At 33.7% G+C, this 72,089-nt stretch overlaps 4 protein-coding genes and 1 long non-coding RNA gene across 6 annotated transcripts; 2 read left to right on the top strand and 3 right to left on the bottom strand.

Moving 5' to 3' along the window:
• Positions 1 to 10,214: 10,214 nt before the first annotated feature.
• Positions 10,215 to 12,022, bottom strand: LOC120206942. The gene is made up of 2 exons (XM_039206499.1): positions 11,769 to 12,022; positions 10,215 to 10,843 (listed from the first exon to the last, which is right to left on the bottom strand). The coding sequence occupies exons 1-2, from the start codon at positions 11,820 to 11,822 to the stop codon at positions 10,388 to 10,390; spliced, it is 510 nt and encodes a 169-aa protein (XP_039062430.1). The 5' UTR covers positions 11,823 to 12,022; the 3' UTR covers positions 10,215 to 10,387.
• Positions 12,023 to 27,705: 15,683 nt separating this feature from the next.
• On the bottom strand, positions 27,706 to 29,025 carry LOC120206965. 2 transcript variants are annotated; one of them, XR_005524160.1, is made up of 3 exons: positions 28,890 to 29,025; positions 28,568 to 28,758; positions 27,706 to 28,081 (listed from the first exon to the last, which is right to left on the bottom strand). It is a non-coding gene; the product is annotated as an uncharacterized LOC120206965 (long non-coding RNA). The 2 variants fall into 2 exon arrangements; XR_005524159.1 differs by lacking the exon at positions 27,706 to 28,081 and having other exon boundaries at positions 28,360 to 28,758.
• Positions 29,026 to 35,154: 6,129 nt separating this feature from the next.
• On the top strand, positions 35,155 to 37,916 carry LOC120206959 (putative disease resistance RPP13-like protein 3). The gene is given in 4 exon segments (XM_039206508.1): positions 35,155 to 35,476; positions 35,752 to 35,854; positions 35,856 to 36,085; positions 36,194 to 37,916. Coding segments are annotated over 4 exon segments (1,143 nt in total). The 5' UTR covers positions 35,155 to 35,187; the 3' UTR covers positions 36,715 to 37,916.
• Positions 37,917 to 38,940: 1,024 nt separating this feature from the next.
• LOC120206967 lies at positions 38,941 to 39,655 on the bottom strand. Its single transcript, XM_039206510.1, has 2 exons — positions 39,495 to 39,655; positions 38,941 to 39,325 (listed from the first exon to the last, which is right to left on the bottom strand). Exons 1-2 carry the CDS (start codon positions 39,543 to 39,545, stop codon positions 39,038 to 39,040), a joined length of 339 nt encoding a protein of 112 aa, XP_039062441.1. The 5' UTR covers positions 39,546 to 39,655; the 3' UTR covers positions 38,941 to 39,037.
• Positions 39,656 to 64,603: 24,948 nt separating this feature from the next.
• Positions 64,604 to 69,211, top strand: LOC120206958 (TMV resistance protein N-like). The gene is made up of 6 exons (XM_039206507.1): positions 64,604 to 65,165; positions 65,263 to 66,361; positions 66,708 to 66,790; positions 67,143 to 67,413; positions 67,537 to 68,478; positions 68,568 to 69,211. The coding sequence occupies exons 1-6, from the start codon at positions 64,678 to 64,680 to the stop codon at positions 68,883 to 68,885; spliced, it is 3,201 nt and encodes a 1,066-aa protein (XP_039062438.1). The 5' UTR covers positions 64,604 to 64,677; the 3' UTR covers positions 68,886 to 69,211.
• Positions 69,212 to 72,089: the final 2,878 nt, after the last annotated feature.

The raw sequence follows: 72,089 nt of genomic DNA, 5'->3' as shown, positions 1-72,089 counted from the left end.
AATATGCCCATTTATCTTTTAAATATTATAAAAAAATTTATATAAATTTTATGAATTTAAATTTATATATAAAAATAATAAATATATTTTCTATGAATTTTTATATAAATATTTCATTTAAATATTTGAAATTCAACTTGTTAAAAATATCATAAGGACGATTTAGTAAAATATTCATTCCAGAATTTTTATTCATTAACCAAACACTGTATCATACATTCATGTCAAACAAACCAAACACAATAATGTAACATTCCCGGTAATGGTAGGTAATGTAATATTCCGATAATCTTATTTCCGAATGCTATTTTGGCTAATACTATGTAAACTGGTCCTTTTAGTGTGTCCTATGACAATCTAAAATAAGAAAGAACATGACTACACGTTATGCCATGAGGGCGGTCCGTTAAATATATGTATTTATTTTTTAAGTTTAATCTCTCTCCCTCAATGTTTGAAGGTTAAAAATATTTAACTTGGTGTTTGTTTCATCACTCTGATGTTCTCTCGGTCCTTCCGAATTTTTTTTTCCAAAGAAAAAAAATCTGAACTTTGAGAAATATTTACTATTTTATTCAAAAATATAAGATTTTTATTTCACGAGTATTTTGGATCGTTTTCTTCTTTTTTTTTTCATTTTTTAGAGATTTTTGAGTAATCTTTTAAACATATATGTTTTTATTCAAAACATTGTTATTTATTTATTATTGAGGTTGTTGTTGTTTAGATTTCAATTCTTCTTTGGATTTGTTGTTCCTTGTTCAATAGAATTTTTATTTTAGTTTTTTTATAGAGAAAATCGCCTCAGTGACCAAAAATACCTTATAATATACGATTTTAACCAACCTTTTTTGGATTTGCCAAAATGACCAATAAAATCGCAACGCGATATCAAAATCGCAACGCGATTTAGAAAATCGCAACGTTAAAAAGAAAATCGCAACGGTAAAAAAAAAATCGCAACGCGAGCTTCCAAGTTCGCAACGCGATTTAGAAGAAAATCGCAATGCGATTGATAGAATCGCAATGCGATTGATAGAATCGCAATGCGATTTATAGAATCGCAATGCGATTGAGAGAGTCGCAACGCGATTTAGAAGAAAATCGCAATGCGACTGAGAGAATCGCAATGCGACTGAGAGAATCGCAACGCGACTGAGAGAATCGCAATGCGACTGAGAGAATCGCAACGCGATTTAGAAAATCGCAACGCTAAAAAGAAAATCGCAACGGTCAAAAGAATAGTTAAAAAAATTTTGTTTCTTAAGAATTTTCTCTAAAAAGATAGTATCCGCGCGGACGTGTCGAAGACATGTATGACCACGACCACGACCACGACCACGACCACGACCACGACCCGACCCGACCCGAGACGAGACGGCGGCGGCGGCGGCGCGCGAGAGTCCCCCTTGTCCTCTTTCACTCAACAAGGAAGTGCAAAATACAAGCCTTAAATACCATTCCCAATAGTATTTCCAATACTATGTGGGATTGAGCATTACCAACACTTGTTCCAATATCATTATTCTTCATAAGTTCATCCATTACAATATGAATTAGTCGTGTTAATGAACCAATATACCTCATTAATATATGGTATTGTTGAACAAAAGAATGATGATGATGATCTTATTAAAGACCATCTAATACGAAAGAATCCAATGCATAACCGATACCTTATTGTGAAACTAATTCACATAGAGGTTGTACGTGAAAAAAAATCTTTTACTTTTATAGTAAATATCTATCTCAATAATTTTAATATAAAAAATATTTTTTATTTAATAATAGAATTATTTCATGTATTTATCAAGTTATAATTTTAAATACTTATTAAAATGAATTAATTTATTATCGATAATTCATATTGTAATGGATGATAACTTATGAAGAATAATGATATTGGGAACAAGTGTTGGTAATGCTCAATCCCACATAGTATTGGAAACACTATTGGGAATTATATTTAAGGCTTGTATTTTGCACTTCCTTGTTGAGTGAAAGAGGACAAGGGGGACTCTCGCGCGCCGCCGCCGCCGCCGTCTCGTCTCGGGTCGGGTCGTGGTCGTGGTCGTGGTCGTGGTCGTGGTCGTGGTCGTGGTCGTGGTCGTGGTCGTGGTCGTGGTAATACGTGTCTTCGACGTCCGCGCGGATACTATCTTTTTAGAGAAAATTCTTAAGAAACAAAATTTTTTTAACTATTCTTTTGACCGTTGCGATTTTATTTTCAACGTTGCGATTCTATAAATCGCATTGCGATTCTCTCAGTCGCATTGCGATTCTCTCAGTCGCATTGCGATTTTCTTCTAAATCGCGTTGCGAACTTGGAAGCTCGCGTTGCGATTTTCTTTTGACCGTTGCGATTTTCTTTTTAACGTTGCGATTTTCTAAATCGCGTTGCGATTTTGATATCGCGTTGCGATTTTATTGGTCATTTTGGCAAATCCAAAAAAAATTGGTTAAAATCGTATATTATAAGGTATTTTTGGTCACTGATGCGATTTTCTCTTTTTTATTTACAATAATACATGTCGGTTGGGGTTGGGTGGAGTTTGGGTATTCTCTTTATTTTTGGGTTGCAGTTGGAGTGGATTAAACAATACTAAATTCGGAGTCGAGTCAGAGTCGGGTTATGGTTCCATTATATCGGGTCGAAGTCAGAGCAAGCAAAAATCCGACCTGACCTATTGTCATCCATATATATATATATATATATATATATATATATATATATCATATCATATCATATAATGAGCATAATATTACATATAAGGGATGAAAAATAAAATGCATTGATTAATAGTGATATATGATATGAATGTTATTTCAAGTATAAACTGCCCAATGTATTATATTGATATACATTGTCATGAATGAAATAAATATTAAATATATGCTCAATTAGGTCATTGTGGGACAAAGGTACAGTTGGCATGTCATAGAGTCCAGCAGCATGCTGCATATTCGATTTAACACTAAAGTGTATATTAGGATACTTAGTGCAGGATGGTAGGCACTACCTTACAGTGCATATTAGGACACTTCATTTCATCAGCATCCATCACCCCAACCCTTCCATTTTGTTGAAATGATCCTCGAAGTCAGAGCAAGCAAAAATCCGACCTGACCTATTGTCATCCATATAATATATATATATATATATATATATAATATATATATATATATATCATATCATATAATGAGCATAATATTACATATAAGGGAAAAATAAAATGCATTGATTAATAGTGTATATGATATGAATGTTATTCAAGTATAAACTGCCCAATGTTGTATTATATGATACATTGTCATGAATGAATAAATATTAAATATATGCTCAATTAGGTCATTGTGGGACAAAGGTACAGTTGGCATGTCATAGAGTCCAGCAGCATGCTGCATATTCGATTTAACACTAAAGTGTATATTGAGATACTTAGTGCAGGATGGTAGGCACTACCTTACAGTGCATATTAGGACATTCATTTCATCAGCATCCATCACCCCAACCCTTCCATTTTGTTGAAATGATCCTTAAGTTTTGGAATCCGGTTCTTGATTTATTTTCGATTTTTATAGAAAAGTTGATTTTATGAAATTTAGAGTCGTCGACAACATTTTGGGCTAATTATTGGCAAAAACCTATAAGATCGCCTTTTTTAAAGAAAATTTTTTAAAACTATTTTTAAAGATAATATTGCAATTTATGTTAAACCTAAGATTTGCTAAAATCATGTAACACCCCCAAACCGATGCGGCTGACTCGATCCGATCCGGGTATCACATTAGGACCACCGGAGTAACCCACCGTAAAAATCTCGAAAAATTTACAATTTTATTAAAACATGTAAAATCATAAAATCATTTATAAATACAAAAGTAAAAAATTTACCAGTATTCAAAAATAAACAGATTTTCAGACTCGTATATAAAACAAAATACAACCTAATGCCACTTAATTTCATGTACCATATTATGCCACAACGCCGAAGGAACTTCCTTACTGATGTCGATAGCTGCACTGATACAATTCTTTAACCTGGAATGGAGAGTAACAGAGTGAACTTTGGAAAACTCAGTAATACAGAACTACCAGATGATGCTATAGAATATGCAGATAAGCATGGGTTTCCTATTGGTTAAGGCATCTCTAGATTTTTAGGCTCAGCTGAGGTCCCACTGATATCTCAGGTAGTAATAGACAGTAAGCTTTCCGTTCAGAGGGAAATATTTCGGATGACTGGTTTTAGGAGATCTGAATAGGTTGTCTAGTGTGTTCCCAAAAAACCAGTGAAAATTACAGATCATTTTAAACATGTTTTCAAAACCATAGTAGTCCTCAACCGAACGCCATATGCAGCTTTACAGAACTGCATAACCTAAGGGGGCACCTTGGGGCCTAAGAGCCTACCCAAGAAAGATTCTCGAGGCCTTAGATCCTACCCAAGGGTTACCTTAGGTCCATAAAGAATTACCAGTTGATACATAACCTATAAAAGGAATTAACCGCAATGACTGAACCTGCCAGAGTCTTCATGTCATATCCCAAAGTATCCCAAACAAAACATTTTCATTCAGTAAACAGAGATATCATAGCAAAGATCAGAACAGAAACAGAGAAAACATTTATGTGATCAGGGAACACACTAGAGGTTTCCAGATAGGGTTTAGAGATATTAGATAATCTTATCGGGCAGAAAACACGTATCTTAATACACCAATAGAATGCTGGAAGTTAAATCACTACCGGAAGAGTTCATTGGCTGATGAAATCATCACTTATTCAGAATGTGATTTATCAGGATCATATAATATTGTGACATTTTCGGAGGCACAAGTAATCAGAAGAGTATTCAGAAATCCTTTGCATCTGAGTTACTTGTGTTTTCAGATATGACCAGAGTGATTTGTGTAATACCCCGAAAATTTAGAATGACCAAATGTAAATTTTGAAAGTTTGATGGTCAAAGTAAAAGATTGAGAAAAACATTTAGGGAATTAAGTGATAATTTCCTAAAAAAATTATTCCATATATATATGGTTTACTCTTGAGATTGGAGTTTTATGAAATCATATTGTTGGATTTGGAATTAGTAAAGAAAGAGTTAAAGCCGGTAAGGAATCGGTAAATTTGATCGAATTGGAATTTTACAAAAATTTGAAGGATGTTATAAAATGGTTGGAAATATTGTAATATTTAGATCAGAGAAATTTGGTTTGGAAATGTGCAATTTTTCAGATTTAACCGAAACAGTGGAATTTAGTGACTAAACCGCAAGATTTGAAAATTCAGGGGAAATTCGGATATAAAAGTCAAATAATTTATATTTGACTTTGTAATAGGTTAATAATCAGATGGCTTGGTTTGATGGTGAAAAGAGATTCATTAAGGGTGTTTTGGTCTTATGATCACAATTAAATGAATAAATATTCATTTAAAGTGGAATGAAATGTAAATTAAGATGACATTTCAAACAAATGTGTTCATCTTCTCCTCCAAAAGCTGCGTGGGTTTCTTCAAAGGTAATAGATCTTCAACTCATTTTCAAGCAATTTCTTTAGGATTATGAGTATGATGAAAATAGAAAATGGTTATTTGCGTAAAACGCTATCATTTGGTACCAATATTGCATGATAATATAGCTTGATTTCAAATATCCCCAAATCTGGAAATTTGGGTTTATACTATGGTTGTTGAAATTGATGATGATTATGATGATTTTGAGGTTGTAAGAATTGATGAAGAACCTAAGGATGAAGTTAAAGAAAACAGTTTGGATTTTGATAGGTTTGAAAATTCACCAAAATATATAAAAATAATTTGGAGGTTAATTTTATATATTGTGTTCATATATGATATAGTTTTGTTTAAAACAAACGAGGTTCAATTTCAAGTTGTACAAATATATATGAATTTTTAACTGAGAAAAGGTCAGAAAAGTCGGACAGCAGAATTCTGTACAAAACAGATTCTGTTGGTGAACTTTGAAATTCACCATAAATTGTACAGAATGAATTAGAAGGATTTTTGTATAGATAGATTCGTATTCGAGTCTAGTTTTTAAGGAAGAAACTAAATTGAATTACAGTGTTTATATCAATACAGAATAATGATTCTTTAAGGGTAGTACGAGTTGTCTGAATTCTGGAATATTAATGGGTTGTTGTGTAAGAGTTGTATAATTGATGTACTATGCTGGAAATTGTTGTTTGAGAATTGAAATGAGTGTAGATGCGAAATTGATTTTTGGGAAGATTGAAATGATTGGTGATTTAAGTACAACAATTCATAGTTGGGGTACTTAAATGTATTTATGCTTTTGTAAAAGCATTTGAATGGAAATAATTTCAATGTTGGAATTATTGGTATTAAGAATTTAAGTGGTAAAATGGTTAAGACCATTTTGAGTAAATTGGAAAAGTGGTTCCAATGTTATAAGGAATTATTAAGAGTTGAATATTTTGTTAGATGATGAATTTCAAATATAGTATGGAGATATGGTGGAATGTATTTATGTTAGTAAAATAATAACATATGGATTATTATGAATTTGTGATTTATACAGATCGTGTTTGATTTGTGATCGAAGCAATCAAATAGAAAATGGTATACTATGGGACAATAGTGAGGCACAAATAATTTGAAAGATATAAAGTGTCAAGGTGAGTGCAACATGCATGCAATTATACATGGATGTTTTATACATCATAAGGAAGACTTGCGATAAGTCGACCTTGTTTATATCGGCATGATTTTTATCATTTATAAATTGACATTGATATGTCAGAGTATGAAATTAAAATGCATTGATCATGAAAAAAATATGATTTTTACCATTAATGTTTTCGGGTATTAACTGCCCAATGTTAAATTTGATAATATACTTTGACATGGATGGATCGAATAAAATAGACTATATGCCCAAGTAAGTCATTGAGGGACAGGGTATAGTTGGCATGCCATAGTATAGCAGCTGCAGGTTTATAATACACTTTGGTGTATATGGTGGGCACGACCTTATGTGTAATACACTTCAGTGTATATGGTGGGCACGACCTTATGTGTAATACACTTCGGTGTATATGGTGGGCACGACCTTATGTGTAGCACTACGGTGCAAATTACTCGAATACCTAGGTCCTCAAGGATTAATATGGGCTATTAGCTATGGATTATGTTTTATTGTTAATAAATGGTAACCATGCAAATAAGCTTATGAGCTTACGGAATAATGGCAAGTATATAGGAAAAATAAGCTACGAGCTTATGGAATTTAAATGGTAAGTATTTGGTAAAATAAGCTTACGAGCTTATGGGATAAATGGTAAGAGATTTTATTATTTTTGATCATGGTAAAATATTGGATATGTTAGTAAAATTTTATGGAAATTGATTTTTGATATTGAAAATCATGCATGAATTGTATTGCACGTTAAATTTTTAATTGCCTCACTAAGTTTATACTTAGCCTGTGATGATTTTCATGCGTAGGTAAAAAGCCTGTAATGGAATAAAGAGTTCAAAGTGACATCGAGCATCGGTGAGTATATTTCAATATTAGTAAGACATCCTATTGTGAAATTTTGAAATAGATAGTGGCATGTAATTAATAATATTCAATTTATTTTGTTGAATATAGTTGGAAACAAAAATAGAATTTTTATAGTGAGGAAATATTAAGATTTTATAAGTTAATATGTAATTTTCGGAAATTACTGTAGCGGTTATTGTAGCATGAACAGTAACCACGTTTTTAAACAAAATTTATAGATTGTTAAAGGGGTACCGATTCCCCTACTACAGGGAATCGTTTCCCCCACTGTTCACTATTCGGGTACTATTTACTATTCATAAATAAAAATATTTTGAATTAAATTGTTATAACGAAACGAAATTTTATATGATATGATATTTTAATAATATCATTTACTATTTTAAGAAAATAAATTTTAAATCGTTTTTGAATCGTAAAATGGTTTTAGAAATTCGGATAACATCTATAATCTGTATAGGTATAATTATACATGTTATGGGTGTTACAATTTGAGCTGATAAATGAGAACGAAGATTCAGGATAATTACCATCTATGTCGATCGATCGAATTATCGAACAACTCGAGCTAAACAACTCCTAGAATTGATACTTGTTGATTGGTCAATTCATTGCCCTTCCAGGGTATTCAATAATTCATCGGCTTAGTGATATTCTTGGGTCATTTGCATTCCAAGGGTATCTTGGTCATTTTACAGATCCATGATATTTCAATATTTCATTCCGTCCGATAGTATTATTTAATTCAAACTTATCATATATTTCAGTCTTTTCGAACAATTCTAACAAAAGATCACCCTCGATAAATTATTCTTCAGGTATTTACTCATAACTCAGAGATTTTTGGGTCAATTGTCTTCACAAATGTTACGAACGGGAGTTGATTGCGATCTATGTTTAACCAAGATTTGTTAAAATCAAGTTCGGGAGTTGATTGCATGGGGAATGATGAACACCTCCACAACGTCTTATATCGATGTCTAATGTTGTCTAAGCTTTTGAATTTGCAAATTTAAATGTAAATTTAAAAGATGATCCTTTAATTAAGTGAACATTAAAAAAATAATTTGACTCTGAAAAAAGATTTGGTTCACTCTAATCAATTTTAAAGAAGGATATCCCTTTATCCCGAAAATTTAAGGAAGACCGTCATCCAATTATTTAGGATATTGTCTCATTAATTTATGAATTAAAACAAATTTATCATCTGTATTTTGGCAAAAATCTAATATTTGGTAAAATAAATAAATGTAATCGATATATATATATATATATAAATGGGAATTATTAAAAAATATACTCATTCGTTCTAATAATCTTTGAGATCATACTCCCGTGATTTAGGAGGCAATTTTATAAATTCCCTTTACAAAATGACATTATCTTGATTTTTTTTGTTGCCTTTCAAGGTTTATCCTAATTAATCCGGATTGACCCGAGTCACACATTTGGCTTTGGTGGGTCAGTCTCCCAGTGAAGATTTCCAGCATGCACAAATACTCGAATTAAATATTTGAAGAAGATATTTATTCATTCGAACAATTACTGAGATTATACTAACACAATTTAAGAGGCGATTTCAAAGATTTTCCTCAAAAATACGTTGACTTGATTTTAATAAATTAACTAATAATTATTAAAAAATCAAAATATTGATATTTAAATAGGAAAATATGTTAATAAATTTATAGCAAAAATAATACTATAGTATATATATATATATAAAGAAAGAACTAAATTAAAGAAACCAATTAATTAGATCTTACAGTAGGGACTATAATACAAACAATCTTGAAGTAAAGGCAAAATTATAAAGATATAAACTAACTAACGTCAAGTCATGACTAAATTAAACTAATATAAAATTAGAGGGTAAAATTTCAAGATATAAAAGGTTATCACTAAATTGAATTTCTCTAGAAACTAAGGAGGATGGTGACAATAATTTACCCAAGAAAGGCTAAAATACACGAATCCTCTATTCGGTTTGAACCGACCCACTAAGCTCCCTATTTAAGCCCAAAAACACAACGTGCTTCATTTTACACTCACTCTCTCAAATCCTAGACAGTAGAGAGAGACAACGTCCCCTCTCTCTAATCCTACTGAGAAATCGAAGACACTTTTTCAGATCAAACTCTGACGACTGTTCTTCGGTGGTCGGAGACCTCTGAAGTTTTCCTTTCACTTCCTCTAAACTCATCGACCCTATATCCAATGACCACTCGCCTAAAAAATGGAACCCACCACCCAGATCTATAAAAAGACTTTCGGTTTTTACCTCTCCTTGGTGTCTGTCCTTTTTTACACCATTTGCGTAATACCTCAAAAATAAAAGTTACTGACCAAAATGAAAAAAAGGATTAAAATGAAAGAAAGAAAAATTAAGATTCTTCATCGTTCTTTGCTGCCATGAGCTACCAAGAACACCTAGGTAAGTTTTGAATTTGATTTTCAAGCTTTTTTTGGTGAATTTAAGATTTAGACATAAATCCAATTTTATTCATCTTTGATTTTTTTTTTTCAATTTGATACCATTAATTCATGGTTTTGGTTGGTATATGCTATGGAATTGGAATTCGGAAGAGAGAGAGATTAAGATAAGATTATATGTATTCTCAAATAGCATTTATGCTTTTAATCATAACACACAAGGTAAGAAAAACAAAGCATATTACAAATTTGAAGAACTAAACACACAATATAAAAAGGGTAATGCATATTACAATATTTAATAACCAAGTGCTTTGATGAGGTACTTAATCTTACATCCATCATTATAAAACTTAAGTTATATAACACAACACACTTAATTTTACGGACATAATATTTTAAGCCACATGACAAGCATGGAAGTGTGAGTAGCGAGTGGGGCGGATGGATTCTGTTCTCTCGAGTGTCTGGATCGTGGCATTATTTTTGGGACATTTAACGATCATTAGACCATCTTCTTCAGCAGCATCATCTTCTAGTGTAAACCCAGCGTTTACACAACTCACGGCGGTCAGGGCGGCGCCGCCGTCCTGTAAAAGGTCAAGCTCACTACCCAATAAAGTGTTCCTCATATTGTGATTCTGAGGATCGATCATTTCAAAAGCGTCCCTCATCGAAGGGTCATTTTCAATCTCAACAAGATGATCGTCAATCCATTTCTCAGCGAGTTTGTTGGCTTCACTAAGCATCCAATTCAGCGCCTTGATCTCTGCAACTAGCGAAGCTTTGGGTGACTGCATCACACGCGTTTTAACCCTTGGCTTCCTTGTCAATCCAGCTCTCAGGCCCCGACCCTGTTTCCACAACCCACAAGCATGTTTTCAAGAATAAAACTCACTGGTTTTTTACCTGCAAATTTGTATATTAAAACAAAAACCTTCGATGTCTTTCTTGAACCAAAGCCGATTCCTGTATGGTGCTTATCGAGCGAGTCAATCTTAAGTTGGATAATATTCGATTCATGCTAGTTAAAATATTTTATTATTCAACTTGACTCGTTGCACGTTAAAACCGTTAAAATTTTACTCGACCCATGTTCATTAAAAAAAATTGTTTCTAAACTTAACTCGTTGCTCGACTCATTACTCGTTAAACTCGTCAAACTCGCTAAAAATTTAACTTATTTTTTTCACTACAACTAAAATCTACTAATATAGACTATAATATAAACATAAATTATCAGATTTAACTACAAAAATTATCACAAAGTGTATAAAATAATTTCAAAATTTAAACTCTAAAATAATAATTCACAAATACACCAATTAACATAATAAAATTAATATAACAATCCACAAATACATCAAATTAACGTATTAAAAACACTCTTCAGAAAAAAAAGAAGATCAACAATACATAACCAATATTAAAAATAAAGAAATCAACCTCTCTTCACTCCATTCATTTTTGTTTACAATCACCAAACTATTAAAAAAATTATATAAAAAAAGTTAACGAACTGTTCGTGAACTTATCGAATCGAGTTAAATTTTGTTCGACTTAATTCGTTAAAATTTCGAGTCAAGCCAAACCAATCGAATTTTGACCGAGTTTTATCCGAATCGAATTCAAACAGCTCATGAGCATAACAACTCATTAATCACCCCTGGTATACATATCAAAATAATGGAAAAGGAAAAAACTTTGCTCAAATTTACAACTTTGTCAAACAGAAAATGGAAACGATTGAAACTAAAGTGAAAGAGAAAGAAAACTGACCTCGATGTTAAAGCGACTCACTGAAAATCGACGACGAATCCGAAACCCTGCCATCTCAGATAGATGCACTTACAAAACAGGGAAGAAATAGGAATCGTCGCTTTTAGGCCTTTCTTTTGGAGCGACCTTTCTATTTTGATGCGTTTGGAACAACAGACTGAAAGCAGAAATTAAAAGCTTAAATGGAAGATTAGGAGATGGTGTTCTGCGTAGGAAATAACCTCCCATTTTATCTAATTGGACTTTCAATCGCGCGAGCCGGTCGAACGATAACTTTAGATGTTCAAGAGAAAGAGAATCTTGAGTCAATTATTATAAGACAAAATCTTATATGTTTAAAAATAAAAAAATCCTCTTAAAAAGTGTTAATTTTTTTTTATTATAAAGGGTGTAAAAAAAATTACTTTTTCAGAGTATTTGTTACAATACCAGGTGAAAATTCCCCGAATCACACGATGACTTTTAAAAGACGTTTAGACTCTTGATGATTTTTTGAGTGCCATCAGCTATCTCTATATCGTGTATGCATGGAGCATGAAGAAGACACCTGACAATCCAGACGACTTTCAAAAGTCTCCGTGTGTACCAAACGACTTCCAATAGATACTATGACAAACATCCTACTTGAAAAAAAAACTCTATATAACCAATTTTTTCTCAACAAATTATCTAAAATTTTATCAAATAAAAAAGTAATTAAGCTTGTAATGTATCTTAAAAGATATTATTTTAATTTCAGTTCACGTTAAATTTTAAATTCAATTTTAAATAATTTCCTTTTTTTTTCTTTTTAAAAAAGAAAAATATAATTTTTTGTTACCCTTCAGATTTTCTGAGCTTTGCCTTCACTAATTAGGATTGACTCGTATCGCACACTTAACTTTGGTTGGTAAATCTCTTAATGGGAATTTTCTACTGTCGTAACCGTCCTTCGGGTGGACATGGAATTGGGCTTCGACTTAAATTAAATATGCAAAAGTCGCCACCGATCATTTATATATTTTTTCAAAATAATTAGGTTGATTGAACACCTCAATTGACCATCTTACCTTATCTGTGTTTTATCAGAAATATGTCAGGTTCGGGAGTCGGTTACATTCAAGGAAGGATTAGCACCCTTGTATTGCCCTTTCGGTACTAATTTAGTTTCTAGGTAGTCTTAATTACAAAAATTAAAAGTTAAATTGAAATTTAAAAATTCAATTCGAACTACTTACCTTTGATCTATTAGAATTACCCCTAAAAAATAAAAAATTATTAGACTGTGAAATAAAATGTATAAATAATTCACAAAATTAAAAAGGTCAAAAAAGTTTAAAAATGTTTTAAAAAAATAAAGAGAGATAAAAAATTTAAAGGATTAAATTGAAATAAATTAAAGTTGAGGGACCAAATTAATACTAAAGATGTGTTGTAAAGAAATAAAATAAGAGTTAGAGAGGTTAAATTGAAAAAAAAAATTATAAATAGTGATTAAATCGAATTAATTGAAAATTCAGAGGCAAAATTGAGATAGATGACCAAAATGAATTACACATCAAAAGTATAAGCACCACGAAAATAATTTAAATATTTCATAATTAGACAATAACCCCTATAAATAATCCCGAAAACACAAAAAAATATCATTCTCTCATTTCTCACTTCCTCACTTCCAACTAGGCTCTCCCATTCTCTACATTCTCTCCCCCTTTCCCCAATCAATCAAACAGTCGACCCCTCACCGACGTAGCTTTACCGCCACTTCGACCACCACCATCGGAGGCCGAAAAACCCAAATTACCCTAAAATGTTCTCCACACCACCCAACGTTGAAATCGAACCCCAAATCCCCTAAATATCATGGATCTAAGGTGAAAGTTCGATTTTTACCTATTGGCCTTCAGTATTCCGGCGTTCTCGTTTCTCGCGGTGGTGCTATCCTTTGCGCCGCTGAATCTCCTCTCCTTGTATCTTGATTTTGCGATGGATGCTTTGTTTTTTTTTTTTTTGTTTAACTTTGGATGATTTCAGTTTTTTTGTTTGCTATATTTTGCTTCGTATTTTGCTTGTGATTTTGGTTGTTTAACTTCCTTTCGATTGCTCACTGTGTGTGTTGAGTCCTGAACGGGACGGGATTCGTGGGTTACTCGTTCTAATTTTCTCATGCATGTCGTTTGGCCGGGATTTTAGGGATGATTCAGTCCCGATCTTGGCCGGTTGTTGGCCTCTGATCTCCACGCATCGCGCGTGGCTTCCACGTGCCACATATACGACGCCATTGCTAGATTGAAAACCCCTAATCGGGTTGGGGCTAGGTCAAGGCCTTTACCCAATTGGGCTCTGCTGGACTCGGTTTTGGACCTTTTTTCGGGCATGAAATAAAAATAAAAGTAAACAAAATAAATAAATAAATAAATAAATAATAAATATAATGTAAATAAAAAATATAATATAAAATGTGTTCTCAAAAATATTTTTTTAAAAAAACTAATATTATATACGCTTTTCAAAAGTATATATTATATATATTTTTGAAAAGTGTTTTCAAAACTATATATTATATATATTTTCAAAAAAAGTTTTCAAAACTATATATTATATATATTTCAAAAATGTTTTTAAATCTATATATTTTATATATTCTCGAAAAATGTTTTCAAAACTATATATTATATATATTTTCGAAAAATGTTTTCAAAACTATATACTATATATATTTTCAAAAAATGTTTTCAAAACTATACATTATATATATATTCAAAAAATGTTTTCAAAATTATATATTATATGCGTTATATGTATATAAAACCCCAGACGAAAATAAGTGACTATAGATGTCCCTCTTTGCCCATTATCAAGCAACGAAAATAGGGCAGAGACAAAAAGATACAAATTTTCGTTCGGTGCATATGGGCTTGGAAACAAGCATGCTCCTATGAGAGTTGTTGACTTCTTAGTTTGAAATCCAACTTAATGTTGCTGTTGAATATTTATCAACTACCTTTCGCCATGGAGTTGAGATTCAAAAAAAAAAGACGACTCCATGTTGTTGAGTTGTACTGCAGATAAAGTTGAGTTAATCTTGAGATGTCTTTGAACATGGTATCCTTCATTTTGAATTTGAAAGCATAATTCGAAATTTGAATCGGAAGGTGGCTTATTGTTGCCAAATTGTAGTTAGCATTGGCCTTATTCTTGGTTTAAAAGCCTTGTTTGAAAATTCGACCAGAAAGTAGTTCCTTGCTGCTACTATGTGGTTGATACGCCTTCGAGCTGAATGAAATCAAACTCAAAAGTTTCTGTTGATAGATAACCCTTTTCGCCTTGAGTTATACTGTAAATTAGGTTGGGAGATAGTTTCATGTTGTTGCAGATGACTTCGTTGTCGTGTAGTTAAACTGATTTATTAGGCACGATATCTCTTATCGTGAAGTTGAAATCGTGGGTGACTATTTCATCATGAAGTTGAGTTTAAATTGGCTTTGAGTTGGATATCCTTCGTTGTAAAGTTAAAATCCAATCTTGTGTAATTTGTATCGTTTCGAGTTCAATATCTTTCATTGTGAAGTTGAAATTGACTCTGACAAAAATCTGTAAAACTATGTATATATGCAATGCTATGGATGTAATGCTCTTATGTGTGCCTAAAATGCATATACGGAATATGTTACTTTAGGATTTAGAGAAATCTCAATCTTTGGTTGTCAGTTTTGATGACTCTTGATTCTGGAATCTTAAATTTCTGATTCTTGATCTTGGATTCTTCAACATGCTTAAATTTGATGTATAGAAGGTTATTTATAGTCTTGATTTAAGCAATGCCTTTCAATGAATTAGAACCCATTACCTCGAGTATGGTGCATAAGCCTTGAAAGGCTTTCGAACATCTGTACCTTTCAAAACAAATCTTTTTACAATAATATGCAATTGTCTTTTCAAAAGTGAATAAATCATTTTTATTCAAGTTCAATTAAAGATGCTTAAAGGAATTGATTTATTTATGAAGCGAAAAGGAAAAAAAGTACATGTCAAACATTCTGAGAAGTCAATACATAAAAGAAATGCAAATAAATGCCCTAGATCTTGATGATGCGGACACATTTGAACTAATACACCGCTATATGAATTTTGAGTGTAGTTTTTGCCAAGAGAATTTCGAGGATGTGACAATATTCGGGAGAGTGCCAGTTTCCTCTGAATTATTAAGTTTACGGAAGATTCAGATGTCTTGGTATTTTACTGCGTTGATCCGGGACCTTTCCCTTGCGTGAATCTTGGATACTTATCTAAGCCACCTTTTTGGGTTTTCAACTTGGATCCATCCTTGGTTTCAAGAATCTCTTCGCGGGTTTTCATCTTAGACCTACCCTTTCTTTATATATATATATATATATATATATATATATATATATATATATATATATATATATATATATATATATATATTTAGAGCGCCCTTCCGAGTTTTCACTCTAAAAGTTTTTTTCCTTTCAACTCAGGGCGTCCTTTCAGGTTTTCACCCTAAGAAAAATATTTCTTGACTGTATCATAATTAACAAGATTAGGTAGTTTCGGCCCGTCTATTTCAGTTAGGATCAATGCTCCTCCGGAGAAAGTCTTCTTTACGACATAAGGTCCTTCCCAATTTGACATCCATTTTCCTCTATAGTCCTCTTGGATTGGCCAGACCTTTTTCAGCACAAGATCCCCTTCTTGGAATAATCTTGGGCGCACTTTCCTATAATGTGCTCGGATCATTCGTTTTTGGTAGAGCTGACCATTATGAATGACTTTCAACTTCTTTTCTTCTATTAAGTTCAATTGATCATATCGAGATTGCACCCATTCTGCATCATCTAGCTTAACTTCTGACAAAACCCGAAGTGATGAAAACTCCACCTCAATGGGCAATACTGCTTCCGTCCCATATGCTAATAAAAATGGGGTTGCCCCATTCGAAGTTCATACCGAAGTTCGGTAAGCAAAACAAAGAAAATGTAGTTTATTGTGCTAATCCTTGTATGTCTCAGTTGTTTTCTCCACTATTTTCTTCGTATTTTTTTTGTCGCTTCTACTGCTCTACTCATCTTCGGTCTATAAGTAGTAGAGTTGTGATGCTTTATGTTAAACTATTCACAAGTAGCGCCCATCATCTTATTGTTCAGGTTCGTTGCATTATCGGTAATTATTCTTTTGGGTAAACCATATCGACATATGATCTCTTTTTTTCAAGAACTTGCAAATAGTGAACTGAGTGACACTGGCATATGACGCAGCCTCTACCCACTTAGTAAAATAATCAATTGATACAAGAATGAATCGATGACTATTTGAAGCTTTCAGATAGATTTGACCGATGACATCTATGCCCCACATAGAAAAGGGCCATAGTGTCGTCATCACGTGAAGAGGTTGAGGCAGAACATTTATGTTACCCCCATATATTTGGCACTTATGACATCTTCTAGCGTAATTGATGAAGTCACATTCTAATGTGGACCAAAAGTACTCGCATCTCATAATTTGTCTTGACATCATATGATCATTCGTATGAGTTCTGCAAATTTCATCATGTAGCAAGGTTTGGTATCTTTTACCTCTTCAATTTGGTAGTAACGAGTCGGGTATTCATATGGCTGCATGTCAATCTGCAGAGTCCAGTGGCTCATAATTTTCAGCAGTTCTGCTTGCCAAGAAATCATATATGACACAACCCTTTATAGCTTTTTAGCTCACATATTCGATGACAAATTCAGATAATATGATCTACCATCAGGCTAACCTTCCAAAGAGAGCAGGCACACCCATCATGTATTTTAATGGATCTAACCTGGAAATCAACCAGGTGGCATGGTACAATATGTATTGTCTGAGTCTTCGTGTAGCCCATACTAAAGCGCATCAAACTTTTTCAATGGGTGAGTATCTAACTTCACAATCCATGAATTTCTTCTTAGATAGTAAATGGCTCTCTCTCTTTCCTCCCGGACTCATCATGTTGGCCCAGTACACATCCTATTGAATTCTTAAATATGAACAAATAAATAAATAAATGTTTACCAGGGATGGGAAACATTAAGACATGAGTGCGAGATAGATACTCTTTTATTTTCTCGAATGCAGTCTGGTAGTCCTCATCCCATGTTCCAGGGTTACTTTTCCGAAGAAGGCGAAAAAATTGAGTCACACTTGTCAGTCAGCTGAGATATGAACTGCGATATATAATTTAATCTGCCCAGAAAACCTTGAACTTCTTTTTGTGAGGGGGAGGTAAATTATGGATTGCTTGAATTTATTTGGATCAATCTTGATGTCTTTCCTGCTAACCACGAAGCATAACAACTTTCCAAATATTACCCCAAAGGTACACTTGTTAGGATTCAACCTCAACTGAAACTTTCTCAATATCTGGAAAAGTTTTCTCAAATTCTGGACATGCTCATCTTTAGTTTGTGCTTTCACAATCATGTCATCAACATAAACTTCAATCTCCTTATGCATCATGTCATGAAATAAGGTCACAATGGCTCTTTGTTATATTGCCCCAACATTCTATAATCTGAAGGGCATCACCTTGTAGCAGAATGTTCCCATATTGTGATAAATGTGGTTTTTTTCATGTCATTAGGATGCATTTTAATCTTGTTATATTTTGAGAATCCATCCATGAATGAGAAGAAAGCATTTCATGTTGTATTATCCACTAAAGTGTATATGTGCGGCAAGGGGAAGTTATCTTTAGGACTTTCTTTGTTAAGGTCTCGATAGTCGACACACATGCACACTTTTCCATCATTCATTGGAGCTGGCACAATATTAACCACTCACCCTGGATATTTGGCCACCTGAAGAAAGTCGGCATTGAAATACTTTTTGGCTTCTTCTTTTATTTTAAGGAGCACTTTAGGTCTCATTCTCCTTAGCTTTTGTTATACAGGTTTGCATTCTGGCTTGATATGTAGTTTGTGGACTACCATATCCGTATTTAGCCCATGCATGTCTTTATACGACCATGCAAACACATCTTTGTATTCTTGAAGTAAATCTATCAAGTTTTGTCTTGCTTCAGCTGAAAGAGTTATGCCAATTTTAATCTCATTTTTTTCCTCTTATGTGCCCAAATTCAAAACTTCAATTTCCTATTCATTTGGAAATATTTATTTATCCTCTCTTTCTACCATCCTTAATAATTCAGAATGTAAATTGCACTCTTCTTCATTATCACATTCATCAATTTTCCCAAGACAACTGAGCTGTTCAAAATCCACCTCCGGGTCAGGATCATCAATGCCTATATCATTAATATCTTGGGACCATAAAGGGGAAGGCGGAAAGAAATGTGTATATGCGAGAGGTAAATATCCCAGAATGGAAGAAATGTAAATTCAAAAGGAAATGAAATGAAGTACAGAATGAAAAAAATAAATTAAAAAGGAATTGAAATGAAGTAGGAAGAAACGTTTGCTGGTAAAAAAACTGCATCTTTTATTGAATGATAATAAAAACCATTTATTCACCCTTACAAAAGATCACATATTACCCCGGGTAAAGGTGAATAGAGAGAGTTTGAGCATTAATCTGAAAGAAATTTGAAAACCACAGGTAGCTCTTCAGCCATCCAGTTACTAAGCACTGACCCAGGTGGCAATGGGCGGATTCCAGATTTATTTGCATTTCAACATTTTCTGTAATCATGGCATTAATACTTAAATCTTTCAAAGCAAACTCAAAATTTGGTAAGGTGTTCTCGAACACATAGCCACTAGATCTAAACATGTCATCAAGAAGTGGGAAAACCATTGGCTCCCACTAAAATTCATTCCCGGCCAATCTTATCAACCTTCTTTTTAGGCACTTCTGAATTTCCTTCCTCTTTTGCTGGTGATTGGGTTGAAAACCCAACCTGAATTGGTCTAACTTCGTTATAGGAAAAATGGGGTCAATCCTCCATTACAAAAGACTTCCAAATCCTCTTCTTACCTTGGCACCTCTTCCCAAAGTCAGTTTGATTTCCATTTTGGTGCATTTAGAGAGCCTGGGATTGGAAATCTTTGCTCCTTCAGCCACAAATGTGGCATTCACGAATTCTAGAGAGTGGAATGAACACTCTACAACTTCCTCATTCACCTATATGTATAGGGCATTAGTGGTCACACTCTCTACTATTTCTTCTTCAGCATTAATAATTATAATAGCTCTGTCAATGACAAACTTGACTTATTAATGCAGCGTGGATGGTACTGCTCCATCTTGATGAATCCAAAGCATTCCTAAAAGGTAGTTATAGGGAGATATAATGTCCATCACCAAGAGCTCTATTTTATAAGTGGTGGGTCCAATGGTTAAGGGTACTTCAATCTTTCTGATTACCTCACTCTTTGCCTGTCAAATGCTAGGACCACATTCTGGCATATCTGCATATGGGAGGTATCCATTGGTAACCTTTTTAGAGTGACTAGTGGCATCATATTTAGAGTAGACCCATTGTTGATTAACACACTTGGCAAGGCTTTCCTCTTGCAGTGAGTTGTAATGTGTAATGCCTTAACCCAGCCTCTTCCTCTGGATGGAATCTCGTCATTGGAAAATGAGATAAGATTGTCAGACTGAATGTTGTTGACTAGTCTATCCAGCTTGTTAATTAGTATGTCACGTGGTACGAAGGTCTGATTCGAGACCTTCAGCAATGCATCCCTATGTGCCTTTGAATTCAGTAGCAGCGTCATCATCAAAATACGTGCTGGAAAATTGTGTAGTTGCTCCATAACACTGTACTCTCTATGTTTCAGGAATTTCAGGAATTCCACTGTTTACTCTTATTTAATATGCTTATTTATCATTGGCTTGTCCCCCTTAAATGGCTCAAATGATCTCTGGGATAGATGAATTTCTTAGGAATACCATTTCCCTCTTCCAACAGCGTACCCCACTTCCTGAGCACCTTCTTTCACAGTGCTTAATTGGAAAACATATTTCCATGGCACTTGTCGATCATCTTTATAGGGAAAAGGTCTTGGTGTTGTGATCACCACCTTTGCTGGTGCCTTTTCTATCTGCTGCACCTTAGAGTTGATTAATAACGGACAACTCATATCGTATCCTCTATCAGATGAATCTCCAGTGGCACAAACATCAAATTCTGGAGTGTCTTGGACTTCCTCGTAGAATTCCAGCTCTTTCCTATCCATCATAAGTTGGACCAGAGCTTTAAACTCCTAGCAATCTTACACGTCATGTTCCTCTTTATTGTGGTAGCAGCAGCTGCTACCATCTTCACATTTTGGTGTGTCACGACGTGGCTTTCACCATATGTCTCCATACCCAGGCTAGGGGAGATGTTATTTCAGCAACACTTATTTTGAATCTCATGTTCCATTCCTCAACAATTGCATTAACCTCGCTTTCTTGGTGGTTAGGCAAAGGGTTTTGTGCAACATTCGGTGCCCCTGAGTTGTTGAAGTGGATTCAATTCTTGTTGCGCATTCTCTGCATGATCATCTTGAATGCGAGGTAGTTTTCAATAGTGTGCCCTGAAACACAACCATGATATTCGTAATGTGCGTTATTATCATACCACCTAGAGTATGAGGGTTTTATAGGTTCCACTGGATATAGTGACACTATATGAGTGTCAAAGAGTTATTGGTAAAGTTCTTTGTAAGTCATTGGAATAAGATCAAAATGTTCCCTTTATCTTTCTTTCTTGAGTTCCCTTGAATTTTGTCTAGAAGTACCTGATCGTACAACTGCAGTTAATTTTGGTTTGGAGATTGTAACATCTTTGTTGTTGTTGATCTCCCAAGCCCTCTTCTTAATAGGAGGTTTCTTACTGGCATCCCCTCCATTGATCTTAGCTTGCTTTATAGCTATTTCTATAATCTCCCCAGCCATAACCAAGTAAGAAAAATTTCCAGATTTGATTGCAACCATGTGCCCGAAGTAAGGAGCCTTCAGTGTTTGCACAAAGAGTTTCCTGGTTTCTTTCGTATCCAAAGGTGGATGAACTTGCACAAATAAATCCCTCCATTTTTGTGCATATTGTCTGAAACTTTCATTATGTTTCTTCTCAATACTTTACAGCATAACTCGATCTGGTCTCATGTCATTTAAATATTTGTATTGTTCCAGGAATTATTCGGATAAATCTTTCCAAGTCTTGATATGAGTCCGGTTCAACTGGTTATACCACAAGATGGCTAAATCAGACAGACTCTCCTGAAAGTAAGTTAGTCGTTTCCTACGTATCATGTCGTCTTTCAATAAAACATGGTAATGTGGGTTGACGGACGACTGTTCCCATCGAACTTCTCAAACTCAGGGACCTTGAATTTCAGAGGAAGAATCAAATCTGGGACTAAACTTAGCTCAAAGGCATCGACTCTATAGTAATCATGGTCTTCTTTAACCATCTTCATTTGGTCCTCCAACTGCTTGAGTTTCTCTTCTATTTTTTCCTTATATTCTTCATCAAAACCTGATATATGGTAATCATCTGGATTATTCTCAGGGTTGGAGACAGAAGTTTGTACTTTTACAGCAGACGGATCTTTTGCTTTTATGGAAGATGACTCCCTTTGAAGTACTGGTAAGATTCCAGGTGAAATAACCACTTGCGAGGTAGGTACCATAATTACCCCTTCAGATGTCCCTACCCCAGGTGCACATGCTTGATTCAAGCCAGATAACTTTGCAACAATTTGATCAACCAAAGACTCTTGGCTTTTGGTAATCGACTCCAAAATGGTTTGATTATTATGACTTATTTTCTCCTCTAGCTCCCTTTGTAACCTTAGCATGTTCTTTTCGAGTTGAGCTATCTTTGCTTCCATTTTCTTCTTCTTTGAACTGGTGTTATGAGGATGAGGTGTGGCCAATGCTTGGGGTGGTATGTCCAGTGTTTGTTCCCTTTTTTTATGAGACATTTTCTGTTAGTTAATGTGAATGTAAAGAAATGATGGAAAAAAAATAAAATATGTAAAATATGTAGAAATACATGATGCATGAAATGTTTGAGGCATTGATCCAAAAACACGTATGTACTATAATTAATCCTTATTTAGAAAAATATTTTATTTCTTAAAAGACGAAAACATCTTAAATGTACATTTTGACTAAGTCCTCTAGACCCCAAACAACTTCTAACAGGTTGATAAGTCTTCTTCCTTCATTTGTCACCAGTTGAATACCTTGTCGGACCACTCCAACTTCTCTCACTAAACCATGCAAATGACGAGCTATTTTTTGTACTTGTTCCAAGAAATCTCGAATGACCGCATCTCTAGCTTTCAACCTTTGTTGAGCCCAACAAAAATGCCATTAAAATCCTCCATCAAAGGGAACTATCTGAAGCTTATTTTCTTTTTTTAACCCGTCCACAATGGTCTCTAACTCAGCTATAGTTTTTTTCATCATGTTCTTGTTGTCTTTGAAGAGACTTATCCAGATCAGCTACCTTGATCTTTAGACATTTATTCTGGTGTTGGTTCTCTAACAAACATCTTTGGGAGGTCTTTAGCTGTTATTTCAATGTCTTTTTTTCATCTAGTTCAGGTTAGAATTGTTCTAGACTTGCTCCTGATAACCCTTTCTAAAATCTTCTAGTTCAAAATAGACTTTCTTTTGTTCTTTTTCTAATATGTATGCTTGATCCTTCTGAGTATCAGCATCTAACTTCCACTGAAATCTTTTAGCCTCGTGTTCGCTTAGCCTTCATTTCAGTTCCTCATTTTCAGCTTTGAATTCTTTCTTTGCTATCTCTAGTTCGGAGGGAACTGATTTAAGATGTTCTTCCATTGTCTGAGTATCTTCATGCTCTAGCACAAGAACGATGTCATTCTTTCTTACCCTTCACATTCCAAATAGTCAAAAGTAAGCATGTCTTTAACAGCCATGACATCCAACATCTTCTTCCATGATTCAACTACATTTTTGACCCTCTTCTTGTAGTTATCCTCATGTTATGCAAATTCTGACCCACCTATTCCATGTGTAGTTGGGACAAACTGGATTGCCCCATACTGCCAAAGTGCCAGAAGTGGAGAATATCCTACTCCTCCCTATAATCCAAGTAACGTTATGGTTTCTGAGTCTCCACACCGATAAGGATGTCACTATGAGTTAACCAAGGGTTTCTCCAGGTAATGTTCTTATCCTGAAGATGCGTGAAAACTTTCAGCCATTTCTCTTTTAGGATGCATTCTTGCCATTTTAGTGTAAGAAAATCCCCCAAATGAGAGTATATGGTACTGAATCGTTAGTAAGAGATCCCATCAGTCTTTTAAAAATGACGACGGATCCAGACCTGAAGAAGATGTGTGCATCCTATAAATCTTCCTCCGCCAGTCTTTCTGCAATGGTTGAGTGAATAGAAAGTTTCAGCTAATATTACCAATACCGGGTTCACTCGCTTCGAAAGTTGTTCAAACAGTTCCACCACAGCCACCTCGATGTATCCCAAAGTTTTTGGGAAAATAACTAAGTCGTAGATACCCAAGGTGAATAGATCAATCACATTCCATTCATCAGGATGATTCTTCATTAATTGCTTAATGTGGGTCCAAGCAATTCCTTCTCCTTTACCTTTGTGCTGAGTCCGGTCGATTACCCATTTTTCATCTACCCCTGTAACCTTTGCCAACACATTCTTGAAAGGCTGACTTTTGATGAACTTGGTGTAGACCCGGTCCATTTGATTCTTTCACAATGCAACAAAGCAGTATATTATTCGATTGTGGGTATCGTGTCTTCTTGATTAAATGTGAAACAACTATACCCTAGGTTCCAGAATTGTACTAAGGCTCGAATTAGGGGCTCATCTATCTTGACATAGAGTATAAGTGTGATATCAGCATATCGCTGGCAGAATCTCCGTTTCTTGTCGCTTTTCCAACTGTCCCAAATGCTCCGTAGTTCTTGAATATCATTATGCTTAAGGCTAACAGAAGCATAACCAACCATATCTGAAACATAGTTTTCTTGCAGACTATCTCCCTTTTCCTTCTGAGTCTTCTCTGATCATAGTCAGACCTCTGTATTTTTCATCTTTTGCATTAGAACCCCTTTGTCCATTAATACAAATTATTTGTGTTTAACAAACACTCTTTGCGGATCAACACCTTTTTTTATGATGCAAATGATAAAATAAGAGAAAACAAAAAATGAAAGGGAAACAAGTCAATAAGATAATAATCAAAATAATACTGAAAAGTAAAAAAAATCACACAGGATATCTAACACACATGCTTTAATTCTTACCCATACATTATTTATATCTCGCATGTTGGCTTAATTTTGAGCAAGTCCTAACCACATATTTTCTAGTTCGCATGCTTTGAACAGTAAATAAAACAAGAAATAACTCAAGCATCTTAGGTTTTGAAATGGAGTTTCGGGGTGGGTTTTTAATTCCATGTAATATCCCGGTTTAGGTTCTAAAAAGGGTACCCGAGTTCTCCTTGTTGGTGCCCTCTTGGGCTTGTCAGACCCTCAGTTCTAAACCCATTACAAGCTTATGTGGACCAAGTTAAACTCGAGAGGACACATTCTCTTATGTCTATACAGAGAATAAATTCACACGAACACATAAGGTATATGAATCCTGAAGGTTACTTGCTAGGCCTATACGGAGAATAAATTCTCACAAAGGTGTCGTTTTCACCTTCACTTATAAGAGAGTTTGGAGCTCGGGTTTAGAGCTTGAGACAAATTTTAAAAAGCTGAAATCATTGAGAAAAACATCAGTACAACTATTTATTTAAAAAAATCAAAGATAAATAATAAGGATCATATAAATAAATTAGAATTTATACTTATGATTTTCGCTTAAGAAGACAACTGAAAATTAATTTTAGCCTGACTAACTTACCTGTCCCCAGCAGAGTCGCCAAGTTATCGTAACCGTCCTTCAGGTGAGCCCAAAATTGGGCTTTGACTTAAATTAAACATGCAAGATTCGCCACTGATCATTTATATTTTTTTTCAAAATAATTAGGTTGATCAAACACCTCAATTGACCATCTTACATGATCTGCGTTTTATCATAAATATGTCGGGTTCGGGAGTCAGTTACAATCAAGGAAAGATTAGCACCCTTGTACTGCCCTTTCGGTACTAATTTAATTTCTTGGTTCTCTTAATTTTGAAAATTAAAAGTTAAATTAGAATTCAAAAATTCGATTCGATCTACTTTCCTTTGATCGATTAGAATTACCCTTAAAAAATAAAAAAAGTATTAGACTGTGAAATAAAATGTATAAATTATTCACAAAATTAAAAAGGTCAAAAGGTTTTAAAAAAGTTTTAAAAAATTAAAGAGAGAAAAAAAGTAAAAGATTAAATTGAAACAAATTAAAGTTGGGGGACCAAATTAATAGTAAAGATGTGCTGCAACGAAAAAAATAAAAGTTACAGGGGTTAAATTGTAAACAAAACATAAATTATAAATAGTGATTAAATCGAATTAATTGAAAATTCAGAGGCAAAATTTAGATAGGTAACCAAAATGAATTATACATCAAAAGTATAGGGACTGCGAAAATAATTTAACTATTTTATAATTTCACAATGGCCCCCTATAAAATACCTCAAAACACACAAAAATATCATTCTCTCATTTCTCACTTCCTCACTTCCAATCGAGCTCTCCCATTTTTTACATTCTCTCCCCCTTTCCCTAATTAATCGAACAGTCGACCCCTCACCGATGTAGCTCCGTTGCCGCTCCGGCCACCACCATCGGTGGCCAAAAAACCCAAATTACCCTAAAATGTTCTCCACACTACTCAACGTTGAAATAGAACCCTAAATCCCCTAAACAACATAAATTTAAGGTGAAAGGTTCGATTTTTACCCATTGACCTTCAGTATTTCGGCGTTCTCGTTCCCCAAATCCCATAAATGACATAAATCTAAGGTGAAATGTTCGATTTTTACCTATTGACCTTCCGTATTCCGGGGTTCTCGTTTCTTGCAGTGGTGCTTTCCTTCGCGCCTCCAAATCTTCTCTCCTTGTTTCTTGATTTTGCAATGGATGCTTTGTTGTTTTGTTTGTGTAACTTTGGATGTTTGGGTTTTTTTGCTTGCTATACTTTGCTTCGTATTTTGCTTGTGATTTTGGTTGTTTGGATGCCTTTCGATTGCTCATTGTGTGTGTTGCTTGGCCTCGCCGGAGGCTTTTTATTGCCCCGATTTTGATCGTTTTGAGTCCCGAACGGGACGAAATTCGTGGGTTACTCGTTTTGATTTTCTCGTACATGTCGTTTGGTTAGGATTTTAGGGATGGTTCAATCCCATTCTCGTCCGATTGTTGTCCTCCGATCTCCACGCTTCACGGGTGGCTTTCACGCGCCGCATATACGACGCCATTATTAGACTGAAAAACCCTAATCGAGTTAGGGTTGAATCAGGCCCCTTATAATGTAAACAAAATAAATAAATAAAAAAGAAATAAATAATAATGTAAATGAAAAACTATAATATAAAATGTGTTCTCAAAAATATTTTTTTAAAAAAACTAATATTATATATGCTTTTCAAAACAATATATTATATATATATTCGAAAAATGTTTTCAAAACTATATATTATATATATTTTCAAAAATATTTTCAAAACTATATATTATATATATTCTCGAAAAATATTTTCAAAACTATATATTATATATATATTTGAAAATTGTTTTCAAAATTATATATTATATATATTTTCTAAAAATATTTTTAAAACTATATATTATATATTTAAAAAATATTTTTTTAAAACTATATATTATATACGTTATATGTATATAAAACCTCGGATAAAAATGAGTGACTATATCTACATAAACAATAATTTAAACTCGAAACTGTTTAAGCGATATTCAACTATTTACAACTTGGATGAATCCTATTGGTAAAATATAAAATATTTTTAAAAATAAGTAAAATATTGAATTAAGAGGATGACAATTTCAAACCATACACTCTTTCCCATAAATTGCCGAGATTGCGCGAGCGTCGTACTGTTGATAGCGAAAACCCTCCAAAACCGTGCGAGTTCTGACGGCGACTAATGACAAACAGACCACACAATAATGCCACATCGCGCGATCACAACCCGGTTCATCGCAAGGACGCGCGCTCATCGCACAATAGATCACTAGTATACACCAACGCGGGACAGTTCTGACAACGACACTGCGTGTCAAGACAAATAGAGCACCACTTTAGGTCGCCGTCACGAGCTCATTGCACGATTGCCAACACGAATCCACCAAAAACCGTGCGAGTTTTATCACGAGTCTTGACCATGAGGCGCTTGCCATTTTCTCAATCATCAACAACCAACAACTACACCCAAAGCCATTAGATTATAGCATATATTCACACTCTGATTGTTTTCTATCATATCAATACAAATCAATCCATCATACTCATGAACAGTAAGAAAAACAAGCTACGTTCATCCTCTTTATTTTTGATATAAAAAAGATTAGTTGTAAATGAACAAATTTGAATCTCGTTTTCTTTCATTAATGAGTGTATTAACCATTTAAATCAAATTGTGCAGGGTTTGAATCTGATTGCAATCCTTTGCAAAAGCACCAATTCTATAGGACTAAACATAGTGGATTCTGTAAATTGCCAGCTACTGAATCTCTTTCTGGTAAACTTGCCTGTTTGTCAATACAACATTCTCCTTTCTGTTTAGCTTTTAATTTCCCATCAATGTTTTTGTTTGTTTTAACAACTTCACGTTTTCCTTTTGCAGGAAACAAAAAGATATACACAGGGTTTTTTGTAGACATAATTGATTATATCTTTCAGACATTAAACCTGGAATGGATATAGAGCAGTATGTTGAATAGATGAAACTTCAAGTCATGATTTGTCAATATCCAGGCAACCTTTTGACATCCCAGCTATTGTCACTTGGTATATATGAACTTACAGTCAAGGTCAAACCATAGCAAAGGTTGGAATCCTCTGTACCATATTGATATATGAAACCTGCAAAACACCACCTCCTGGACAAATACTATAGCTTTCAGCTACATATACATATAAATATAGATGAACATAGACTAAAACTTATAAATAGAAATCACAGCAGTTAATGATGATTCTTGGTACTCAACCGTATCAATCTGTTTCTCACCTGGTTCTAGTAATCTCCAGGTCAGAGAGAAATTGATACAATTCAGCACCAAAGTGCAGAGCGTCCTGGATATATACATATGTGTATATACATGACGAAAGTGGATAAGAAATTGGGATGTATTGAAGAGAGATAGAGTTTGAGGTGTGAGGAAGTGGCTATAGATAAATGTATGTATTTATAGCAGATTTTAGGAAGAAGCTTTTGAGGGTGGGACCGACCACATACTTCGGTTTGAAAGCACACGACAATTACCGCTCTCTTATTTTATTATTTTTAATTTCTTTTTCCAAAACCTTGACTTGGGAATCTTGATTTCAAAGGAAACAAAAAATGTTGATGTTCCAAATTGAATCAACAAAGGACCTAATACAATCAAGGGTAAACTATGCGAATAATCCCTTTTATTTAGGGTCGGACCAATTTTGGTCACTAATTTAAAAATTAAGGGTAAATAATCCCTCATATTATCAGTCTGTCTGGTAATTGTCGTATAATTTACCGTACTTTTAAATTATTTATTTTTCAAGTCCTCAAATGAGACTACTTGTTGAGTTCTAGAATCAATTAATTACAAATGTATAATTAATATCTTTTAAATTAGATATAAAGTACGGTAAATTATACGTTTAGTGCCTAAAGTATCAATTTTGATCGTTTTAGTACTTAAACTTTCAATTTTTTTTTCAAAATCATACCTAACGTTTAGTTTTTGTTTCATTTTAGTACATCACCATTAAAATCTTAACGACACTAAATTTTTTATGGGTAAATATTCATCACTCAACTATTTTCTTACTCTTATTTTGGTACTAAAGTATAAAGATTTTCAATTTAACTACTCAACTTTCAAATTGCTCCTATTTTAATCACTATAATTTATTATTAATAATTTTTGTGGCATGACATTTATTATTATTATTTTATTAATATATAATTAAAAATAAAAAATAAATTTGAAAGTTAGAGTGATTAAAATAGGAGTAATTTGAAAGTTAAGTAATTAAAGTAAAATAAATTAAACTTTAATGACCAAAATATGAGTGAGAAGATAGTTGAGTGATGAATGATGCAATTTACTCATAAAAAAGATGCCACGTGCAAATTACTCGTCAAGTTTTTAACGACGAAGTACTAAAACGAAACAAAAATTAAACATTATGTATGATTTTGAAAAACTTGAAAGTTTAGGTAAAAACGGATAAAAATTGATAGTTTAAGTAGTAAACATGTACAGAGAGGAAGCCAAGATTTTAGTTCAAGAGGACAAAGTATAATTAATAATAGAAAATAGGAGAACAAAATCAAAATAAATCAAAATTTAAAGGCCTAGATGTGTATTTGTCCCTATATTCTTTAATGATAAAAAAAATTTGGGGGGACAAGCTCCTACATAGCTCCGTCCCAGAACACGTAATTTACCCTATAAAGTAATATGTTGCTTTCCTAGTAGACTTATTTATGAGCTGAGTGATATATTCAATTTAACTCGGACTATATTTAATAAAAGTTATTAACATGTAAGTTGGCAATGTTCTAATATATATTTTATTTAATTTTAATTATAAAATATATAAAAATATTTCTTTAATAATATAGTTTTTAAAATAAAATAGTTAAATTTGGATGGTTGAATCGGGTCTATGACTAGAAAATTATTATAATCAAAACTCTGCTGGTCTGCCCAAACCTAAACACCTTCAAAAAGAAAGTTATAGCTTAAACCATGAACTATAGTTATTAAAGCTCTCGACTCGAAAGTTTGCAAGATTAAAATTATCAAGTTTGATTCAAATTTGAAATAAAAAATGGAAGTTCGACTTGACTTAAAAGCTCGTGAACTTAAAATTTTAAAGCTTGACTCGAAATAAAAAATTAAAGCTCGACTCAAACTCGAAAAATTGTAAACTCAAAAATATTCCCACACTTAACTCAGTGTTGTTAATGCTAACAATTACTAAAACATTTTTAATGGTGTTTAATTCTATGTTAAATAGCATTTTAATGCTATTGAATTGAATGACGTTTTTACCCTTACTATTCAACTTATAAATAGTGAGTAATGCTTTTCATTTGAGATGATCCAAGCAAAAAAATTATTTGTTTTAAAACACTATAATTTCTTTTAGTGTTTTTCATAATCTTTTCTGAGTTTTGAAAGAAGAGCACCACCACTAATGTTTATTCATATTTTGGGTATACGAAAATTGGAGAACCGTGCTAATCTCAAGGGTCATTTGCCCATTGTAATAATTACTCACATTGAGAAAAATTCGCTTCTAAGGTAATGGATTACCTCGGCACATTTATCGTTCCATTTTGTTATTTTATTTAATATTATTCAGTCATTGCTAACGCATTCGTTTTACAACAGTCTATTTTTCAACACTTGATTGAAGCTCAACTAGAGTTCACTTTGAACTCGAGTTCAAACTTGAACCTTAAGTACATGAAAACCTTATATTATATTATGTTATATTTTAATAAAAATATAACATATGAATGTTAATATTATTAATAATTTAATTTAATAAATTAAAATATTAATATATTATATTTTCGAGTACTCACAAATTTTTTGAGTTGGATATCAAGTAGCTCGATTCGACTCATTAAAAACTCGATTCAAGATCATTTGATTTGTATATTGACCGAACTTTGATCTAGTAAAGTTTTTCATGCCAAAGAAACAATCTGTTGATTGAAAATAGGCTTTTTTTTAGATTATATATTATTTTAAATTTTTATGTAAATATTGTTTTAAACTAATTATATAATTTTAAGTTTTAAGATGAAAAAGTGATATATAATCTCATAATATCACGTCATCACTTACTTAATATCTTTACAAAGAATGTCTAATATATTGAATGAAATGCAAGTTCAAAAATTAATTATGGAATAAAAGTTCAAAGGCCACTGTCAGAAGGATTTATAAATTCAGGGACTAAATATATAATTGAACCTTCTATATAATTAAAATATAAAATTAAATACCTCTCACCTATTAGAGAATATAATTTTTTATTTAATTCTAAACCAAACAGCTGATATATTTAACAATAAAATAATCATTTGAAAGGACAATTAAATATTAGGGGACGAATATAGAAGTTGACTTCAATCTAAAGGGTAAAATGGAGATTAACCTCTATATTAGAAATTAGAATGCGGAAATATGATAATTTTGAATATAATATGAACGCCAAATATTAACAAATACAAAATATAGATATACATATTATTAATATATCACAATAGTTTAATATTTTATTGAAGTTAAAATTTTGTCATATTTAATAATTTATGTATTTACTATAATTTTAAAAAAATTAAACACTAATGTTTAATTAGTTACAAAATCTAAACATAACATATGCTTGTTCTGGAGTATTTTTTTATCATATATGATTCAATTACAAACATAATTATAGATATACATAATATACAATTGAATAATTATAAAGTATGATAATATTATTGTTTAAAATATATCTAGATAGAGTACACATATATTGAGATGAAATCAAATTAAAATTTATTTAAAGAATTTTAATTATTTAATATTGAATGCTCGTACATCCATGTATACGTGATACTCAAACCTGAGATCTTTTTATTAAGCTAATGTGATTACAAATTAATATATATTATAAATACTCCCAACCATTTGATAATGAACACTCAATTACCTTTGCAGTCGCTGGTGCTCAAACCCATAACCTATAGGAATAACAACGATACCTTTAACCACTTAGGTAAATTGATTCATTCATATTATATCATTTCTTAAAATCTTGTAAATGTATTTTTATAAAAGATTAAAAAAATTGAAAGTGTCAGACACCCCTTTCTATAGAGTAGCTTCAAATTTCTAACTATGACAAGCTTTACATTAAACTATTGTCATCTTCACTTCATTCAATGGTTAATATTAATTATTTAATTTAATCATAGTTAAATCTTAAGATCACAGTCCTAACATGGGTTGTTTTAAAAAAAACAAGTGGTTGCAGCTGTCTTGTTCTTTAACGTGGGAAGATCTTGCAAATAGGGTCAAGCAAAGGGAAAAATATATTAAAAAATGTTACTTTAATCCATTCATTTTTAATTTCAAAATCATATGAATACAGCCTAATTAGAATTTTTTTGTGTTATAAATCATTTATGAATTTAACCTACCAGCTCTAATAATAATAAAAGAACAGTGATAGAAAGTCAATTATGATATGGACTTCGTATAACTTCTTTTATAAAGAGTTGGACTTCTTTGATCCATCGAATTCTAGCGGAAATGGCGGGGTAGCTGTGAACTTGGTGCTTGAGAGGTTGATTTCTTTTCTCAGAGAAGAGGCGCAACTGCTGATAGATTTTCACACAGAAGTTGCAGACATAAAGTTTGAGCTTGAGTTCATCTCCTCTTTCTTAAGAGATGCAGATGCTAGGTTTGCCTCAGAAGAAAGCAGTGAAGGTGTAAAGACATGGGTGAAGCATGTAAGGGAAGCAGCTTATGGCATAGAGGATGTCATCGATGATAACATGCACTGTGCGTAACGCCCTCATCGTAACGTTTTTGAAGGTTACCGTAATGCAATATTGCGTAACGCGATTAGGGAACCACATCACGATTGTTGTGGTCACCAATTAAGTATAAAATTATGAATAAATATTATCAGTTTGGCCGATAATACAATCAAGGGTAAACTATGCGAATAGTCCCTTTTATTTAGGGTCTGATCGATTTTGGTCACCAATTTAAAAATTAAAGGTAAATGGTCCCTCACATTATTGGCCCGTCAAGTTTAAGTCTCTCTGTTATTAATTTCTATTAGCACCTTTTGTTTAAGTCCCTTTTGCTTAAGTTCTTAACATGGTTGAGGGACAAAAATTAAACAGGATTTAACAGCCGATGGACTAAAATCGAATGAATCGATAACATTAGAGACTAAAATTGAAAGAATCGATAACGTTAAAGACCATTTCCCTTTAATTTTTAAATTGGTGACCAAAGTTGACCAAACCGAAAATAGAAGGGACTATTTGTATATTTTACTCTACAATCAATTAATTATTATTTTTGAAAAATATATGATAATTATAAGGTAATATATATTCATAATCTTTTTTAACCATTGATCACAAAACACATCCTACAATAAAGGTGGGCAAGAAAATCTAACCTTATTTATCCGAGCCAAAAATTCAGATATTCATTCCGTTTTTAATAAAAATATTCAAACAATTCAAATAAAATACCTAAAAAGTAGATAATTGGATTGGATACAGATTGATGAAATTTAAATTTCAAGTTATTCTAAAATATGAAAAAAAAAATCTGGGTTTTTAGAAAATTTTACCCAAACCCAACTGTCCAAACCCCAACGACCCAGGCAGCATTGATTTTTTACTTTTAATTCTTGAGTTCTAGAATCAATTAATTATAAATGTATAATTAGTATCTTTTAAATTAGATATAAAGTAGGGTAAATTATACGTTTAGTACCTAAACTATCAGTTTTGATCGTTTTAGTGCCTAATCTTTCAATTTGTTTTTCAAAATCATACTTAACGTTTAGTTTTTGTTTCATTTTAGTACATCACCATTAAAAACTTAACGACGCTATATTTTTTATGGGTAAATTTAACAATTCATCACTCAACTGTCTTCTCACTCCTATTTCGGTACTAAATTATAAAAATTTTCAATTTAACTACTCAACTTTCAAATTGCTCATATTTTAATAACTCTAATTTATTTTATTAATTATATTTGTGACATGACATTTATTATTATTATTTTATTGATATATAATTAAAAATTAAAAATTAAAAATTAATTTGAAAGTTAGAGTGATTAAATTAGGAGTAATTTGAAAGTTAAGTAGTTTAATTAAAATAAATTAAACTTTAGTGATCAAAATAGGAGTGAGAAGATAGTTGAGTGATGAATGATACAATTTATCCATAAAAAGGTGTCACATGCAAATTACCCATCAAGTTTTTAACGACGAGATATTAAAATGAAACAAAAACTAAACATTAAGTATGATTTTAAAAAAATTTAAAGTTTAGATACTAAAATAGATAAATATTAATAATTTAGGTACTAAACATGTACATAGACGAAAGTATAACTAATAATAGAATATAGGTAATTGTCCCTAAATTCTTTAATGATAAATAAATTTGGGGGGCCACTCCAAGCTCCTACATAGCTCCGTCCCGGAACACGTAATTTATCCTACTGCAAATGATTGGACTTCGTCTATTTTCTGTGTGCCATTGAATTCTAGTGGAAATGGCGGAGGTAGCTGTGAACTTGGTGCTTGAGTGGTTGATTGAATTTCTCAAAGAGGAGGCTCAGCTGCTGAGAGAATTTCATACGGAAGTTGCAGACATAAAGCTTGAGTTCATCTCCTCTTTCCTAAGAGATGCAGATGCTAGGGCTGCCACAGAAGAAAGCAATGAAGGTGTAAAAATATGGGTGAAATATGTGAGGGAAGCAGCTTATGGCATAGAGGATCTCATCGATGAGACGATGAATACATGCTCTGTGCCGCAAAACACAACGATCAACATGGTTTCAAGTCTTTTCTGAAAAAGATAGCTGGCCGCATCAGGAGTTTGACGAAAGAGCGTGAGATGATGCCAAAAATTCAAGACCTCTAACGATCAATTCATGAAATTGATGAAAAGAGAAGAAGGCTTGACATCCATGTCAGTGACCAAGGGGGATTAAGCACAGGACATGTCGACCCTTGAGCCGGCCTTCATTTCGTCGATAGTGATCTGCTTGCCGGAATCGAAGCTTCTAGAGACGAGCTAGTTAGAAGACTGAATGAGGGAGAATCCATGCGCACAGGGATTTCACTTGTGGGTATGGGAGGTCTCGGAAAGACTACTCTTGCTAAGAAGATTTATGATGACGTTAAAGAACGTTTTGATTGTCATGCTTGGATCAGTGTCACAATCAAACATCATGGTGGAGCTGCTTCGGACCATGATCAGACGATTCCATGAAGCAAAGAACGATCTCCCTCCTATTGGAATTAACTATGTAATAGACGTCAAGGAACTGATCAGCAAATCCAGAGAATATTTGCAATACAAGGGGTATGTTATAGTATTTGATGACGCCTGGGATGATGACTTTTGGCATGTTATTCAATCTGCTTTGCCAGAAAATAACAATGGCAGTAGAATTATAATCACCACAAGAAGCCCCAGTGTTTTTGAAATTTGCAGCCAATGTTGCCTTGTTCATGTTCATAATTTGCTACGTTTATCTCTATAAATGGCCCAAGAGCTTCTATGCAGAAAAGCCTTCAGGTTCGATCAACAGAAGGAATGTCCCAATAATTTAAAGGTATCTTTCGACATTTCCAGAAAGTGTGATGGATTGCCACTCGTAATCGACGCCATTGGAGGGCTTCTTTTAACCAAGGGCAAGGATGTCTTCGAGTGGACAAGGTTGTGCAATGAGCTCAGTAGACAACTAAAGAGCAATCCACATCTTGCACATGTCAAAACAATACTATCCATCAGCTATCACGATTTGCCTCCTTACCTGAAATCTTGTTTCTTATATGTGGGCGTGTTCCCGCATAGTCATCACATTCGAGTCAATAAACTGATTCGATTATGGATTGCAGAGGGTCTTTTAAAAGAGAATCAAGAAATGACATTGGAAGAAACTGCAAAAGCATACTTAACTAGGCAAATAAACAGAAGCTTAGTTCAAGTTGAATGTAGCGACTCCACAGGAGGAGCTAGATCATGTCGAGCCCATGATTTGATCCACGAAGTTATTCTTTCCAAATTATAAGAACTAAACTTGATTCATTCCTCACAGCCAAGTTTCAACACTTCTGGTCGATATCTCTTGATCGACAATAACAGAGCATGTGATCTGTCAAGGAGAAATGGTGACTTTCAAATTCATTCTATTATCTTTTTCAATTTACAAGAGTTTCATGATCCTGTGTTTGAGAGACTGTCCTTAAACTTCAAACTTTTGAGAGAAATAGATTTTGAAAATGCCCCATTTGACTACCTCAACGAGGAGATAGGGAATTTGTGGCATTTGAGATATCTAAGCTTAAGGTATTCAAAAATAAAGATGCTTCCCAAGTCCATAGGAAAATTGCTTAACCTGCTGACTTTGGACTAGAAAGTTTCTTTAGTGGTTGAGATCCCAAATGAGATAAGATATCTGTGTAAGTTACAGTATTATGGAGCGAGCTTGATTGATCAGTATAGAACTTACAGTATCAACACCGACCAAGGCATAAGGATCAATGGCAGTGTTATCGGGAGCTTAGAGTCATTAGAAAAGCTTTTTTATGTGGACTTCCCATCGCAATATGGTGAGCATTTCGGTAGAGAATTGAGAAGGTTAAAGAGGCTGAGGAAACCGGGAATAACTATACTAAAATCAGATTGCGGGGAAGCTTTGTGTAGTGCTATAAAGCAGATGCACCACCTGTATGCATTGCGTATTTCGGCAGAGAAAGAAAACGAAGTTCTTGAACTGGAATCAATGTCTCCTCCTCCATCCCTTCAACGTCTTTGCCTGCACGGACGACTAATGACGCTGCCTGGTTGGATTTCTGAACTGGAGAACCTTTCAAATTAGTTTACACTGGTCTAGAATATCAGATGATTCGCTTAAAATCCTTGGAGATTTGCCAAAGCTATTAGAGTTCTGGCTTTTTGAAGGTTATAATGGAGCTGAATTGCACTTCGAACAAGGAAAGTTCCAAAAACTGAAACGCCTTGGACTTTATTGTTTGTACAAATTGGAGACAGTGGTAATGGATGGAGGATCTTTACCTTGCTTGGAGACGCTTGGAATAGGGCCAGTCCACTGATGCAGGAGGTTCCCACAAACATTGGCAACTTGGAATGCCTTAGAAATTATGGAGTTTGACAATGTGCCAAAGGAATTTGCCAAAACGGTTCTGCCAAGTGGAGGGCCAGAATACTGGAAAGTTAATAGAGTTAGAAATGTATGTTTTAATTATACAACCGGAGGTCCGTATCGAGAAACTTATAAGTTCGGTGATTTTGTATCAAACTTCATTTTCGCTTGCGTCAATATTTGAGTACTATTTTGCATAGCATATCACTTATACATGCTTCAATATCAATTAGCAATCATTTAAGACACTAGAAAGGACAAGTTTCTCATTTCTAGAGGCTCAGAATCAGTACTCAACCCTTTAGTATTAATATTGAATGATGGGTTTTGTTGATAGGAACAAGTGGATCACGACGATTATAGGCGGTTTATATCTTCTGGTTTGGATAGAGAGTTGGAGTCGGTGTTCAAGCGATGTAGAAGTCCTCTATCTCAATGAGGTAGAAAAGTATTGGATGGTGAAGGAGAATAAAAGTTTTGATCCCCTCTCTCAGTCTTGATTGAGAAACTTTATTATTACGGTCTTAATATTTTTTCTTATATTTATTATTAGAGGTATACTCTTATATTTATTTATTTTTAATATTTGTATAAATGTCTAATTTTTAATTTGCCAATATTTTTTTCTAATAATTTTCATTAAAGGTCCAATCTTTTCAATATTTATTATCATGGGCCCAATTTTTTTAATATTTGTTGTTAGCAACATATTTTTTAAATTCAATTTATTTTCTATAATTTATTTGTTATTATGAGTATAATTTTTTCAATACTTTTTATTAGAGGTCCATTTTTTCAATATTTTTTTATTATGAGCATATTCTTAAAAATTTTTTTTTTAATATTTGTTATTAGAGATCTATTTTTTCCAATACTTATTATTATGGAGTTGTCTTTAAAATTTATTTATTTTTAACACTTGTTATTAGGAACAATTACTTAAATAATGATACGTAACCATAATAATAACAGTTATACAATGATAATGATATCGTCTGAAATCGTGATATATACAGTACTATGTCCACATCATAAATGATATTGCAGGACTATAATATCATTCATGATGTTCGTAATTACGATAAATGCAACACGATCTGATTTACAAATGCTAAGCTTATTGTTATTTGAATCCCTTAAGAGCCTAATTTTTTGGTTAGTCTGAGGACCACCAAAAATCTTGGGCCTATCCATCACCACCTCCACAGAAGTCCCGACATTTAAACTCTCATGGTGGTCCGGGACGGCGCCGCGGTCCTGTAAACGTACGAGCTCGGTTCAAACCGAGGATGTTCCTAATCCGAGGGTCATTTTCAACCTCAAAGAGACAATCAAGAACCCACAGATCATCAAGGATATTGGCTTGAAACTGTAGCTCCATCACTTGTCTGATCCTCCGGATTTGCTCCTCCATCTCGGCAGCTGCAACTCGTGACGCTATCAGCGACTGCATCACACGCCGATTAACCTTTCGCTCCCTTCCCAATCTAGCCCTCATAGCTCTCGGGCCACGACCCTGTTTCCACAAGCACGCTTTCAAGACTCAAAATCACAGGTCTAATTTTACAAGAACATCTAATATGTAAGTAAAAAGAGTTGAACTGAACTTTCTTGAAGTAAAAAGAGTTGAATTTTACGGCTTACGAAAACCATTGAAACTAAAGTGAGAGAGAAAGATAATTGACCTTGATGTACAGGCGACGCAGCCAAAAATGGTGAAACCAAAATCCTGTCATTGGAAATATGAGAACGGCAAGCGCTGGAATTGGAGCTTCAAACCTCAGCTTTTTGTTCTGATTTTCCTGAATGGAGAGAGGGGCCGGAAGCGGAGAAGAAATAGGGATGTATTAGAGAAGTAGAGCTTGAGGTGTGAGGAAGTGGCTATCGATAAATGCCTGTATTTATAGCTGCTTGAAGAAGGTGGGTGATTCACTGATTTGGCCAAAGGAAGAATCTTTTGAGGGTGGGACCCACCGGATGTTTTTATTTTATTATTTTTAAGTTCCTTTTCCATAAGTTCCTGTTTCTTGTTGGATGCCGTATGCCATATCATTAAATGATGGTAGATTTAGCTTTGATAGAAACACATCTACAACCCCTAACTCGGCTTTCAAATATTCATGTTGTAATGTTCCACTACTTTGGTCAAGGCATCTAGAAGCTGCTTCTTTGAAGATACATATTTTGCTAAGATAAACCTTTTCCCTAACAAAGTGATAATCGATTTCTTCGTACTTTATTCTTGCATGGGAAATAACATTAGAAGTTATCTACAGTGCTATCTTGCTATCACAAAACAACTTAGCATGTTGTTTCTGACGCACTCCTATCTCATTCAACATCTCATTCAACCGTACCAACTCATATGTGGTCTCAACCAGAAATTTAAATTACGGTTATAATTACGTTTTTCGGTTGCATTACGTTTATCGTGGTTGCAGATATAATGAATGTTATTGCGGTAATTGCGGGTATTGCCGTTATGAATTTTTCTAAAGGAGTTGATTTAAAAAATAGATTTTTTAAAATTGAAATAACGGAACAATAGCAGAATAACGGTCTGTTATTGCTGTGACTGACTGCTATCTATTAAATTGTGGTCGCGATGGTGTGACTTCGCTTCACACCACTATTTTTTGAGATAACTGTTTCGGTCGCCGCCGCAACTGTGATATAACGACCGCTATTATGTTACACGATCGCTATTTAAATGGTCACAACCATACTATTGTATTCTATTTTTACTGAAGAACATGCAATCGTACTCTGCTTCTTTGACTTCCAAGATACCAAGGAGTTACCCATCTTTAACAAAAACTTATAACTGACCTTCTTGTAAAAGGGAAATTAGCCCAATCTGAGTCACAAAAGGTAACCAACTCATAAATACTTGATGCAGCGGATAAAATCTCCAGCCCGAGATTCTTTTTTATATATAGAACAACTCTCAAGGCTGATTTTAAATGCACTTTCTTAGGCTGATGCATGAATCGACTCAAGTGCTGCAATGAATATGTTATATCAGGCCTGGTGTGTTTTAGATATATAAGTCTTCCTATAAACCTTTGAAACATTTTCTTATCAACAAAGTCTTCTTCACTAGCATCATACTTCAAATTCTCATCACCAACTGTCGTAAAAAGCTTATTATTCTTCTCCAAGGGTGTCAAAACAGGCTTTGCTTCCCCTACCCAAGGTTGGTTCAAGATTATTCATCCATTGATCTCAAAACCTCAAGTCCAAGAAAATATTACAATTCTCCCAAATCCTTGATGTTAAACTAGAATACAAAGTATATTTTAAATCCTCTATCATTCCAACATCACTCCCAGTAATCAGTAGATCATCAACGTATACAAGTACAAGAATCAGTTTATCTCCTACTTGTTTTGTGAACATAGAGTAGTCATGCTTACTCTGCTGAAACCCTACTATTGTGTGTGCTTTAGAATGTTTCTTATTCTAATTCTTAGAAGCTTGCTTGAATCCATAAAGTCACTTCTGCAGGCGACACCATATAATCAAACGAATAATGGTAAGCTTAATACTGGAGAAAATGTCCACACATAATGAATCTCCTCTTGTTGATTATACCCTTTAGCTACCAACCTAGCTTTAAACCTTTCCACCTCACCTAAAAAATGATATTTGATTTTATAAACCCATTTACACCCAATTAGCACTTTACCGGGGGCAAAGCTACAACAGAACAAGTATTGTTAACTTAAGTGCTTGAATTTCCTCTTACATTCTTTGTATCCAATGTGAATGTTTACAATGTTCTTGATAAGTGGTAGGTTCAACAAGTTGAGAAGTAGAGGTTAAAAAAAGCTGAGTATGAGAAGAAAGATATGAATAAGAAATATATTGGGTAATAGGATACTGTCTAGGAAGGGAATTAGACTAGTAAATACAGACATAATCATTTAACCAATTTGAAGGTTTAGAGACTTGAGCAGAATTTCTAGACACAATTAAACCAGATTGACCTGAATAACCTGAATTATGGATGTAGAACCAGATTCTACAATGGGAATACGAAAAGAAAACACAAACTGGTAAAAAATAACATCTCGACTAATAAAGAAATTTTTAGACTCAAAATCAAACAAAATATGCCTTTTTTGAGTTGAAGAGTATCCCATGAAAATATAATGAATGGCTTTAGAAGAAAATTTATCATGATGGTTTGTCTTGGTTACATAACAGAGGCAACCAAACACCCTTAAATGCGGGAGATCATGTTCTTTTTTATACAACATTTCAAAAGGAGATTTAGAATGTTAGATAGTGGAAAGGAGATTTAAAATGTTAGAATTGGAAAGGGCACTGTACCCAAAATTGAATGGGGATATTTGATTAAAAATGAAGTGCTCTTGCAACTTCCAGAATGTGTCTATGCTTGCGTTCAACCACTCCATTTTTATTAAGTAGTACATGTTGAAAGTATTAAAATGGTTTTTCAAGTTTGGTAACCAACTTTGAAAAAATGGTTTTCAAAGTTTGGTAAATGTTTCTTTGAAAATGGTTTTCAAAGTTTGGTAAATGTTTCTTTGAAAAATAGTTTTTCAAAGTTTGGTAGATGTTTGTTGAAAAATGATAATGGGATAATCATAATTAATCCCTAGGCTTTAGGGTGTTTACAAGATTAAGTCCTTAAGTTTCAACTATAAATACCCTAGCTCATTTAGCTTCATAATCATCCCAAAAATCATTTCTTTCTCCCAATACTAGAGAGCTTTCTTGTGAGTAGTGAGTGTTTTGTAAACACCTGTAAATTTTCTCTCTTAGTAAAAGATCTGCAGCAGTCCGGAGACATAAGCACAATTGGCTGAACTCCGTTATCAATTTCGGGTATTATTTTTTCGCTTTTATTTCACATTCTCACTAATCTGGTTATAGGGAAATTACTCGTACTCGATTTATTTCTCAACAACTGGCATCAGAGCTTTTGGTTGTGAATTTTGTCAATTTTTTTGCGAGGTTACTATTCATTACTATTCACATGAATAGTGAATTTCCTGAATAGTAAAAATTTTGTCGGTGATACGAGCTTGTCGATGGAGGTGTTCTAATACACGGTGGTTCGCAAGAATTGTCAGAAACAATCCAAACGAAACCAGATTCGAGTGGGAGCGATGGCTGCAGACGAAGGGAAGGTAAAAATTGAAAAGTTCGATGGTGCGGACTTTGACTTTTAGAAGATGCAGATTGAAGATTTTCTGTAACAGAAAAATCTATATCAACCTCTCTCAGGAAAGCAACCAGAAGGCATGAAGAATGAAGACTGGGCTCTTCTCGACAGACAAGCCCTCGGAGTTATCCGACTGACGTTATCCCGCAACGTTGCTTTCAACATAGCAAAGGAAAAGACCACGACGGGTCTTATGGCGGCTCTCTCCAGCATGTATGAGAAGCCATCAGCCTCAAACAAAGTGCACTTGATGAGGCGATTATTCAATTTGCGGATGACGGAAGGGGCATCGATGTCACAACACCTAAATGAACTCAACACAATCACAACTCAGTTGAGTTCAGTCGAAATTGAATTCGATGATGAAGTTCGAGCTTTAATTCTCTTATCATCTCTACCAGATAGTTGGAATGCTACTGTTACAGTAGTTAGCAGCTCATCGGGAAATAGTAAATTGAAATTCGACGATGTTCGAGATCTGGTACTGAGTGAAAAAATTCGACGGAGAGAATCGGGTGAAGCATCAACCTCCTCAGCCTTGCACACGGAGTCCAGATGGAGAACTTCAGAAAGAAATTCAAATCATGGCAGATCGTAATCCAGACGGGGAAAATCCAGAATGGGAAAGAAAGATTTTACCTGTTATAATTGTGGCAAGAAGGGTTACTTTAAAAGAGATTGCCGAGCACTGAAGAAAAATACCGACGCACAGGAATCTGCCAACGTGACAGAGGAAACAGGTGATGCCATGATTCTAAGCGTCAACAGTCCGATTGAATCATGGATCTTGGATTCAGGGGCATCTTTCCACTCCACCCTTGCCGAGAAATCATGGAAAATTATGTCAGTGGTGATTTTAGGAAGGTTCATCTAGCTGATGATGAAACCTTGAAGATCGTCGGAAAAGGAGACATCCGACTAAAGTTGTCAAACCAGACCACCTGGACGCTGAAAGGAGTGAGACATATTCCTGGCCTCAAAAGAAATTTGATTTCTGTAGGACAGCTTGATGGTGAAGGATTTAGCATAACCTTTTCAGGCTGTGAATGGAAGATTACCAAAGGAGCACTCGTCATTGCTCGTGGTAAGAAAACTGGTACTCTCTATATAACCTCAAATTTAGAGAATATCATTGCAGTAGCAGATGCTGATGGAAAATCAAACCTATGGCACCAAAGGCTTGGCCATATGAGCGACAAAGGGATGAATACACTTTTGTCAAAGGGGAAACTGCCAGATCTAAAGAATGTAGATGTTGGACTATGCGAGGATTGCATCTTTGGCAAACAAAAGAAAGTTAGCTTTGCAAAGATTGGTAAGACACCCAAGGTTGAAAAGTTAGAGTTGGTTCATACTGATGTATGGGGACCATCTCCAGTTCCATCTCTTGTAGGCTCATTATATTATGTCACCTTCATCGATGATTCTACAAGGAAGGTGTGGGTTTATTTTCTGAAGAAAAAATCAGATGTGTTTAATACCTTAAGAAAATGGAAGGCCATGGTGGAAAATGAGATTGGTCTGAAAGTCAAGTGGTTGAGGTCTGACAATGGAGAAGAGTACAGAAATCGTAGATTCAGAGATTTCTGCGCAAATAATGGGATCAAGATGGAGACAACAGTTCTCATGGCACCGTAGCAGAATGGCGTAGCAGAGCGCATGAACAGAACTCTGAATGAACGTGCCAGAAGCATGAGGATACATGTCGGATTACCCAAATTTCTATGGGCTGAAGCTATCAACACTGTAGCTTACCTGATCAACCGTAGGTCCTCAGTTCCTTTGGATGGCAGAATACCAGAGGAAGTTTGGAGCAAGAAAGAAATAAACCTTTCATACTTAAGAGTGTTTGGTTGTATTTCTTATGTACACATAGATTCTGCTGAAAGAAGTAAACTTGATGCCAAGTCCAACAAATGCGTCTTTGTTGGTTATGGTGGTGATGAGTTCGGTTACCGGTTTTGGGACTATGAAAATTGGAAGATCATCAGAAGCAGAGATGTCATTTTCAATGAGAATGTGATGTACAAAGACATGTCAACCACGAAATCAAGTAGCTCCAACACTGAAGCTGAAACAAAGGAATTTGTTGAGTTTGAGGAGATTTCTGGAAATGATGTTCAGATCACTCTTGAAGCAGTTCAAGAAGAACCAGTCACACCAGAACTGAGACGCTCCTCCAGAATTCCTAAACCAACCCAACAGTATTCTCCTTCTTTGCACTACTTGTTACTGACTGACAATGGTGAACCAGAGTGCTATGATAAAGCAATGCAAGTGGAGGATTTAGTCAAGTGAGAGTCTTCCATGAAAGATGAGGTGGACTCGCTTATGTCAAATCAGACGTGAGAATTAGCTGAATTACCACCAGGCAAGAAAGCACTCCATAACAAGTGGATTTACAGGATCAAAGAAGAGCATGATGGGAGCAAACGCTACAAAGCAAGATTGGTTGTCAAAGGCTTTCAGCAAAAAGAAGGTATTGACTACAATGAAATTTTCTCTCCAGTCGTGAAGCTATCTACAATTAGACTGGTGTTAAAAATTGTAGCTGCAGAGAATTTACATCTTGAGCAGTTAGATGTGAAGACAACTTTCCTTCATGGTGATTTGGAGGAAGAAATCTATATGAGGCAGCTAGAAGGCTTCATAGAGGCAGGCAAGAAAAACCTGGTATGCAGGTTGAAGAAGAGCTTGTATGGTTAAAAAAAAGCTCCTAGGCAGTGGTACAAGAAGTTCGATGGCTTCATGGGTAGCAATGGTTTTACCAGATGCCAAACAGATCATTGTTGCTATATCAAGAGGTTCGACAATAGCTTCATTATTTTATTGTTGTACGTTGATGACATGCTCGTTGCAGGCTCAGACATGCAAGAGATTATAAAATTGAAGCAAAAATTGTCAAAGCAGTTTGCTATGAAGGATCTGGGCGCTGCAAAGCAGATTCTTGGGATGAGGATCAAGAGAGACACAAAGTCGGGGACTTTGATATTATCACAGGCTGAGTACATCAACAAAGTACTAACCAGGTTCAACATGCAATATGCTAAACTAGTAAGTACACCTTTAGGTGTTCATTTCACACTCTCCAAAGAACAGTCACAAAAGACAGAGGAAGAACGTGAACACATGGTGAAGGTGTCGTATGCCTCAGCAATTGGATGTCTGATGTATGCCATGGTTTGTACCATACCAAATATTGCTCAAGCAGTGGGAGCTGTTAGCAGGTACATGAATAATCCGGGCAAGGTACACTGGGAAACAGTCAAATGGATCCTCAGATATCTGTGGGGTACCATAAACAAAGCACTTTGTTTTAAAGGTGGAGATACGATACTGACAGGCTATGTAGATGCTGACTTAGCCGAAAATGTTGACATCAGAAGGAGCACTACATGTTATGTCTATACTCTAGGAGGAACTGCAGTGAGTTGGGTTTCTCAACTACAGAAGATAGTTTCTCTCTCCACAACTGAAGCAGAATATGTCGCTGTTACGGAAGCCAGCAAGGAGATGGTTTGGCTCCAAAGTTTCTTGGAAGAGTTAGGCAAGAAACAAGAAAACAATGTCTTGTATTGCGACAGTCAAAGTGCTATACATCTAGCAAAGAATCTGCCTTTTCATTCCAGGACAAAGCACATACAATTGCGATATCATTTTATCCGGTATCTTCTGGAAGATGGGATTTTGAAACTTGAAAAGATCAGTGGAGCTCAAAATCCGGCAGACATGTTGACAAAGACGGTGACTACAGACAAACTGAAGTTGTGTTCAACTTCAGTTGGCATGCTAGAGTAACAAGACTAGAAAAGTTGTTGCATTGATCGAGGTGTGAAGATAGATTAAAATCAGTCTTCAAGTGGGAGATTGTTGAAAGTATTAAAATGGTTTTTCAAGTTTGGTAACCAACTTTGAAAAATGGTTTTCAAAGTTTGGTAAATGTTTCTTTGAAAATGGTTTTCAAAGTTTGGTAAATGTTTCTTTGAAAAATAGTTTTTCAAAGTTTGGTAGATGTTTGTTGAAAAATGATAATGGGATAATCACAATTAATCCCTAGGCTTTAGGGTATTTACAAGATTAAGTCCTTAAGTTTCAACTATAAATACCCTAGCTCATTTAGCTTCATAAGCATCCAAAAAATCATTTCTTTCTCCCAATACTAGAGAGCTTTCTTGTGAGTAATGAGTGTTTTGTAAAAACCTGTAAATTTTCTCTCTTAGTAAAAGATCTGCAGCAGTCTGGAGACGTAAGCACAATTGACTGAACTCCGTTATCAATTTCGGGTATTATTTTTCCGCTTTTATTTCGTATTCTCACTAATCTAGTTATAGGGAAATTACTCGTACTCGGTTTATTTCCCAACAATACAAACGCAAGAAATTTGATGAATAATTCTTAGAGAAGAAAAAAGAGCAGAACACTCAAAATTAAAAAACTCAATTCCATTGTCACTGCGAATGACACGAATAGTAGTTGAAAACCGATTTTAAACAAGAGTAATGAATTGTTTGAGAAACAAAATTGTATTACTTTTCAGTTTCAACAAGTACACCCAAGTCATACATGTATGACCATCAACAATGGTTAAGAAGTACCTATCACCACTATGTGTTGCAACCTATAAGGACCCTACAAATCCACATAAATGAGATGAAATTATGTTTGTGAAAAGGTAAAACTGATTGAAAATGGTAACATGGTTTTCTTAGCCAAGGGACAGATTGAGCAAGTGTGAACCAAATCAGAATCCAATTTAGAATAATATAACAAAGGTATTTTAGTCATTGAGGAAATAGTTATATGTCCCAAACGAGAATCCCATACATTTGTATTACTTCTAAAAATAACAAGCACACATTCTGAAAACATATGGCAATTGAAAATGAGTCGAAATCAGTTGACATGCTGGGGGAAATTTCATAAGACACAACAGAAGACAAATTTGAGCTACTTTGTGTAGGAAACAAACCAGATTTTGAAGCAGATGATTGAAAAAGTAAATCCCTATAAACTCCTTATTATCTCCTTCATCCTTCCATTTTAAAGATCCCGCATTATACAACAATCGAGATAAAGGCTAATAGAACAATGCAAATAACGGATAAGCTTTGAAACTGAAAGCAAATTATGAGCAAAAATCGGAATCTAAAACAAATGATGAATGCAACGTTATGAAGTTTTGAATTGTCACAGAACATGTGAGGGAAGAGGATAAGTTATTCTGTCAACTAATTACCTTTTAAATAAGGTTCTAGTAAAAAAAGACAAGACACCACATGAGTTATGAAAATATCAAAAACCTTCTTATAAATACTTAAAAAAGCAGGGGTGTCTTGTCAAGGTTATGGTTACATTGCTAAAGCAAATAAAAATAGTTAATAAAAAGTGGATTGTATTTTCTTCTAGTTGATTGGAGGTCCCAAGATCTAGGTTTGAAGGGAAAACCTAATTGCATAAACCGTGTACGATTACTGTGAGGGTCACTTATCCCAAGTTCGTTCCTATGATGTAAACATTGATCAAAGTGGTATAGGCTAAAAAAAGCTTTTAATGACCATTGTGTCTTTGTGAGCCGAGCAACATAAGTCACCTATGTGAGAGTGAAGTGAGGTCGCTTCAAGGAGACTATTGGACATAATTCTTTCAAACTCTTGCAGAACTAGTCAATGTCCATGGTTTTAAGAACATACCCATGAGAACTAAATTTTTGTTAGAGAGATAGTTGTGTGAAGTATGTCATCGTTTATACAAACGGTAGAATAGTTCAATGACATCACGTCTACACAAAAGGTAGAATAGTTCGATGTCCATGGCTTTAAGCACATAATCATGAGAACTAAATTATTGTCAGAGAGGTAGTTGTGAAGTATGTCATCCTTTACATAAACGGTAGAATAGTTCAATGACATTAGTTTTTCGGTGATAGATAACAACAGTGATAGTTCATGATCTCTACAATTGTGCTACTGTAACTTATCATATAGTTGTTGTATCCTGGGAGATAGATGACCAAGGATCTCAAGCACAAAAGGAGTGGCTGAAAATCTGTCTTAAGGAAACTGTGTAGCGATAGACCTCAACTGTTTCTAATCGATTGATTTATCAAAAAGAGTATTTTTCTTTATATTTATTTTATTTTATTTGTTTAAGAAGTTTAATCTTGTTTGTTTTATCTTCTCAAGTGTGATTATGGTATCAGATTATTATACTTCTAACAATCCTAAGACATGTTAAACTCGTTCTTTATCATTAATTTTTATAATGATATTTGAATATTGTTATTATTATTTCTATTTTATTCTCATATTTAACAATTTTCTCTAACAATATTCTCCTTACTGCAATTCATTGGAACCTAAGAAATCAGGTTATGTTTCGTTTTGAATGATTCCTTTTATCATTTGGGATTGAATTTATCGAATGAATTTAAATTTAGGACCAAATTGATAGAATGTATAAATTATGAGAATTAAATATGTAATTATACTAATTTTATTAATTTTCACATCAATTGCTCCGTTAAATTTTAATGACAAGTGACTACATTTAAACCACTTAAATTGTTATGTGGTTATATTTCCAAAATTAAAAGTATGGTGGTTATATCAATACCAACCCTATAATTAAGTGGTCATTTGAGTAATTTACCCTAATTTATATATTTAATGTAATTTTTTTTCGAAAAACATAAACATGAATGTTTAATTAGATTGCTAAATCCAAGCATAACATAGTGCTGGTTATAGGGTATTTTTATAATTTAATTACAATTACAAGCATAATTACATATATACATAAAATATATCTAAATATGGTAACATATATTGAGAAGTAAATCAAAACAAAATTTATTTAGTTTTGAATAATTTTTATATTGCATTACCTAAAAGTAGTAAAAATTACTATAATTCACAAAGCATAAAACAAAAGAGACAGCCCAAAATAAAATAGCGTATTAATAGCACTAGAAGAACGGGAACGGCCTTAAAAGATCTTGTAATTTATTCAGTCCCCACATAATACAAGTGAGCACTCCAAGCCACCTTTAGAATGTAAGAGATCAAGGATTTACCCTTAACCAAAGAGACAGCCCCAAACAATTCATGATCCAAAGACATAACTTGTTGAGACACATTACATAATCTCAAAGCATCCTCCTAAACTTCTTTCAAGAAAGAGTAAGAAAAGAACAAGTGATCTCTAGTCTCGAAATGGCCATAGAAAACACAATGGCTGTCAACAATAATGCCCCATTGCAGTAAACAATCCTTCGTACAGAGCCTCCTCAAAATAGCAAGCTAATCAATAATGACATGTTTAGGGACTTGGAGCGATAACCACACCAACTTATGTCAAGGAACAGCAACTCCTATAGCGCGAACCTCTGGCCAGATCCAAGAGGTAGGAATTTTAGGGTTGTTCATTCGGTTAAAATTGAACCGAACCGAACCGAATTACTATTAACCGAATTAACCGAATTTTTTTTCTTTAACCGTTAACCGAACATAACTTTTTTTTCGAAAATATTAACCGTTAACCGAATTTTAAAAATTTTCTTAATCGTTAACCGACCGAACTAATTCGGTAGCCGACTGAATTAACCGAACTAATTCGGTTCAGTCGGTTAACCGAATTAGTTCAGTTATTTGAACACCCATAGAATTTATGATTACAATTGCAAACATAATTACAGATACACATAATACACAATTGAATAATCATAAAAATATGATAAAATTAGTGTTTAAGATATATCTAAATATAGTACATATATTGAGATGTAAATCAAAATAAAATTTATTTATTTTTGAATAATTTTTAGATTTAATTATCCAAAAGCAGCAGTAAAAACTACTACAATTCACAGAACATACACATACTCACAAACCTAGGCAGAAAGACCCCAAGCAACAAACAACTGGGAGTTTAACACAATCAAGCCAATCAATACATTTTCTACTAAATTGGATACTAACAACCTCCTTAATTAAGATCAAAATAGCATCAGAAGAAGGAGAACAACTTTAGAAGATCCTGTAAGTTCGTTCAGTCCACACGGAATACAAGTGAGCACTCCAAGCCACCTTTATAATGCAACAGATCAAGGATTTACCCTTAAGTAAAAGGACAACCCAAAACAACTCATGACCCAGGACATAACCCGTCGAGACACATTACATAATCTCAAAACACCTTCCTAAACTTCAATTGAGAAAGAGCAAGAAAATAACAAGTGATCTCTAGTCTCGAAATGGCCATATTAAAAACAATGGATATCAACAATAGCTAAATAAAACAAACGATCCTTTGTAGAGAGCCTCCCAAAATAGCAAGCCAAGAAATAATGGCAAGTTTAGGGACTTGGAGCGGAAATTACACCAACCTATGCCAAGGAATAACAACACCTCTAGCACAAACCTCTAATTAGATCCAAGAGGTAGTAATCGAACTCCAATCCGCAATAGAACCAAGCAAAGGAAAATCCTCCTCCCTTGATTTGAGAATATTCCTCATGCACCATCTGAAATGAATTTTGGTGTCAGCTCGCCACAAACTAACACCCTTCAAGACATAAAGATACCTGCTCAACCAAGATTTTCTTCATAAGGGAAAACACAATTCTTGTTCTAGGAATTAAGATCACTCAAATCAAGTCCACCCTCCGATTTAAGATAGCAAATCTGAAGCTAACTAACCTTTGCACCCACAGTAGGAGAGTCAGAACCTTTCCAAAAAAACCTGACACAAAGCTGCTCAACACACTTAATGAAAACTTTAGGCAAAATAAGATGAAAACACCAATAGTTAACAATGCTAAATAAGACAACATGAATGAGCTACAAACGCCCAACATAACTGAAGTTATGATTATACCAATGCACGAAATTGGCATTGATCTTTTCAAGGAGAGGATAACAATCCTTTTCAGTCAACTTCCTAGTAACAAAAGGGACATCAAGATATCTGACAGGAAGTGGCCCAATTTAAAATCAGACAAACTTTGTATCTCGTCTAATTTAGCAGCTCTAACCCCTGAAGCAAAAAACTCACTCTTGGTAGCGTTAAGTCTCAATCTAGACCACACATAAAACTACTTCAAAATGCATTTAATCCCAATAATAGAATCCATATAGCCTTTACAAAAAATAAAGAGATCATGAGCATAACTCAAATATGTCAATCCAATTTTCTTCCATTTAGGATGAAACTAGAAGATCTTCTTGGAGGCAGCCAAATCCAATAGCATTGAAAAAACATTCATGGCCAATACAAAAAGGTAAGAAGACAAAGGGTATCATTGCCTTATTACCCTACCACCTTTAAAAAAAACAAACTCCCATTTAGGACAATAGAGAACCTAGAAGCAGTCAAGCAAGCCTTGATCCAACCTTCAAATTTATCAGGCAGCCCTAAAGCTTCAAGCAATGTCAAAAATAAAATCCCAGCTCAAAGTATCAAAAGCTTTTTGGAGGTTAATTTTAATAGCGCACCTAGGAGAAAGGGATTTCCTAGCATAGCCCTTAGCTAATTCTTGAATCAACAATGTGTTATCAATAATACTCATACCTTTAACAAAAGCAGTTTGATTTAAAGCAACCATATTAGGGAAGAAAAGAGATAACCTATCAACCAAAATCCTTGTAATAGTCTTATACACCAAGGAGCAACAATGAATTGGTCTAAAATCTTTAGCCAAACAAGGGTTAGGCACCTCAGGAATAAGGACCAGTGTAGCAGCATTAAAAGAAGGCAGCATACAAAAGGAAGAGAAGAAGAACTGAATAGCAAAGACAAAGTCCCCCCACCACAGACCAAGTAGACTTGAAAAAGAAGAAGTGTAACCATTAGGACTAGGAGCCTTGTATTTCCCTTGACTGAAAATAACCTTCTTGATTTCAGTAGCAGAGACATCCTTTCAGAGAAGATCAAAAACACTAATAGGCAAGGAATACCAAAGCAAATCTTGCAAAAGGTTAACACTAACCCCCTGCTCATGAGGATCATGAGTACCAATTATATTAGTGAAAAAAATCAATGGATACTACAGACATCCCATCAAAAGATTCATGCCTAACACCCTAATCATATAAAAAATTCTAATAGTATTCATCTTCTTTTTGGCAGCAATAAAGTAATGAAAAAATTTAGAGCCTTAATCACCCTCCTGGAATCCATTTAACCTTAGCTTTTTGTTGATAAAAAAAAAGAGATTTAGCCTTCTCCAAGTCCAACAGATAATTTCGAATCACCTTTTCCTCCCTAATTGAATCGAGGTTACCACCAAGAGAGAGGTTTAAAATCTGGAGTTCCTCTAATTGCCTCTTCTTTAGTTTAACTCTTTGGGAAATGTCAGAACAAGCGTCCTTATTCAATTTATTAGGACAACACTTCAACCTCGTCAACTTAGTAAACAATACTTGCATAAGAGTCCCTTGAGCAGGAGGATCCCAAGAATTTTTCACAATAGTGAAAAAATTTGGGTGCAAAGTCCAAAAGTTAAAGAACTTAAATGACTTAGGCATAGCAGCAGAAAAATCTTTCTTAAGCCAAGTGAGAGCTAAGTAGTGATCATACTCCACAGGAATCTGAAATTCAGCAAAAGAATCAGATAAAAAGTTGCACCAACAATGGCTTATGAGCAACCTATCCAAATTTTTTGCAAGGAAGCTCTCAGATTGTTTATTAGACCAAGTAGACAAGGGCCCAAAAAATGGGTGATCAGAAAGGTACAGATCCTTCATACAATCAGTTAGCTCTCTCATAGCATAAGTAACAACAAGACCAGCAACATCATAATCAAATGTCACATAAGGATAAGCAATCACGTTAAGGTCCCCACCAAAAAGCCAAGTAGTAGAAGCAAAAGAAGAACCCAAAACTTTCAAGTGAGACAACAACAACCTTCTTTCAGAGTCATCATCACTACCATAAATAGTAGTAAGAATAAAACTAGACCCGAAGGAAAAACCCTAAATAGCAATAGCTTGAGCAGAGGAATGTATAATAGAAAAGAACAGATTCTTCCTCCACAAAATCAAAATTCTCCTATTATCAACAAAATCATAATTGGAGCAAAAAAGAAAATCAACAAAATGCTTAGGGAAAATGCCCTAAGCTTTATTCACCTTGACTTTAGTTTCAAGAAGAAAAACAACATCAACTTGCAAGGAACTTATTCTGTGCAAAACTTTCCTTTATTTATGGGGTGATTCAACCCCCTAACATTCCACAAAGCAACAATCATTAAGAAATGACAAGAGGAGCCAAGGCACTAAATGAAGCAGCAACACTAACACTCACCATAACTTTACTGAGCTGATATTTCCTTTTCATTTCATTTCCTATAATAGATTAGTAAAACTAAGGGAAACCGCCCTAGGCTTCCTTGGACTCACATCCACTGAGGTAACATAACAAAAAGCCTCAAACTTATTCGTATAATGAGCAAATTTCTTTAAACCCTTGCCCTTCTTCATATTTCCTTTTTGATTGAAATACTGCAGAGGAAGGAAAGCCTCAGCAATAGCCACATGTTTAGGATCAACAATAATATTTGTAGAATAAAAAACCAGAATAAAACCAGTAGATGTATCCAAATTAACATTATGAGGATGAAGGACCTCAACAATATATTTAGAGGACACGCAATGGACAACATTAGCAACTGGAGAAGCAAAAACAATAGAAGCATCCATCTTACAATCAATACAAGATATAGAGGTAACCGATTGAGTGTGAGGGTCCTCAACAACAACTTTATATTGAGGAACACTCTCTACAGCATACTCAACATGCAACCTGGAAGAAGACTTGCCTCTAGCCCTAGCAACAATCTCAACAGAATCAACAAGAGCTTTACCCCTAATGTTATTAACCTGTTTTTTCTCAACATGCTAGACAACTTTAGGACATAACTTATCCGAATGACCAAAAACACAACATGTAGAATGACAACAAGGCAACCAAGGAACAACCACACAACTTTTCACTAAATAACCTTTAGAAAGAAGAACATAATCAAACTTAGGAATCACAATACCTACCTCAACCTCCACACAAATTTTAGCAAACTCAAATCTTCGTCTAGATATGGTAATGGAATCCATAAAAAGAGGAAAGCCAAAAGAACTAGAAATGTAGCTCAAACAATTCTTAGAAAACAATTGTAAAGGAACGTTGAAAAGATGAATCCAAATAGGCAATTTCGATAAATTAAAATCAAGTTTAGCAATATTTGATTTTGACAAGCATCGAAATTGTCAAATAAATAAAGTTTTTTTCTCAAATAAATAAGCTAAGAACGTAGTATAGAGAGGAAATGGTCGATCCGCAAGGATTTAGAAATTTCCAATATCAGTTTGAATTGATCTTGATCCAAAAAAAATTGCAAAAGTAAAATAAAAGGGGTTTAGCAAAATAAATTGAATAAATTGAAATAAATAAAAATAAGAAAAATGATAAAAATAGACAATTGAAAATAATTATGATGAGAGATAGCCTTCAGTTTTGCTTCACCTCAATTTGTTTTGATCACTGAAATAGATTTTACTTCAGGATTTTTGTTGGTTACAGTCTACAAGGCTCAACCCTTGTAACTTGCTCTTCTCTTGTGAACTAATTTCCAAAGTCAATCATTGGAATTGAATTCTTGTTTGGATTAAAAATGACTATTGATGTTAACACCAACGCTACTTTAAGTGTTGAAAAAGCCCGCACTCAGATTATGGTATCTCAATGAGAGTCGAACCCGATCTTGATTTCCCTTAGTGGATTGCCGCTAAGTTTGTTCTTAGGAAGTTGAATTTTCTACAAGATGATTCTTCTCCCTAACGGTAAATCAAAACAATATTCAAGACAAAGTGTAACCTTTGAATTGAAAGTGTTGAGATATTTAAAGGAAAAGTCAATTGTGAATCCTAGTTTGCAAAAAATCAAGAAAGATACTTGAAGGTATGAAGCGTTTTTCAATTCTCACGAAACAGATTGAGTTGTAGCTCAACTTTCGGCTAATTGGAGTTTAGCGAAGCACGGACTGAATCATGCTTAGCATTGTAAAACGAAAATAATGAAAGAAAAGTAAAGAGAAAAGTATAACTTCAATAAATAGCCAAGGAAATATAAATTCCAATATGAGTTCAAAGGTTGAACCTAAAGGGTATTTATAACTCGAAAGTTCTAAGTAAATAAATGACTAATTCCTAATCAAACTAAACATCCTACCAAGAGTTCGAATAAAATAATTAATTCCTAAATAAAATAATAATAAAATAATCAAACTAAAAATACTAAATAAAAAGTAATAATAAAATAATCAAACTAAAAATCCTAAATCTAAAAGGTTTATCACAAAAGATAAAAATAAATATTTAATTCTTGCAATTCTGGTTGAATTCTGCTTCATCTTATGGATAATCTTATGCCAGGTAATTTCCAATTAAATATTCAAGATAATTTCACTTGTCTTCTAGAAGATGCCTGCTAGACCATCTAAATCTATTACTTTTTGGGCTAATTAATCCAATAAAGCTCTTGTCCCAAAAAAAACCCAAAATAAAGATAAATCAGTAATATTCAATCAAAAAATAAGGAGTAAATAACAATAAATATATGCAATATTAAACATTCATCAAATTCCCCCCATTTATTCAATGATTATCCTCAAGCATACTTCAATTCCTATTTCCATCATTTACCAAAGATTCACTTAAAAGTTTTTGTCAAATCTCAAGATCAATCATGGGTTGAAAAAGTTAGACAAGATAATTAAATAAAAGTGACAAGCCAATCCAATGAACAACAATTAACCAAATGAATAAGGGTTAGATATGTAGAGCTTTTGTTATTTGCTTGTGAGATGAAATCGAACCAAGTTTAGTTTCCTCATGAGAAGCGATTGACGGAGTGTGAGTTTTATTTGCCTTCCCTTTTGTATCACTTACTCTTTTATTTTGTATTCAAGTGCTTATTTCTTCTCTATTTTTAATTTTTAATTTTTTGTTTGTCTTTGTTTTTGTTTTTTTAATTCCTCCCATTTTTATACGCTTCTCTATATTTTTTTAAACTATATAGTCTCGAGTCGTCACCAAATCTTTAAACTGGAAACAAGATGACAACCCAAGCACCTCACCCCAGTTCTCCAATTTGGTCACGTTCAAACGATCTACAACTCACAATCATCCCACAAAGTTATACACCTAAAGATAACATTAATCACTAGTGAAATAAGCAGAAGCTCATATTTAACAACACTAACAATTATACCAAATGGTTAAAGGCTTTCATAAAATCATCTTATCGACTCAAATCAATTATTCATGCGTAACAAGGTCAACTCAAGCTTGTAAGTAGGGGATTATGACAAAACTAACAAGTAAACCAAGGCAAGCGTCACTCGTAACTAACGAAATATCCCATTAAACTAACACGAATAAGCAAGGTGAAATTATCACTCTACCCTTACACTTAAAGTGTATTGTCCTAATACGAAATAAATAAAGCACAAAGTGAAAGAAAGTACAATACTCCCAATGATTAATGTGATGAGACACAAATAATCTCCATGGTCATATCTTTGAGCTTGATCAAAATACCTAGTGTATCTAAAAACACAAAGAAAAATATATATATATATATAACTAGAAAAAGAAAACAATAAAATAAATAAATTTAACAAAAAATAATAAAAATGGGTTGCCTCCTATTAAAGCGTTTTTGTTTAACGTCATTAGCTCTACAACCTGATTCAGACTATAAGATCCTCTAAAATAATTTCCTCGATCACACAAGCTTGATATTTTTCGTAGTACGACTTCAATCATTGACCATTTACTTTGAAATAAATTCCCAAATCGTCTTGAATTTCAATTGCGCCATGGGGAAATACTTGAGTCACAGTAAAAGGTCCTGACCACTTTGTCCGTAATTTTCCCTCAAAGGTTTTCAATTTAGAAAAAAGAAATACTTTTAAACCAACACTAAAAGATTTAAATGAAATTTGACGATCATGAAAATATTTAGTTTTATCATGATAAATTTGTGCATTGTTATAAGCGTTGCGACGAATTTCTTCAAGCTTTTGAATGTGCAATTTTCTTGCATCGACGATTGCATCCATCTCCATATTGCATTCTTTAACTGCCTAATAAGCTTTATGTTCTAATTTAATCGGTAAGTGACACAGTTTACCAAAGACTATGCGATATGGAGACATGCCGATGGGACCTTTGTAAGCAGTTCGGTATGCCTATAAGGAATCTTTGAGTTTCAAACTCCAATCTTTTCTATTTGGATTCTAAATCTTGTCGAGAATCGACTTAATTTCTCGATTGGAAACTTCTGCTTATCCATTAGTTTGTGGATGGTAAGTCATGGTGATTTGTTGAGTGACTCCATATTTCTTTATTAGTACTTATATGATCCGATTAATAAAATGTGTTCCTCGGTCACTGATTATCACCCTTGGAGTACCAAACCTGGAAAAATAAAATTCTTTAGAAATTCGACTGTTGTTCTATCATCATTATTATGAGTAACTTTAACTTCTACCTATTTCGATACATAATCAACGACTAGAATTATATAGCAATTTCCAAAAGATGAAACAAATGGACCCATATAATCATTACCCCATACATCAAATATTTCACAAACATGTATTGGATTAAGGGGCATCTAATTACGATGACTTAAATTACATGCGGACTGACATTTTTCACAAGATTTACAATATAAATATGCGTCACGAAAAATATTAAGCTAGAAAAATCCTCTTTCAAGAATTGTGTGTGCAGTTCTTTTTAGTCCAAAGTGACATCCGTAAGAGTAAGAATGACAAAAATTAAAGACAAAATTTACCTAGCTTTCATCAACACAACATCAAATTACCTGATCCGAGCAATATTTCCAAAGATATGGATCGTCCTAAATATAGAATTGAGACTCGTTTGATATGACTTACCTCAGGTCATGATAAATCGGACGGAAGTATCCTAGTGGCTAAATAACTAACCATGCCGACATTCTATGGTATATTTGATTGCTCCAAGAATAGATGTTTTTAGGGAATTTTTCTCGAACCGGTGCGTTGAAGTGAGAGATAAGGAATTGACTTAGATGGTCGGCAATTAAATTTTTGCATAATTTCTTATCCTTAATTTGATGATTAAACCCTTGCAAGAGTAAAATCCATAGGATTAAGCACCGTTTTGCCTTCTTCTTGCTCAATAAATATTTAAGTGCTACATGATCAGAATAAACAACAATACTAGTACCGAGAATATAAGAACGAAATTTATCTAAGGCAAAAATAACTCAGCTTGATAAAGGATTCACAATCGGATTTTTCTTTAAATATCTCAATACTTTAAATTCAAAGATTGTACCTCAGCTTGAATGTTGTTTTGATATACCGTTGGAGAGAAGAATCAGCTTATAGCAAATTCAACTTCCTAAGAACAAACTTAGCGGCATTCCACTAAGGGAAATCAAGATCAGGTTCGACTCTTATTGAGACACCATAATATGAGCACGTGCTTTTCCAGAAGTTAAAGAAGCGTTCGTGTTAACATCAATAGTTGTTGTATTCCAAACAAGAATTAAATTCCAAGGATTGACTTTGGAAATTGGTTCACAAGAGAGAAGAGCAAGTTACGAGGGTTGGGTCTTGTAGACTGTAACTAGCAAAAATCTCAAAGTAAAATCTATTTCAGTGATCGAAACAAATTGAGGCGAAGCAAAGTTGGAGGCTATCTCTCATCATAATTATTTTCAATTATCTATTTATTTATTTATTTCAATTTATTAAATTTATTTTGCTAAACCCCTCTTTATTTTACTTGTGTAGTTTTCTTGGATCAAGATCAATTCAAATCGATACTGGAAATTTCTAAGTCCTGCAGATCGACCATTTCTTCTCTATATTACGTTATTAGCTTATTTATTTGAGAAAAAAGATTTATTTATTTGACAATTTCGACTCTTGTCAAATTGGTGCAGTTGCCAGGGACTTCGACAAATTACTGATATTGTTTTTTTTATTCATGACCAAGAAGAATCCGGGTGAGGTTGTTGACTTTAAATCTGAGATCGAAATAGTAGCTCGAAGACTACACGCACGCTTAGGGAAAGAAGACAACAACAACAACAATGAGACAACGAACCGATCCCTAATCTGACAATTAGTTATGGCACCTACTGAACAACAACCATTATGCATTGCATTCTGGAATAGACAAACACCATTTGAACTTGAACTCAAGATTTGCTTGATCCATCTTTTACCTACTTCCCATCGATTGCCGAGTGGAAATCCTCATAAACACCTTATTGAATTTCATATGGTTTGCTCTAGATGAAACCACAGGGAGCATCCGATGATCAGATTAAACTTCGTGCTTTTCATTTTTCCTTGGCCGATTTGGCTAAGGATTGGTTATTTTACTTATCGCCTAATTCTGTTACTACTTGGGCTGATATGACTCGCCTTTTTCTTGACAAGTTCTTCCCTGCTACAAAGGCGAGTTAATTAAAGCAAATCATCTTAGAAAACTGACAAAATGATGGAGAATCGTTATATGACTACTGGGAATGATTCCAAAAACTTTGTGCTAGATGTCCACAGCACGGGTTAACAGAACATCCTCTTCTCCAATATTTCTATAAAGGACTACTTCCTTTGGTGATGAAGATAATTGATCAGCTAGTGGAGGAGCACTTGTGATTATGACTCTGCACGCGGCCAAAAATAAAATTTCTACCATGGCCACTAACTTTCAACAGTTTGGCTCTTACAATGAACCTACTCGTGTGGTTCACAAGATAAGTACAAGTCCATTGGAAAATAAAATTATAAGTTGGTTGATATTGTTCAATCTCTTGTTGCAAGCAAAATAGTTTGATAGGTGGTTTATTTAGATACTATTTTGTCTTTAATTTGCTCCTTGATTGTTAGTTTTTGTGGTTGATTTGTTCATTTTTAATTCATTTTCTGTGCAGGGTATTAGATTTTGGAAATTGCACTAAAAGGACAGAATTTTACATTTTTTTCTATTTTGGAGTCAATGATGGAGTAGTGGGCATGACGCGTTTAACGTGGCATCTAGTCAAATTCAATTTTCTTACCTACGCGACAACTCTGGGAGATATTATAAAAAAATTATATCAAATCACTAAATAATATTACTAAACTATATTTTCTCTCCTATTTTACTCAATGTACTTTCAATTTTTTAATTTACTCACTGAACTTTCGAATTGCTCCAATTTTGATCACTCTGAATTATTTATTATTATTTTTATATGATGTAGCATTTTTTATTATTTAATTTAAAATAATTAAAAATATAAAACAAAAAATAGAAGGTGTCGGACGCCACAACCGACTGCCGTAGATGGTGGTCGTTCGATCTCAAATATTATGGGTCATGTTTGTCTCGACACCTTGATTCCGAATCCGCCCTCATTTTGTCGGGACTTGCTTTAGAGTCCACGGATTAGAGATCGAAAGTGAGGAAGCTAAAACGTTTCAGACGAGATTAATGAATTTTGGGATATTTTTCTGGTGAAACAACCACCAAATTTGAACTCAGGGGGTTGAAACGAACAAGATCCATGAAATTTGAGACCGAACGACCACCATCTATAGCTGTCGATGGTGGCGTACGACCACCTTCTATTTTTATTTTATATTTTCAATTATTTTAAATTAAATAATAATAAAAAATACCACATCATACAAAAATAATAATTTAATAATTCAGAGATATCAAAATAGGAGCAATTTGAAAGTTCAGTGAGTAAATTAGAGAAATTGAAAGTACGATAAGTAAAATAGGAGAGAGAGTATAGTTAGTGAGGAACAGTGTATTTTACCCATATTAAAAACGCGGTTAAAAGTTAAAATAAAATTGATAAACTACACATTTAATATTTAAATTATCAGTTTAAGTCTATTTTAGTACCTAAACTTCCAATTTTTTCAAAAATACCTAACACTTAGTTTTTGTTCTATTTTAGTACCCCCATTGTTAAAAACTTAACGGACTGGCTCGCCGATCATCGCGTCTGCAATTGGCGATCGTTGCATCTGTCGGTTAATAAAGCCCAAACTTTCTAGTCGGCACCTTTTCAACCCCTAAATATGATTTTGACCTCTGTTTCATCGAGAAATTCTCTCTTGGTCCATCGTTCAAATTGGTCGTCCGTCCACCGGAGTTATGCCACATTAGTCTATCCGTTAAGTTTTTAAAGGTTGGGGGTACTAAAATGAAACAAAAGCTAACGTTAGGTATGGTTTTAAAAAAATGAAAGTTTAGGTACTAAAACGACCAAAAACTAATAGTTTAGGTACTAAACTCATAGTTTATCCAAATGAAATTTATCCCTTATTATTATTACTCCATTTATAATTAAGGTAAACTACATCATTTCTCAATTAGCTTTACTCTCTCTCATATTTCAATCATTGTACTTTCAACTTTTAAAAATTTACTAAGTAAACTTTTGTATTACTCTTGTTTTGAATACCATCGACCACCGTTGGTCTACGAAATCGACAATCGTTTAATCTCAAATTGTACAGAGAAACTCGCTTTGGCATGTCGAGTCAAAATCTAATGATTGTTTCACTAGAAAATGTCTCAAAATCTATGAATCTCGACTGAAACATTTCAGTTTCTTCATTTTTGATCTCCTATTTGTGGAATTTGGAGCATGTTTCCGACAAAATGTAGGTTGGATTCGGACTCAAGGGTCAAGACAAAGCGACCCATGAAATTTAGGACCGAAAGACCACCATCTAAGGCAGTTGACGACAGTCAATGTTTTGATTTTCTTGCTTTTGATATTATTTGGAGCATGATCCAACAAAATGGAAGTCGGATTCGAACTTAGGGGGTTGAGATGAAGCGACCGATGAAATCTAGGATAGAATGGCCACCAACTACGACCGTTGACGGTGGCGACCAACGTCAACAAATAGTGGACATCTGTAATATGTTTTTATTTTATATTTTAAATTATTTTTATATTAAATAATAATAGAAAATGTCGCATCATATCAAAATAATAATAAATAATTTAAAGTGAGTAATTCAAAATTTTAGTAAATAAATTAGAAAAATTAAAAATATAATGAGTAAAATAGGAGAGAGTAAAGTTTAGTGTGGAGTATAATTTAACCTTATACTTAGAGTCATATAGTTAGTAGAGTTTACAGTCTTGAGGCATGATCAACACTAAACAAAGCAAAGCAAGCAAGCAGTTGTAGTCTCAGCTTCTTGGATTCTTAAGATCACATAAGGACCATATAAGGAAATATTAAAATCTAACTAAGAAAACTAGAACAAAGGTAGATACAAACATATCTGATCACGTTGCCAAACAAACCACAAAAAAGGATCAAACTACTGAAAGACTACAGACAGATCGCAAATCAGACTCTACTGACTTGAAAATTTATCCACGAACGCATAAAAAATATCCAAATCCAATCCGAGGATCCAAAGCAGGGAAGATCAATAATATAACAGATAAGTATCATATTCATCAGTCGTGGTGATTTCTAATCAACCCTTAAAAAAGATAAGTAAACATAACGGTCAAATGACCAAAAGACGTATTAAAAGGAAAAAGAAAATGTGTCATAAAGATAGATGAAAAAAAACAAAATAAATATGTAATATAAGAAAATAAAAAGATAATAAAGAATATCGATGACCGACAACCAACATTAAAGTTAGTATCGTCGCCAATCAATAAAGATAAAAAACAAAACGATAAACAATTTTAATGAGAGAAAATTAATAGATTTTTTTTTGGAGATGAACATTCTATTAATTCTAATATATTCATTTATTCATTTGTTTTATTTTTTTCACTATATTTATATTATACGTTAAATATTATTCTTATATATACTTAGTATTATTTAAGAGTTTGATTGCAGTTAGTGTTAATAGAATACGCTCAATCGAGAAAAATTATAAATCGATGTATTATTAGATAATTGTGATTATAAATTAAGTACATAAAAATGTGAAAAAATAAACAAATTGTTTAATTGAGTATCTTTGTAAAAATAAAACCGTTATAAAAGAAATGTCAATATTGAAAAAATAGATTAATTTATGTATTAATATGAAGATAGGTTAAAGTATTAATGTGTTAAAAAAAATTTGAATATCATAAAAAAATTTAAATATCATAAAATATTTTAAAATAATATTTATTCAAATTTTTTAATTATTGACAATAAATATATACGTTTTATATATGAAACTATTTAAATTTAGAATTTAGAAAAAATAATGTTTTTTTATCATTAGATTCAATTTCTTTTAAATATTAATGGAAAAATAAAAAAAATGGTGTAAAAGTTAAAAACAATTATATTTTAATTTATAATGTAGAGTCCACCATGTGGGCTTTACACTCGACTCGAGGCTAGTCAACAGTGAACATAAGAAAGCAAAGCAAGCAGTTGTAGTCTCAGCTTCTTGGATGCTTCTTGGATTCTTCCGGGGAAACAACTTCTTGGAAATTTGATCTCTTTTTTCTATTTATTGATGCTCATATATTTGGACTGTTACTAGTTTTTTCCTGGGTATCAAGCCATCTATATTTCTTTGATTTGAACATCAGATTGAGACACCCTTTTCTTCCTCCTATAATTCGTCATGTTGTCGTTGCCTTCATCTTCCTCGTCTATTTCCAGTCACAAATATGATGTTTTCTTGAGTTTTAGAGGTGAAGATACCCGCAGAAATTTTACAGATCATCTCTATGATGCTCTTCAACGCAGTGGAATCGTCACTTTCAGGGATGACCCGAAGCTGGAGGCCGGCGAAGAGATTGCCCCAGAACTCTTTAAAGCCATTCAACAATCATGGTGCTCGGTAATCGTTTTCTCCAAAACCTATGCCTTTTCAAGTTGGTGTTTGGAGGAGCTTGCTGAGATTGCTAAAAAAAAATTGGAAAAAGGTCATAAAATATTTCCAATATTCTATGATGTGGATCCGTCTGATTTAAGGAAACAAAAGGATAAAGTTGGAGAAGCATTTGCCAAACACGAAGAGACATACAAGGAAGATCAACACAAGATCCAAAGATGGCGAAATGCTTTGACTGAGGTTTCTAACATCAAGGGATGGCATTTGAATAACAAGTAATTCATTCTTTTCTCTCTTAGATAATTTATTTCATGGTCATATCTGTTCATTTCTCAAATGAATAAAAAAAACTAAATTTAATTTCTATTGTAGGCATGAATCTGAATTCATTGGAGATATTGTTAAAAAAGTCTCAGCAAAATTATGTCAAACGTATCCTGTTGTTCATGATAAGTTGGTCGGAATTAGTTCCCGTTTGGAGGAGTTGTATTCAAAAATCGATGTTGGAGAAGATGATGTCCGTATTATAGGAATATGTGGAATGGGTGGCATCGGTAAAACCACTCTTGCAAGAGTTGTTTACGACCAAATGTCATCTCATTTTGAAGGCAAAAGCTTTCTTGTTGATGTTCGAGAAGTTTCAAACAAATTGGGACTTGTTTCTTTACAGAAACAACTTCTTTCTCAAACCTTGTCTGAAGGAGGATTCAATATATTCGATGTTGATGAAGGAAATGCAATCATCAGTCATAGGTTATCTCACAAAAAGGTTCTTGTTGTTATCGATGATGTTGATAACAGAAAACACTTAGAACACTTGGTTGGAAGGCGTGATTGGTTCGGTTCAGGCAGTAGGATCATTGTAACAACAAGAGATGAACATCTGCTCCGATCTTATCGAGCCGACTATGTGTATAAGCCTACAACATTGAGTCCCAATGATGCACTTCGACTTTTTAATTTGAAAGCTTTCGATAGTGAGACAGCGTTGGAAGATGTTTTCATTGAGCTTTCTGAACATGTTATAAGTTACGCTGGTGGTCTTCCCTTAGCTCTTGAAGTTTTGGGTTCTTTTTTGTGTGGTAGAGATGCAACTCAATGGAGAAGTGCAATTGAAAGACTTAAACGAGACTCCAACAAAGAAATTCTTGATAGACTTCAAATCAGTTTTGATGGATTGGAAGAAAGGGAAAAGAATATATTTCTTGATATCGCATGCTTCTTCAATAGGGAGGAGAAAGATTTTGTAACCAAAGTGTTGGACGGTTGTGAGTTTTTCCCAGAGATTGGAATCGATGTTCTCGTTAAGAAATCCCTAGTGGCAGTTAACCGAGAGAACAGATTGTGGATGCATGACTTGCTACAAGAAATGGGAAGAAAAATTGTTTGGGAAAAATCTATTGATGAACCTGGAAAGCGTTGCAGATTGTGGGATGAAAGGGACATCCAACATGTTCTAACAAAAAAAACTGTAAGTCATTCAATAAAACTAAGTCTTCCTATGTACAAAAATATACATAATATTTTGAATATTCGATCGAGTAGGAGGAATATATTTATTCATTATATTGCAAAACTATGCCATTTAAAATATTTTTAGTTGATTATAAATGTTAATAAGGATTTGAAAAAGTATATAATTTCAGTAAATCACTCTCATTGAAAAATGTTATAATTTGTTTAAAGTGATTTATTTACTATATTCCGATCAAAATATTATCGTAATGTTAAACATAGGTGTAAATTGTCAAAAATTTTATCATGCAGTTTAAACCATTCATTCTGTCTTCTTATACTCTGTTCATGATTTCTTGTAGGCCACGGAAGTGATTGAAGCCATGATCATCGACAATCAAAGGAAGGAAAATATTTGTACGCGTTTATCAATGTATGTTTCAGTGTAGTGTATAACATATCGTCAAAAGCTTTTAAAAATAAATCCAACTGATTTGAGTTTTACTAATCTGTCATCATTTGGTCTAGTAACAATGTGTGTTAGGGCGCAAAATAGTTCCAGTTTGTTAGCTTAGGTAATTTGAACTCAGATTTAAGAGTTAGATATAGATATGTGGTTTACATGTGCATTGGTTTTAATGTTTTTCCATGGATTCGAAGAGTTCTTAAAATATCATATTACAATACTCTTATTCGAATATGCGTCAGATACAAGTATCAAACACGGATGATTGAAACACACAGTAATGGAGCAACATAGCTTTTAGGTATTGGATTTGTTTTTGCATAGTTTGAAGCTCATTTTTTGTTTTTCTCATGGTTATCAGGGAATCGAACAAGACACTCAATTTGAGTGTCGATGCATTCTCAAAGATGAAAAAATTGAGATTGCTCAAAGTTCTTTGCCCCTCAAATTGTGATGGTCTCAAATATCTTTCTAATGAGCTACGGCTTTTAGATTGGGAAGGATGTCCTTTAAGATCTCTGCCCTCAGGCTTTCAACCGGGCAACCTTGTTGCACTTCTGTTACAATACAATCACTTTAAACAACTATGGGAGGGAGCCAGAGTAAGAATTAATTCTATTTTTAAGATGAATGATTAAAATTTGATTATGATAGAGACAAAAATAACAAGAATGAGCTTTCTTATGTTTTCTCTTTTCTCTCTAATTTATTATTGTTTTCAACAGCCCTTGTACAAGCTGAAAGTGTTAAACCTCAGAGGGTCCCTGAACCTGATCAAGACTCCGGACTTTACAATGGCCCCAGCTCTTGAAGTTTTGATCCTGGAAGGTTGTAAAAAAATAGTTGATGTTCATCCATCCATAGCAGAGCTTAAGAGGCTTCAAAATTTGAATTTGAGAGGCTGCAAAAGTCTTAGGAATCTTCCAACCAAAATTGGAATGGAATCTCTTCAAACATTCGTTCTTTCGGGTTGTTCAAATCTTCTTTGGTTTCCAGAGATTGATTGTAAAATGGATTGTCTAAAAACTCTTGATCTTTCCGGATGTTATAGAGTTGGATTTTTGCCAGAGAGTTTGCAGCTAGCAGAGTTTTTGGAAGAGCTCGACTTGAGTGAAACGGCCATAACAAAACCACCGTCCTGCATTTTTCGACTTAAAAATCTTAAAGTTTTGTCTTTCAACGGCCGCAAGGGATCTTCATCTAAGTTTCAACAAAATTTGCCTTCTCTCTTCAAAAAATTCCAAAGAGGAAAGACAAATTCAATGGCTCTGATGTTGCCTTCGTTGTTGGGTTTGAGTTCATTGAAAGAGCTGAAACTAACTGGCTGCAATCTTTGTGAAGGAGATATTCCTACTGATATTTCTTGTCTATCCTCTTTGGTAGACCTCAATCTCAGCAGTAACAATTTCGTCAGCCTACCTGATTCTCTTACTCGACTTTCCAAGCTTGAAAGTCTTGAATTGATGAATTGTCGGCGGCTGAAATCATTGCCTGAGCTTCCAACAAGTACAGCAAATGTGAGCATAGATGATTGTGCTTCTCTGGAACTAATTGCTATTCCATCAAAATTATGCAATTCAAGTTATTTTTGGCAGATTATGGGTACCAACTGCCACAGATTGGCTGAGAACATCAATGCATTAACATTGCTGAAAAAACATCTCAAGGTTGTTCAATCTCTCTTTTTTGCTTAACAAAATCTCGTACTTGAGAATTTATGTTTTTAGTTACCAGCGAAAGGTGTATTATTTTGCAGGCATTTGCAAATTCAGGAAGAAGGTTAGATGTTATTATACCTGGAAGCGAAATCCCGGAATGGTTCAGCCATCAAAGAGTCGACACTTCAATCAAGATGCCACTGCCTCTCAGTATTCGGAATGATAGTCAATGGATGGGAGTTGCTTTCTGCTGCATTTTTGCCGGTGGTGATTCTTCGGGGGATGAGTTTATCAACTGTAAAGGTGTTATCCGTTGTGGAGAACCTCGAGGTCTTGATAGGTTTTACGTTCCTTTAGGGAAAAGATATAATCAGCCCATAAAAATGACCACCTTTTTTTGGTTATTTGCCGCGTGATGTGTTATATCCATATTACTTAGAGAATGAATGTGGTGAAAGTGAAACCGAGAATACATCAACACCGGATTGCTCAAATCAGGAATGCGATGAACTTGAATTGTCATTCGAATATGAAGCTCGTGGCAAAGGTGTTGGGGTGAAGAAATGTGGGGTTGGGATAGTGTATGAGAAAGATTTGGAAGATGTCCAACTTACAACAGAGCAACACATGAATCAAAGTAGGGAAAAAATTGAATGAAGACTCCACTGTTGATGGACACAGAGAGAGACATGTTGAGAACCATTAGGTACATGGGAAGAAACGTTTGTTGATTATGCTGACTTTCTAATCACCACTCTCGTATTACTAATTCTCTGCGTAAGTTGTCTATTTGGTACCTCATCTATTTTTCTATTTTTGTTTTGATCGTCCAACTACTGTATTTTGATATATATATATATTTTTATAAAAACTTGGCTGTTGACTAACTAAAAATAGTAATATGACATAATGTAATAACAATTTTAGTCTTTAACACTTACATATTCTATTAAACGAAACCTAATTTGGAATAAACATACTATTTAAATCATTATTCACCATATAAACATAATATGTCAATAAAGAAGAGGAAAAAGGAGAAGGAAAAAAAAAGCTTCTTTAGCCCATCATTTACCAAAGTTAGGTGTGTGATGTGGGTCATTCCGGATTAGTCAAGACGAAACCTTGAAATCGGGAGGATAACAAAAAATATTAGAGAATTTTAGAATACCAAAACTACTTTGGCAAATGTAATATTTAAAAAAAACAATTTCTAATTAGAGAGAAGGAGAAGAGAAATTATTGATAACTTAAATATTGACAGTAAATACCAATTGATAACTTTTAACCACTTTAGAAATTATTGACAGTAGTATAATAGATAATTATGGTTGAATATATATATATATATATATATATATATATATATATATATATTAAACAATACTAATATAGGATTTAAAATGAAATGAGTTTAAAATTTTATATTTTTTAAATATATTTATATTTTATATACTTATAATAATGGAAAATATTAGATTTAATTTAAAAATATAAAATACTAATTTTTTCTTTTAAACTTGTATAAACTTTATATAATAATTTTTTTCAATTCATCTTACCTACACGAAATTATCAAATCACTAAATAATATTACATGTATTTTGACTCTCTATTTTTTTTTTCTTCTAATACAATATACCTCTAATTTAACAAATAAACAGAATATATTTTAGATATTAATATAAAAAGGGTAAATTATACCATTCCATCACTTACTATACTTTCTCTCCTATTTTACTCAATGTACTTTCAATTTTTTAATTTACTCACTGAAACTTTCAAATTGCTCCAGTTTGATCACTTTGAATTATTTATTATTATTTCTATATGACATGGAATTTTTTATTATTATTTAATTTAAATAATTGAAATAAAAAATAAAAAATAGAAGGTGTTAGATGCCACCATCGACTGTTATAGATGGTGGTCGTTCGGTGTCATTTTTCATGAGTCTTGTTCGTCTTGACACCTTGATTCTGAATTCGCCCCCATTTGCCATAACATGCTCTAGAGTCCACGAATAGAGATCGAAAGTGAGGAGTCGAAACGTTTCAGTCGAGATTCATGAGTTTTTGGAAATTTTCTGGTGAAACAACTACCAAATTCAAACTCAGGGGGTTGAAACGAACAAGACCCATGAAATTTGAGACCGAGGACTACCATCTACAGCGGTCGACAGTGGCTGGCGGTGGTGTCTAGCCACCTTATGTTTTTCATTTTATATTTAAATTATTTTAAATTAAATAGTAATAAAAATGTCACATCATACAATAATAATAAAATAATTCAGAGCGATTAAAATAGGAGCATTTGAAAGTTTAATGAGTAAATTAGAGAAATTGAAAGTACGGTGAGTAAAATGGAGAGAGAATATAGTTAGTGAGGAACAATGTATTTTACCCATATTAAAACACGTTTAAGAGTTAAAATGAAATGGATAAACTTCGCATTTAGTACTTAAACTATTAGTTTTGGTCTGTTTTAGTATCTAAACTTTTAGTTTTTCAAAACATACCTAACGTTTAGTTTTTATTCTATTTTAGTATACGTTGTTAAAAACTTATCGGACTGGCTCACTGGCCGTTGCGTCTACAGTCGATCGTCGCATCTGTCGGCTATAAAGCCCAAACTTTCTAGCCCGCACCTTTTCGACCCCCTAATTGTGATTTTGACTTTTGATTAACCAGGAAATTCTCTCATGGTCCATCGTTCAGATTGGTCATCCGTCTACCGGAGTTCTGCCACGTCAGTCCATCGTTAATTTTTAACGGTTGGGGGTAATAAATGAAACAAAAACTAATGTTTTGTATGGTTTTGAAAAAAAAATGAAAGTTTAGGTACTAAAACGACCCAAAATTGATAGTTTAGGTACTAACGCATAGTTTATCCAAATGAAATTTCCCTTATTATTATTACTCCATTTATAATTAGGGTAAACTACATCATTCCTCAATTACCTTTACTCTCTCTCATATTTCACTCATTGTATTTTCAATTTCTAAAAATTACTAAGTAACTTTTGTATTACTCTCCTGTTTTGGTCACCATCAACCACCGTCAGTCTATGAAATCGGTAATCGTTCTAATCTCAAATTGTATAGAGAAACTCCCTTTGACATGTTGAGTCAGAATATAATGGTGTTTAACTAGAAAATGTCCCAAACCTGTGAATCTCGACTGAAGCATGTTCCGACATAATGTAGGTTGCATTCGAACTCAGGGGTCAAGGCAAAGCGACCCATGAAATTTGAGACCGAAAGACCACCATCTAAGGCGGTTGACGACGACCAACGTTTTGATTTTCTCACTTTTGATCATATTCGGAGCATGATCCGACAAAATGAAATTAGAATTCGGACTCAAGGGGGTTAAAATAAAGCAACTGATGAAATCTAGGATCGAATGGTCACCATCTACAACCGTCGACGGTGGCGTCCAACGTCAACGAATAGTGGACATCCATAATATGTTTTTTATTTTATATTTTAAATTATTTTTATATTAAATAATAATAAAAAAATGTCACATCATATCAAAATAATAATAAAATAATTTAGAGTGAGCAATTCAAAAATTTAATAAGTAAATTGAAAAAATTAAAAGTATAATGAGTGAAA

Source organism: Hibiscus syriacus, unplaced genomic scaffold (genome assembly GCF_006381635.1).
Source record: "Hibiscus syriacus cultivar Baekdansim isolate YM2019G1 unplaced genomic scaffold, ASM638163v2 tig00014213_pilon, whole genome shotgun sequence".
NCBI lineage: Eukaryota > Viridiplantae > Streptophyta > Magnoliopsida > Malvales > Malvaceae > Hibiscus > Hibiscus syriacus.
The sequence above is the reverse complement of the archived record's forward strand: the minus strand, read 5'-3'. Positions and strand labels throughout refer to the sequence as shown.

Coding starts and splice junctions, on each gene's coding strand:
- LOC120206942 (XM_039206499.1), bottom strand. CDS start 11,822: ATGGCAGGGTTTCGGATTCGTCGTCGATTTTCAGTGAGTCGCTTTAAC. Junction 10,844..11,768: donor TGAGTCGCTTTAACATCGAG/GTCAGTTTTCTT, acceptor TTGTGGAAACAG/GGTCGGGGCCTGAGAGCTGG.
- LOC120206967 (XM_039206510.1), bottom strand. CDS start 39,545: ATGACAGGATTTTGGTTTCACCATTTTTGGCTGCGTCGCCTGTACATC. Junction 39,326..39,494: donor TGCGTCGCCTGTACATCAAG/GTCAATTATCTT, acceptor TTGTGGAAACAG/GGTCGTGGCCCGAGAGCTAT.
- LOC120206958 (XM_039206507.1), top strand. CDS start 64,678: ATGTTGTCGTTGCCTTCATCTTCCTCGTCTATTTCCAGTCACAAATAT. Junction 67,414..67,536: donor AACTATGGGAGGGAGCCAGA/GTAAGAATTAAT, acceptor TGTTTTCAACAG/CCCTTGTACAAGCTGAAAGT. Junction 68,479..68,567: donor TGCTGAAAAAACATCTCAAG/GTTGTTCAATCT, acceptor ATTATTTTGCAG/GCATTTGCAAATTCAGGAAG.